The 60948-nt window shown below is 50.1% G+C and overlaps 4 protein-coding genes across 4 annotated transcripts in view; 2 read left to right on the forward strand and 2 right to left on the reverse strand.

The window, feature by feature from the left end:
- KRT86 (keratin 86) overlaps positions 1-2629 on the forward strand; it is a 7223-nt gene extending 4594 nt beyond the window's left edge. The window contains exons 8-9 of the mRNA XM_073020765.1: positions 1727-1758; positions 1897-2629. Of these exons, the coding sequence (XP_072876866.1) occupies positions 1727-1758; positions 1897-2078 (214 nt within the window). The 3' untranslated portion in view covers positions 2079-2629. The remainder of the gene's footprint in view (positions 1-1726; positions 1759-1896) is intronic.
- Positions 2630-7785: 5156 nt separating this feature from the next.
- Positions 7786-14698, reverse strand: LOC103238346 (keratin, type II cuticular Hb3). Its single transcript, XM_008003329.3, has 9 exons — positions 14242-14698; positions 12448-12656; positions 11392-11452; positions 11163-11258; positions 10342-10506; positions 9956-10081; positions 9373-9593; positions 8795-8826; positions 7786-8302 (listed from the first exon to the last, which is right to left on the reverse strand). Exons 1-9 carry the CDS (start codon positions 14623-14625, stop codon positions 8115-8117), a joined length of 1482 nt encoding a protein of 493 aa, XP_008001520.2. The 5' UTR covers positions 14626-14698; the 3' UTR covers positions 7786-8114.
- Positions 14699-34491: 19793 nt separating this feature from the next.
- LOC119623890 (keratin, type II cuticular Hb5-like) lies at positions 34492-47285 on the forward strand. Its single transcript, XM_037997083.2, is given in 10 exon segments — positions 34492-34726; positions 34729-34913; positions 37493-37701; positions 39435-39495; positions 40545-40640; positions 41286-41450; positions 41671-41796; positions 43379-43599; positions 46377-46408; positions 47134-47285. Coding segments are annotated over 10 exon segments (1482 nt in total).
- Positions 47286-52714: 5429 nt separating this feature from the next.
- LOC103238348 (keratin, type II cuticular Hb5) lies at positions 52715-60628 on the reverse strand. Its single transcript, XM_008003330.3, has 9 exons — positions 60209-60628; positions 58181-58389; positions 57527-57587; positions 57288-57383; positions 56471-56635; positions 56079-56204; positions 55474-55694; positions 54684-54715; positions 52715-54263 (listed from the first exon to the last, which is right to left on the reverse strand). The coding sequence occupies exons 1-9, from the start codon at positions 60626-60628 to the stop codon at positions 54070-54072; spliced, it is 1524 nt and encodes a 507-aa protein (XP_008001521.2). The 3' UTR covers positions 52715-54069.
- Between the last annotated feature and the right edge of the window lie 320 nt (positions 60629-60948).

Here is a 60948-nt window from a genome sequence, read left to right on the forward strand (position 1 = left end):
GTAATCTGGCAGCAGGTATTGCTGTTACTGAGAAGCCTAGTTAAGGCCTGGGGCCAGCTTGCCTGGGTAGTGCTCCTTCCCTTCCAGCTGTAGCTGCAAGTGCCTCTCAGGATTTCTTCTCTTTTTCCTAGTCTGGCCCTGGCCCCAGCTCCAGACCTGGGAGTTCAGATGCATCCCATAAGGACAGCTTCAGATAAATGACACCATCAACTCACATTTTTCTATTATAATGGCAATGAACATCCTAAAGGGGTCTTCTATTGCAGGAAGTGGGAATGAGTTAGACACAGAGTGAGGACTTACCCGTTGGGGCAGTTATGCCTTGCTCTCAGGATTTTTGCTTGCTTGCTTGCTTCAGAGGTGGGGGGAGCGGAGAAGACCTACTGGTCACTCAGCCTTCCTATGGCTGAAGGCCAACTATACAGCTGGAGGGCAGCTATACAGCTCCTGCTCCCAGGACAATGCTCCCAGAATGTGAGCGCATTCTTTGCCCTTGGTTTCTTTCCCCTAGTTAGTCAGTTGGTTTCACTCCAAGCTCTTTTTTTTTTTTTTGTGGACAGTCAGGCCCTTGGCCCTGCGGAGAGGAAGGTGAAGATTGGGGATGCAGAGGGAGCATCTTGTGTATTTGGGAAATGGGGAACACAGGTTTGGGACCTAGAAATTAAAGTGACCACATGATGAGATTTCCAACAAACTCGAGTTGTTCCATTGGAAAGCTCAGAGGCAGGGGTCTGGCTGGGCCTGGGGAATTTCATAAGTGAAGAATTCTGGGAGGAGGAGTTTTCCAAGTCTGAATTTGGAAGTTGGAGAGACACATGGAGATGGCATTGGAATCTGAGCGGCCCACTCCTCCATCACACAGGGCTCTTGGAATGAACTCAGGAGTTTTGGTGTGTGTTGCCTAGGGAACCTGGGCATGGGATGATTTGATGGTGGCTGTGGCTTCTCTTATCTGAAGCTGATTTCACCAATCCTTGGCCAGTGTGCTTTCAGGGGAACTCCATTTTCTTCCCTTAGGGGAAGCTATGTGGGAGGGAAATGTGGGCTGGGTGGAATAGAGTGTTTGGGGTGACAGCCCTGCCTTGTCATTGGACATGTCCTCCCTCTGGGCCTCAGCCTTTCCATCTGCAGGGTGAGACGACGGTGGTGGGCAGTCTCTGAGCCTGTTCTAAAATCCCATTAGTTTATCCAACAGTTTTGTATTGAGCCAGGCATTGTTTTTAGGTGGTGGGGAACGGAATAGACAACAAAGTCTACCCCCCTGACGCCTATAATCTAATGACACCAATCAGACTGGATTTCAGAAGTTAAACCTGCTTCCCTCAAATGCACCTGCAATTCAGTCAGAGCCAACTTCCAGGCAGTGGCAGCTAATAGCTCTTAAGGGCTAAGAGCCAGGCTCTAAGCACTGGACGCCTCTTATTTGATTCATTCCTCATAAGAGATCTACCAAGTAGATTTTCCTGATAAGGAAGCCCAGGCTGAGGCTGGCTGAAGCTGGGGTTGCACAGCTCAGGAGCGGTGGAGAGCGAGGCACTTACAGGCCTTCTGTCTCCAGACCCTCACAGTGACCCGGGGCTACGCTGGCTCCTGGTTGAGAGCATTTCTTGCCCCCTCCCTTTGGCAAGTGCCCAGATGGAGGGCCACAGATGTACCCCCTCCACCTCAGTCGCGGGGGCCCAGCGCCTTTTCTGAGGCACTGACCTCTGCCCTTCTCTCCCCGCAGGCTGTGTGAGGGCGTTGGCTCGGTGAATGTCTGTAAGTAGTGGGGTCCGTCCCCTCCTCCCGCAGGGCGGGTCTAGGAGCCTCTGGGGAAAGGGCGCGTGGGCTCACAGCAAGCCACCCACTCAGGCAGCGGCTGCGCCTGACGCAGGCCTCCGTCTCTTCTTCCTGCAGGCGTCAGCAGCTCCCGCGGTGGCGTCGTCTGTGGCGATCTCTGTGCCTCCACTACTGCCCCTGTTGTCTCCACCAGAGTCAGCAGCGTCCCAAGCAACAGCAACGTGGTGGTGGGCACCACTAACGCTTGCGCCCCCTCCATCGGGATTGGCGCCTGCGGCGGCAGCTGTAAGAGGTGCTAGGAGGCTGCGGCCTCTGCCAGCGCCTGTAGCCATCATTCTCCACCCAGCCAGTCCTCAGGCCGCCGGAACGCGCCGCCCTGGCCAGCTTCCCAAGAGCCGCCGCCAGCTGCGTGCACTCTAAGTGCCCTCCCCACCGCTCCGCTCTGGGAGCCATCCCTGGTCGCAGGAGTCCGGGGAGGCCCGGCCAGCGCCGTGGTCTCTCTCTCTCTAGCCTTTCCTGGTAGTCAATTTGTTGTCCTGAGGATTCATCCTTTTCTTCCGCCTACCTTCTGTTTTTTTGCTGTATGCATTGGTCTTGCCTGACCTCTTCCCCAAAGCTTGGAGGAACGGGGGAGGCCCGGGAATGTCCCTGTCTGCACGACCTGGGACTCTGCCCATGCGCTTCTGCCTGTGGAATGGAGACGTGCACCCTGGATGGTGGTTCTGTGACTCTGCGAGGGACAGGCCCACGTGTGGCCCGCAAGAGCTTCTGAAAAACTAATGACTCTGCTGCCTTCTCCTTTGTCTTTGTTTCACTCTGTGTTTCCAATAAACTCATTGTAGCGAATCAAGCCTAGTGTCTCAGAGTCTTGAAAATGCCAGGGCCCTCCTGTGATAGGGGGTCCCTGCCAGAGCGCCTCAGGACCCCTTTATCCACTATTTTTCAGTAGCTGAAAATGACCACAGTAGGTGCCGCCCATCGGTCCCTGAGCAGCCCAGGCCTTGGGGAAAATGAGAGAAGACTCAGGGAGCCAGGGAGTCTTACGGGATCATGGGTTTCTCTAGACCAGGATTTCTCAACTTCAGCACTATTGACAGTGTGTGGGCTGGGTCATTCTTTGTTTTAGGGCTGTTGCGTGCATTTGGTAGGATGTTTAGTAGCATCTCTGGCCTCAATCAGCTAGATGCCAAGGGTCCTCCACCACCCTCTTGTGACAACTAAAAGTGTCTCTAGATGTGGCCATATGTTTTCTAGGGGTTCTCAACCAGGGTGATCATCCACTGCCCCCACCCCAAGGCCTTCCTGGAGGGGAAAGTTCATGGGCAAAAAGACAGGTGAGAATGGAAGGAAGGTATGTGAGAGAAGGGAAGTATGTGAGAGAAGCACTGTGCGGGGAGAAAGAGCCTTGGGTTGAGAGTCAGGAGAACTGGGCTTCTCATTCCAAGCCTCAGTGGCCATTTGCCACATGTGTGACTTTGGGCAAATTGCTTCCAGCCCCTAATCTTCAGCTGCCTTGGCTGTGGAATGGAGAGATTGGACAGTATTCCTAAGATCCTTCTAGCTCCCTATGTGGGATTGTGTTTGAGAGGGCTATGTTAATGTCCTTTGAGTGCCAGTTCAGTCATTTACTAGTCTGTAACTGTGGGCAAATCACTAAGCCTCACTTAGCTTTAAGTTTCTTCAAATTTAGAGTGGGATGATGATATCTACTGGGCCGTAGGGAGGTGTTTCAGATATCTATTACACATAACAAGTCACCCAAATGGAGAGGCTTAAAACAGCAATACTTTATCATGCCTCAGGCTTCTGTGGGCTTACTGAGCAGTTCTACTTTACATGATGCTGTTTGGAGGGCTAGAATGTCTGAAAGGCCAAAATCTCACATGGCTGGACTTGGTGCTGGCCACCAGCTGGGAGTTCAGCTGATGTGGTTGGCCACGGTGTATCAGTCAGGGTCCAATCAGAAAATAATAATTTGAACAGAGAAAGTTTAACATAAAGCAGTATTAACCATAACAGAGATTGGCCAGTAAAAAGCAAGAACTCTAAAGACCACAGGAGCTGCAGCCATAAGGAGCAGCCCCTACCCCCAGGGCTTTTCTTCGGCATCCAGAGATGGCTATCCTGCTTTCACTAATTGTCTCGTTGAGCACATTTAGGCTCTGCCTGATGCCTGGGCCCAAAGTCAATGTCACAGGTTTTGAGTTTTGTTTCAGCAGCATCTCTCTGCCAGGTACCAACTTGCTCTCCACTTATCTATTGCTATGTAACAACACATCCCCAGATTTAGTGGCTTAAAACAACAATATTTTTCATAGTTGTGGGAATTGCCTGGGTAAGTCTTCTGCTTCATATTATTGACTGGGGCTCTGGCCCTGCTGAAAGGTCCAGGATGGCTTCACTTGTAAGGTTGGCATTTGGAGCTAGCTCTGGTCAAGAGTTCAGGAGCTGATGGCCAGGGCTTCTGTTCTTCCCTATGTGCTCCAATCCCTTTAAAGCCTCCTGGGCACGGAAGCTGCAGAAGGTGCTTTCCATCAGATTCTATTGGTCAAAGCAGTCATGCAGCCAGCCCAGGATCAAGGGGAGGAAAAACAGACTCCGCCTTTGATATGAGCAGTGCCATGCACAGAGAGGGAGGAGCTGTTGGGAGCTCATCTCTGAAGATAGTTACCACAGGAAGATTAAATAACACAACACAAATAAGTTTGGGTTATAGTGTGGCATATAACAGATACTAAATAATTAGTGTTTATGACCGCTCTTGTTGTTATTACTATCATCATGACATCATAACAGTGCATTATTCCCAGCCTCTGAATAGCAGGGGAAGAGTGGGCTGGTAGGAAATACTGGGAGCTGGAGGTTTGGCATCCTAGCTTTTGTCAGCAGGAGTGTGTGGCCAAGCTCCTTCAGCTTTTGGAGCCTCTGGTAGTTTACCCACTTGATAAAGGCAGGTGATAGCAGCAGCCCAATGAGTGAATGAGAGCTTCAGCTGGTGTACAGAGAAGGGTGGATGTCACAGCACTGTTACTCTGGGTACTGGCACTGCCACACTGGCCCTATCTCAGGCTTGTCAGCACAGAGGGATCCACCATCCAGTTAGCTCACATTCCTCAGCAGCCAGCAGGAAGTTTCCGGAGAAGAGGCAGCTGGCTCTCTGTGAAGCATGGAAGGCCTCATGAATTGGCCCATAGCATCTACCTCTGCAAGAGGATGGGAAAAGTGCCTGGAAGGAAGGAGGAATGAGAAACACCCTTGGGTGAAGAAAGTTTTCATGGAGTAGAGTTGGAGCTGGGGTAGGAGGGGCCGTGGAGGAGGATGTAGAAACGATGTGCTCATTTTCAGCTTTTAGAGGCATTGGGGAGCAGCCCCCACTCTCCTTAGCGGCCTTCCTGACGCATCAGAGCTCCTGGATGGCCCCATGCTCCATTTCCAGCTCCATCTCTATCTCTCACATACTGTTCTCCATGTCTGGAGCACATCTATCCTCCTGGTTAACTCCTTACTTCAGTTCACTTTTTGCTTTCAAATGTAAGCTTTGCAGGGACAAGCATCTTTAACTATTTTCTTTTCTTATAGGAACTCAAGCTTGTGTAACAATACCTGCTACACAGCAGGAGCTCAATAATGATTTGTTGTTGAAATAATGAGCTCTTGGTTTTCCTTTAGGTCTCAGCTTCAACATTATCTCCTTTAGGAAATAATCAGCTTTGCCTGCTTAACAATCCTCTGGCTGTGATTCTCTTTTTCTCCCAGCACCAAGGCTCAGGGTTTTTCATAGCCACCCCCTCCTTGGTGGAGAGGTGGCAGTGGTGGTGGAGAAGATGGGGCTCAGGGACTCAGGACCAGACTCTCCAACAATCTTTTCTAGCCCCTTGAGCTGGTTGGGTGGAAGGGAGATGAGTCACCACCAGAGGCATGGAGCCTCTGGGTTCCCCCAGGTGGCACCTCCACGACTTCCCAAGGCTGGCAGTCCTTACAGTATCCTCCTTAACCCCCGAGAAGGGAGTGTTAAACCCCAGAGCAGAAATCAGAGCCCCTTCCCAAGAAAGGCAGAACTGAAAAGGCCCCTGGAAAGCCTCTGGTCCAACCCCTTACTCGACAGGTGTTCAGGGCATCTTGAGTCAGTGTAGGGGAGAAAGGTCGGGGGCAATGAGGAGCAGGAAGCTGTGACAGGCACTGAGCGATCAGTCAGAGCTAGACATACAGGGGATGGTACATTGTGTTTAAGTCTGGACTTTGTTCCGGGGACAGTGGTGACCCACTGAAAGCGCAGCCTTGTGTTTGATGAAGGTCTCTTTGACTGCTGTGAGGTGGGGCATGGAAGGGAGAAGAACAGGACTCTAGGCAAAATGGTGGTGGCTGGGTGTGCTGGCAGCAATAGGGAGAGAGGAAAGAGGGGCATGGAGAGGTATTTAGGAGGCAGAAAAAGAAGTCCTTGGGGCTTAATGAATATTGAGGGTACAGGCATGGATAAATCATAGGTTCTGGTTTGGGCAACTGTGTTGATGATCTTGGTAAGAGAGACTGGAGGAGACTCTGGTTGAGAGGGTGGGAAGCAATGAGTTAAGCTGGAAGGTGTGCTGAGTTCAAAGCATCTCTAAAACTGACAAGTGGAGTTGTCTTGTAGGAACTGGAGCTGGTGGGTCTAAGCCGAGGAGGGAGGGTAGAAGGAGAATCATCAGGGCTCTGAAGCCCAGGTGGGGGATTTTAACCAGGGAGGACATTAACTGTGGGTGGTAGCTGAAGGTGAGAGACTGATGCGACTGCCTAGGGAGAGTGCAGAGAGGTGGGAAAAGGCCTTGGGGTAGTTGGATGTTTGAGGCAGGGTGCAGGGTGAGGTGTAAGTCAGTGAGCAGAACTGCCTGGGAGGAGCTGAGAGCCTGGCCTGGGAGACAAGGAGGTGAAAGGCCCGAGGCTCAGGAATTGGGAAGTGGGAAGGAGAGAAGACACTGGGCAGCCCCTGGAGCTTGGGTGAAGGCTAAAGGGCGCTGGGGGTGCTGGAGATTCCAGGGGGATCAATGGAAGGGGGTGGGTCCTCCAAGGACATCTTGGTGAGACCGGTGGGAAAGGCCAGGGGCTGGGTGAAGGGGAGGAATGAAGAGGGCCAGCAAGGAAAGCAATGCACAACACTGGAGGTGGGCTGCAGCCTTGCGAGGACTGTTCCAGGCCTGATTCCTTGAGGGTGGGGTGAGGGGCTTCTCAAAGTCTTCCAGAGCTCTCCAGAGCTTTCCAAGTGGAGGACAGGAGAGATTGGGCCAAGCAGCGGGCAGAGGAGCCTCTTAGCCTTGGGGTTGAAGCTGTGAGGTATCTCAGATGAGGGCAGTGAGTGGGGGAGTTGAGGGAGTGAGTAGATGGTGTCCTCATGTCAGCTGTGGAGAAGGCTACCAGGTTCTGAGGAGGTGTGTGCATGGGGGAAGGGTGGGCCAGGGGCAGGTGCCAAGGCTCTCATCTTTCCCTGTTTGGTGGGCAGCGTGAGGAGCACGTGGCAATGGGGTGGGGTCCAGACTGACAAAGGGTGGCCCCTGAGGGTGGCTCCTGGCCCTTTTGGCAGTTACTGCTATGGTACCTATGTGGTAGGATGGCTGGGTGGCAGAGTGAAGATATGCTAGGAAAAGAAAGTGGGGACTGCGTATGCAAGAAGGGGGCAAAACTCAAACACGCACACAAGCATGCATACACGTGCATACATATAAACACGCGCATGCACGTGCACTGCCTTCCAGCTGATCCTCTGGCCTCCTCGGTCACCTGCAGAGCCAATTGGAAGAGCAAAACCCTGCGCCATCCAGACTGATAGGTGTGACAGGTAGAAGGTGCTGTGAGCACAGTCGGCACTGCCTGGTAGGGAGATGACAGAACCATCTGGGGATGAGGTCCTATCAGTGTCCAGGCTAAGAACTGGCCAGAACGACTCTAGTCTTCAGGCCATATCATCAGGCTGGGGTGCTCACCAGCTGGTGGGTGTGGGTGGGCCCCAGGAAAGCAAGACATTACGGCAAGAAAGCAGGTCCCCAAGTTTATTGAAAAAGGGGAGACAAGAGGCCAGAGAGGCAGGGGGAACAGTCTTACAGTGCTCCTTCCAGGGAAGGAAGGCCCTTCTCCCCAGGAGGGGCAGAAGGCTGAGACAGGGGAAGGAATGGGTCTATTCCCCAGCCGCAGGCCCCTTTCCAGTGGGATGAGAGGTAGGGAGGAGCCGCTGGTGGGAATGAGCTGATGGTGTATTCTCAGAACACAAGGGGAAAAGCCAGCGATGTGCTGCTGTTCTCAGTTGAGGGTTGGGCAGTGGCACATCTGGCAGGCAGAAGGGGCTCCCCTGGCTCTCTTTGGGCCACTTAACACCTCCCCTGGCCGCATGAGCCCCCTCCACAGGTGGTGTTCAGCTGGCCACAGGGCTTGCACAAGCCGGTGCTCACCACCAGGTTCCCGTTGCAGGGGGCGCTGCAGACGCTGCCTGTCACCGGCCGGGAGCCGGACACACAGAGGTCCCCGCACACAACCCCACCCCGGGAGCTGCTGACACCTGTGGGAACAAGGGCAGGATCAAGAGACCCCTGCTGGTGGCTGTCCCATCCAGCCACCTTCCTTTGGTCTGTCTGATGTGTTGGCCATCCAGGGAAGAATGTGAGGAACTTCCAGTTCTATTCTGAAGGTGTGGAGGGAACACTAGCCTGGGAGCCAGCAGACCGGGGTTCTGGTCCTGGTTCTGCCTTGTGACCTTGGGGATACTCTATCTGTCCCCCAGCTTTCTCACCTATACAAGGTGAAGGTTATGAGTATCATCTGAGGTCCCTTCTTGCAGTGACATCTTATTATTTTTCCCCTCCTTAACACATTGATGCTGTGAGGTTCTTTCTGCCAGCTAACCTTAGTCTCTCTTGTCGCATGACCAATCTATCCTCTTTACTGGGGGAATTATTGGAAACACTCCCCCCAAAGTCTCTGTATATACTCATAGTCAAGAAGTCCTTTGTCCCCAGTCTACGTGTTCCTTTTCAGGGTTCAAGATACTTACAGACATTCACAGCTTCAACACCTTCACACAGCCTGAGTGGGGAAAAGGTAAGGAAGGGGAAGATGAAAGAAGTCAGAATGAAGTCATTGAATCTCCCCTAGGGGCTGACATGGGTCATCTCAGGGCTATTTCTGACCCACATTTATGCCCTTGTGCAACTTAGAAAAAGTTGCCTTTCTGGCAGAAGCAATGTCAGGTCACACTATTTAGCAAGCAGAGTATGGCTGGATTTCAGCTCTCACTTGTCTCTCAGCTGTCATTTGTCTTTGTGCAGTGAGCAACCTGAATAACCATATTTGTCAGGTCTGGATAGGCTCAACCTTCAGAAGGGGAAGGCCCTCTTGGGAAGACGAGGTCAGGGGTAGAGTTTGGCCAGCAACCCTGCCCTAGAATAGGTGATGTCCTAGAAACCAGACAGGGTATGGATCTCGGAAGAGTTGAGAATGAGACAACTTGAAGATATGGATCTCGGATTCATAGAGGCAAGAATGTCGCCTGAGCACTGAGACTGAGATAGGGAAAAATCAAAGGTGGGCAGGTCTATGCAAGTGGAGTGCTTAGGGCTGGGCTGGACCCACCTCTGCTCCTCGCCCTCCAGCAGGCGCCTGTAGGTGGCGATCTCAATGTCCAGGCCCAGCTTGGAGTTCATCACCTCCTGGTACTCCCTTATCAGGCAGGCCATGTCCTGCTTGGCCTTCTGCAGGGCGCCCTCCAGCTCAGCCAGCTTGCAGCGGGCGTCGCTGAGGGCTGCCTCACCCTGCTGCTCAGACTGGGCCACTGCAGCCTCCAGCTTGGAGTTCTGGGTATGGAGAGGAGAAAGTGAAGTTTAGTTTCCTGAAATCCCAGCCAGTCTCCAATAGGATCATTCAACTTCTATCTTAAAATACTGTCTCCCCAATCAGCTTCCTAAACCTTTCTTCCCTCCTCACTTATACCACACACACACACACACACACACACACACACACACACACACCCCCCACATAGATACTCACACACACCTTGGCCAAGACAATCAGAAATATCTCAGTAGATTCCTCATCTTACCCTGTCACCCTGAGATTGCACTGGGAAGACTTTTCCAGAATCTGATTCAAATCCCTCTGCTGAGGGCTAACTCCAGTCTCTTCCTACACTGAGGGGTGGGCCGGGTACCCATACCTGGCACTTGGCATTCTCCACCTCGGCCGTCAGCCTCTGGATCATGCGGTTTAGCTCATTGATCTCCTCCTTAGTGCGGCGCAGGGTCTCCCCGTGCCTGATCACCGTGGCTTTCATCTCCTCACACTGCAGGAAGCAGAGATGCTCATGAGGCTCAGGATGAGACATCCCATTCATTCGGGACAGCACAGACGATCACACAGATTGTGCAGCACTCGGTCTGTGCAACCACATGTGGCAGTCCTGCTACCCTAACCTGAGAGCTATTGGCTTTTCTGTTACCATCCTTAGGGATCGGAATCCCCAGACAAAGAAGCCTTTTCTACTAGATACCTCACATCCCTCCCACTGCCATGTCTAGCAGGCAGGTGTCCTGTGCTGCTCACCTTGCTGCGGTACCAGGACTCAGCCTCGGCCCGGCTGCGGGTGGCGATGTCGTCGTACTGTGCCTTGATCTCGGCGACGATGCAGTCCATGTTCAGGTCCCGGCTGTTGTCCAGCTTGACAACCACGGAGGTGTCTGAGATGTGGGACTGGAGAATGCGGATCTCCTGCAGGAGGTGGGGAAAGGAAGGACAACTCACTTATCTGGGCTTCTCCTAATCCCTGGATGCCTATCATCCTTTTGGCTCATCGGGAGCAAACCTCTCATGTTTGGAGAAACAAACCTGATGAAGTCGCATAACTTTCTGCACAAATAGGAAATCTCTTTAGAGGAAAACACAACCATTTCTCAACTGCTTGCTTTTGGAATTATTTAGGCCCATGTGCAGCCAGCATGGTCCAGATGCTTTCCAGGGGCTCAGACCCTGTATGGGGGCCTCTTTCCCTTCTCCTAGACCAGCCCCATGAAGGAAGGCTATTGCTGCCAGAGAAAGTCCTGGGCCAGAGCAATGGGTTCAAGTCTGTCTGATGCTGTGTGGGGTCTACGCTGCAGTCCACTGGCTCGGGGGAAGGATGCAGGGCAGCTTCCCAGGGCACAGTTGTCTGGGGTGCTCACTCTCCTGCCCCTTACTAAATTTGTTCCCTTTTGGTGCTCCATCCCTTTGCCTCCCTGCTCCTTCCCTCTCCTTGCTCCCTGCCAACCCTCCAGCCGTGAGCCTGGGTTCATATGTCAGCAGGCCTGGTTCATGCCTGTGGGTGTCTGGGCAGGGGGTCAGGGATCCCATGGGGGGATCTGTGCCCACCATGGCTGAGAGCCCCTCACCTCCTCGTACAGCCGCCTCAGGAAGTCAATCTCCTGGATCAGGGCCTCCACGTTGGCCTCCAGGTCTGACTTGCGGAGGTAGGCACAGTCCACATCCTGTGTGGGGTAGAAGGGACTGTGAGGCCGGCTCTCCTCAGAGGGCTCTGAGGACCTGGCTGCCATGTGGCAAGACAAAGAGGATGGGTGGTGGGACTCAGGGCGAGCTCAGTGCCAGCTGGGCTTCACTCACCTTCTTTAGAGCCACAAACTCGTTCTCTGCTGTGGCTCGAAGTGCAACTTCTTCTTCATACCTGAGTTGAGGAGGGAGAACATGACCTTGTCTGAACAGCTCTTGATCTTGGCCATGAGCATGCGTGCAAAGGAGCCTCCTTCCTAGACCTCCCCTTGCTCATCTCCTGCCCCCAAGTGAAATGGGTGGGGCTCTGGAGGAACCAGGCTGCTGGCCCGGGCCTACTGGGACGCACTGGAGAACTGAAGCACCCACTCCCCTGTTTTGTCGGAGGTTGGGAGGACAGGAATCTGGAAGCTGAGTGTGTGAATGATTGTGGTTGGGAGTGCGAGGTGCTATTTTTCTCACCCAGGTCTCCATCTTCTCTTCCTTCGAGCCCTCCCCTACCCTCACTCAGCAGCAGGTGGTGGGATCCTCACTCTGTCTCTCCCCTCCTGGCCTGAGCTGTGGGTGGCAGCTCAAAAGATAGGGAGGGAGGGGTATGCTGGGCCTGGGGAGTCCATGGAGAGAATGTTACTGAAGGAAGCTGGCCACCCCTCAAAACAGATTCCTTCTGAGGATCCAGTGCATATTCTTCATATCATACATCACACTTTGTAGCTGAAGGGCTAGATTTATAACTCTGTCTTGCCTGCCTTCCAGCAGACTGCAGGCTCCACTAGGACCCGCACTGTGTGGATTGCGTGGCCCTGCGTCACTAGCACCAGCACAATGTGCTGGCATGTGGTAGGTGATCAGATTGTGTTAGCCGAGTGAGAGAGCAAACTTAGGAAGACACATGTCCAGGACTTTGAGAGCTGGTCTCAAAGGAACCAAGGAATACAAGTTTTTGTGAAAAATGAATGGAGAAAGGGAGAGAGCATTGTTTCCCTGATCTGCTGGTGGAAAGACAAGCTGAGCCTCCATCCCCCACACCCAAGGGACCCCTGTGTCTCGGTACAGGTTCTTCTCCACTCTCAGGCAGAGATGCCAGCTGCAGACTGGACACTCCTCTGGGCTCAGGGAGCTGCCACCATGCTCTTTCCTGTGCCCAGCATCCCTCTTGCCCTCACTCACTTCTTCTTGTAGCCCTCCAGCACCTCCTGCACGTGGTTGAGCTCTGAGGCCAGCCTCCCACTGTCGGCCTCCACGCACTCGGCCTCCCGCCGCAGAGTCTCGATGTAGCCCTCGAACAGGGGCTCCAGGTTGCTCTGGCAGCACTCGCGGTTCTGGAAGAACTGCAGCTTTGTCTCCAGCAGCTTGTTCTGCTGCTCCAGGAAGCGCACCTGCCACCCAGAGGCAGAACCTAAGAATCTCTTCTTGCAGCATCATAGGGCAAGAGGGGTTCCCAGCACCAGGGCCTGAAAGTCCCCAACTCTCTGACCCAGAGTCTTCCCTGGAAGGGGTTATGTCATCTCTCTCAAAAACGCCACCAGGGCTTAACCAGTTCACCACCTGGAAGCTCTTCCTGGGAGTTAATCTCTTCTAAGTCAGTTTACCTGGTGTCATGGAAAATGCTTGGAGTCCAGATTCTGCTGCCACTTGTTAACAATGTGCCCCTGGGTAAAGCACTCACCCCCTCTGTAGACTGGGGAGGTTAAAGCTCACCTTACTATGAGGATTAAAAGAACCCTTTAACAGAAAGGAACCCCACACTGAACACTTACTGCTGTTCAATCACACCGAGCCAGGTGGACCTTTTTAGAAAGGCAGACTGTAGAAGTTGAAAAATAAAGCATGTGCCAATTATTCAAACCCTATAACAACAATGCAATTAGAATAATAGTCACCTGGAATATGAGAATAGGAATGTCCTATGCTCCAACTCCCTCATTTTACTGATGAGGAATTGGAGGCCAAGGAGGTTCCCGGACTGCCTGAGAGCTCACAGTGGCAGAGAAGAGCTCAAACCCTGATCTTCTGCTCTGCAGGGGCGTCTTCTCTCACTTTGATAATTATAGGAAATTTTCACAGCCATGAGGTTGGCCCATACTCCACTCAGCTTCTTTTGTCTAATAAGTTGGCCACACCCTTAGTAAGTCCTATCTTATGCTATTCTTGGTTTCTCATGCTATTAGAAATTCCAGATTTTTTTTTTTTCAGATCCTTTCTGGTGGGCATCTCTCTAGTGTGACTTCTCTCTTGAGGTTTTGGCTCTGGAGGGCTTTTTCCAACCCCAGAACATCTTCCTAGTCAGAGCCTTTTCTCCCAGTCTCTCACATCACTGCCACAAGGTGGTTGCCTGGATTCGGTGGAGAAGGTGCCTGCAGACTCGAGTTGGACACTGACTCCACAGATGAGTTCAACCAAATCCAGACTGTGCACTGCCTGCCTCCCCATAAAGCCCGTGAGGACGGGGACCATGTCTCTTGCTCACCCCTGGATCCTGAACCCCAGGAGCAGTGGCTTGGACAAACTACTCTAGCCCCGGCTCAGTGGCCAAATCACTGTGTGGTATAGAAAGAGCTCTGTGCCGTCCATGAGATCTACTTCCAGACCGTCTTCCAGCACCACACTTACTAGCCCTGCCTTGATGGAGAGAGCACCTCCTTGGCATTTAAGCAGTTATTTGGCTTCAAATGCCCTGAGCTCCCACAGAGTGATCCTTTGCTCACTAGGTGATATTATCACTCAGTATGGAAGGCTCTGCCTCTCGTTCTGCTTTTGTGTTTTCAGTTAATCTCCTCCATCAGTCTGGCAGCTCCTGGCCCTGTTTTTGTTTTCTGTCTGTGTCCTAGAAATATGACTACCTTTCCCTTTGGCCTGGGAACTTCTGTGGGCAAGTTCTTGCTTTTGACTTCCCTGTCAGTGCCCAGCCTGAGTCCTGAACATGAGTAGGGGTTCAGGAAGGGTATGATCCAGGACACCCACCTTGTCGATGAAGGCCGCGAACCTGCTGTTGAGGCACTTGATCTGCTCCTTCTCCTCCTGCTTCACGCACTGCGCGTTGGGGTCGATCTCCAGGTTGAGGGGCGTGAGGAGGCTCTCGTTGACCGACACGGTGGTGATGCATGGGGGGCTGGGTCCACACACACCCCCGGAGCGGTAGCCAAAGCTGCGACCACAGGAGCCAGCGCGGAAGCCGCCGCACACACTGTGGCTGCCGAAGCCCCCGGAGAGGCCGCGGTAGCAGGAGATGCCACGGTAGGGGGCGGCGGTGATGCAGCAGCGGCCGGGCCGGGGCCCGCAGGCGGAGACGCAGCTGAAGTTTCCAGGGCGGAACCCACAGCCCATGGAGATGAAGCCACAGGTCATGATGGAGGTTAGGAAGTGTCTGAACAGTGGAGAAGGATGTTCAGAGGGATGGAGGATGGAGCCAAGGTCCCGTGCTCCCTGGCAGATGGCAAGCCCTTTTATGTGCCGGGAGCAGCTGGCGTTAAAAGAGGGAGCAAAGAGACAATAGCTGAATTTTATTGGCTTGGCATCACCCTGGCCTCTTAAGCTAGAACCCTGCTTGCCTCTTCAGTGTGGCTGCATCAACAATCCCTGGCCACCGGCCTTGTTTCATCTTCAAAGCCCTTTACAAGCTTGCTCCTTGCTCCTGCCCCTCCCATTGGAACTGTGGAGCCGGAGAGGGTCTCCTGAAAGCATCAGCTGCATTCCACCTCCAAGCTAGGGGAACGGGTGCAGTGACCGGGGTGAAGCCTGCTCCCTGAACCCTGTTCTGAAAGGGGCAGAGCTGGGCTGTGGGCCCTGGACCCATGACCCAGCCCTGGGGTGGAGTGGCCAGCCTGTCCCAAGGAGGAGGCTGCCTCCCAGACAACCTCTTGCTGTAGGCTTTCCTGTCTTTATCTCAAAGGCAGGTTCCTTTCCTTGTTGTCAAGATTGGCCTCTCCTATCCTATTCCTGCCCAGAGCCTGGGCAGAGATGGGAGTGGGGGTAGAGATTTGGGTGGGGGGAGGGCATGGTCTTTGCACTTTGGGTATTCCTAGTGCAGGGACACCATCTGGGACATGGAAGAAACTGATTCAGAGAGTTCTGGTCAGAGCCAGGGCTATACTTCAGAGTTCCAGGTGTCATTGCTGATGGGATGGGGAGTGGGGAGTATGGAATACCTCAGAGCTCCAGGGACTGAGCAGGGAAGGCTTCATGGAGGAGAGTGGGGACCTGGGCTTGAGGAGGATTGGGGTGGGGTAGTACGGGGTTGAGAGATGACCAGAAAAGAGTCCGGCTCTGATTTGCAGACTAGACTATGTGTATTCATTTATTCAGGAAATACTTATTTGGTGCCCACCAACTAGACACTAGCCACTGTGCTAGGTTCTGGAAATCCTGCAGAGACCTGGGGTGCTTGGAGGTAGCATGCATGTGGGGGAGCTAATATTTGGCTAGGGGGAAAGACGAGAAGCCGTAGGTGGGGGGAAGGCCCCCACAATGTCCAGGCTGACTGATGTTCTTTAGGGTCCCAGGAGGGAAGCTCAGTGATGGGGTCTTGAGGTGCATGTTATCACCAGGAAGGAGGGAAGCTGCGGGAGGTGAGGGATGTCAGCAGGGTCCTTAAATGAGATCACTGTCTCACCTCAGAGAACGTATTGGGTGAGAGAAGGGTTCTAGCTCATGCAGCTGTTCCCAAAGCCAAGCTCTCTTACTTTGGGCCCTTGTTCCTTTGGGTGAGGATAGGCAATGGCTTTGATGGATGGACAGTGGGACCAAGCCAGGAGGTTTACCTTAACCCAAAGACCTGAGCCCATCAACACTTCCAAACACACATCTCCGGACTGCTTTTGTCAGGAGAGGATGAGGAGGACTCCACTGATGAACCTGTGTCCTGACCCAGCCACAATCCAACACTGACCCAGTCTGGGCTAATAGTAACCCTCCTGGGACTCTCATCTTTTGCCCTTCCCACTCCCACTCAGGGTGAGTGGGCCAGTTATATCCTAGAGTGGAGTTCTGGGAAGAGGGGCCCATATTCTGTGGGCCTGAGGGAGGGCAGGTGATGGTGCTGTTGAAGTCTCTTCGGGAGCTGGACATCTGCCATGGATCCAAAAAAAGGACTCTCCTAGCCCCTCGTCTTGGGTCCTGTGGACAGCCTTCCAGAGTCTTGTGTCTGGAGTGGGAACTCTGGGTCTGTGGGCTGTGTGATAGGGGATCCTGGTATGAAAGACACACCAGGGGAGCACAGCCTGGGGGTACCTGGGGGCCTGGAGGTGGCTGATTGCAACTCAGTGGCTAGAGGGATTTTGGGGGCATCTTTGAGGGAGCCTGGGCTGGCTGGTGCTGTCATGTTCAGTCTTGATTGGGTCAAACACATGCTAGACAGCCAAGAAAGACCAGGCTCTTCACCCACTCTGGAACCAGTGAGCACCTGGAATGCTCTCTACACATATCCAATGATTATGGAGGATTGTTTCTTGGTGAAATGCTGAGGACTGCAGGTCAGTGAACCCTCTGTGAAGCATTTCCCCATCACCATGCTGGAAACTGCGCTGCTGTCTTCTGACCTGGCTCATCTGTCTCAATCCAGCAAGCTTGGATCGTGTTGGACCCCTCCACCGAGGGGCTCTGTGTAGACACATGACCTTCTTGGAGTGGGGGAGCCATGACCATGCCCACCCCTGCCCTGATTGGAGCTGAAGATAGCATGGACCCTGGAGATAAAAAGACACATTTCGAAGCCCAACTATGTCCCTTACTAGCTTTGTGCCATGGCACAGGCATTTTCCCCCGGGTCCTTACTTGTGAAATATAAATGGCAATCCACAGCTTGCTGGGGGTTGGGAGGACTGAGCAAGTGCCTGGTGGTGGGAAGCGCCACCCCCACCTCACTTTGTGCTAGCAGGGTGACTGGGTCTTGGTTGCAGGCACCTGGCAGGGCCTTGCAAAGGGACAGTGTATACAGCTAGTGAGATGCAGAGTACCATTCCTGGGTAAGCAGAAAACAGTTTTACAAGGCCATCATTGCCACCTCAGAAAGCCTTAATTAGAGCATCTGTTTGTAAACGGCTCAGAACAAAGGGAACTGCAGACCAGGAGTCCCTTGAAAACAGACTTAGACAGGAAGCTGACGAAGAGACAGCAACACCCAAATCCCCAGGCTGCCTCCTCCCTCCTGGGCTCCAGGCTGTGATTGGTTCCCGCCCTAACCATGGGCCCATAAAGGGTCCGGCAGAGCCACAGGCTGTTTCAATCACCAGGACCTGGACTCTGTGCGTGCCCTTCACACCTGGCCTGGGTTGGCCTGGCGGAACAACCACTTGCCCTGTTGATCTGGTCCTCAGATTCCCGCCTGCATCTCTTGGGGTGCAACCCCCTGGCCTTATTCCTGTGTGTTTTTCTGGTGGCTGCCTGCCTGTCTGCTAGGTTTCTGATATCCTGGTGCTCTGACTTTTGTCACTTCTTTCTTGCCTTAATATCCATGTTCCTTCACATTTTTTGTCCCTTCTTAATGGGTTTTTGATAAACAACTCTGAGATGAACATTAATAAACACATCTTTGGGCACATGTCTAGTAATTTCCTTAAAACAAATTCCTGGAGGTGAAATCGTTGAGTCAAAGGGGACTGTTCTGGTCTTCTCCAGGTGTGCCTGGCCACAGGTTGCTGACCTGGCTGTGGAAGTGACATTTCCATGGGAAGACTGCTGCAGTGAAGTCGTTAGATCTGGGAGTTCTGGAAATGTGGCTGCAGCTCTCATTTCAGTCACGATGTGTGTGTGACATGTTAGCTAATCTCTGTAAACCTTGTGCCTTCATCTGAAAAATGAGGATTCTAATACTGGCCTTTTGGGCCTTTGTGAAGATGACTTGGGGAGGGGGGTACCTGTGAAGCCTGTGGAAGGCGTGTAATCCAGGAGGGCAGAAGTTGCATGCGGCTTCCTGCTCCAGGCAGGAAGAATTCTTTGATACCTCCAGTTTTGCCTTCTGGCCTTGAACTCACAACACACCTCCAGAGCTGATAAGATATGGCACCTTCACATACTCACTACTATTTACTAAGCAAGTTCTCTGTACTGAAGAGGAAGGAGAGGGATTTAATGCATGGCCCCTGTCCAAGGATCCAACAGTGTAGTTGGGCAGATGTGTAAGTATGAGCAAGTTGTATTCTGGATGAAGCAGTTCTTCAAGTCTCCTCTTCCTCGTGGGAGCTTGCTTTGGTCTGGAGCAGTCAGAGGCTTTGTAGGAAAAGTCAGACTTGAGCTGGGATTTGAAGGATAGAGGGGTTTGGAAAGGTAAAAATGGTGGAGGCAATGCCAGGCAGTGAATTGAAGAAGAGCACAGACGTGTTCACAGGGCGGTGGATACCGCGGTTGAAGCTTAGAGGATGTCACACCTAAAGGATGAACTTGAGGCACATACCAGTGAAGACTGAGAGCAAGACAAAGGTATCCATTCTCGAGGCCATGCTGTAAAGTACTAGAATTCCTGGCCAAGAAAAGAAATGTGTGTAAGAATTGGAAGAGAAGAGATAGAACTGGCATTATTTTCAGACAATGGGACCAGTTGTGTAGAAAACCCAACACAGTCAACAAATACAGGGTAGAAGTAACAGGAAAAGTTGAGCAGTGCTGCTAGTTATAAAGTCAACTTGCAAAAATCAAAAGTGCTTTTCTTTATCAGTGACAGCTAATCAGAAAATATATAGAAAATATGGCTGGGCACAATGGCTCACCCCTGTAATCCCAGCATGTTGGGAGGCCGAGGTGTGCAGATCACTTGAGGTCAGGAGTTCAGGACAAGCCTGGCCAACATGGTGAAACCCTGTCTCTACTGAAAATACAAAAAAAATTAGCTGGGCACATTTGTAGTTCCAGCAACTCGGGAGGCTGAGGCAGGAGAATTGCTTGAACCTGGGAGGCGGAGGTTGCAGTGAGCCGAGATTGTGCCACTGCACTCCAGACTGGGTGACAAGATTGAAACTCCATCTCAAAAAAGATACCATTCCTAAGAGAGATTAAAAACAATAAAGTATTACATAACTTTATAAAGTATGCACAAGATCTCTAGGAGAACAATATAAAACTCTATAATAATAATAAAAAAACAAGAAAATCTGATTAAATGGAATTATACTATATTCAGGAATACTTTGACCTAGCATTCTAAAGTTATAAATTGCCCCTAAGTTAGTTGGCAAATTCAATGCAAACCCAACAAAAATTCCAGCTGGATTTATTTTGAGGAACTTGATAAAATTAATTTTTTTCTGAAAGAGTAAAGTTTATTTATAGCAAAGCCAGTTATGAAAAAGGAAAGCAAAGAGGAGTCTGAGGACTCGAGATAAAATAGTAATAATAAAGTGTGCAGCAATATGCCAATAGACTAATGGAGCAGCACAGACGCTCACAACAGGCCTCTTCCCGTCAGTGAAGCTTGGTATTTAATGAGGGTTGCAACAAGCAAAGGGCCATTTATTCAGTCGGTGAGATTTGTAAAAAAATAGACACACCATATGGAAAGCATAGAGCTGGAGTCTAGTTCATACCATGTCCCATGGGAAGCCTCGGATGAATTAAAGGCCAGGACAGACAAAGCTAAAAGGCAAGCAGAAGGCCATGTAGGAGAATGTCCTTACTTACGGGTGGGGAAAGATTTCTTAAGCAAACCTTAAAAATCAAGACCAACAGGTAAAAAATGAATCGACATGACCACATTGAAATGAAAAATTCCAGTTTAGTGAAAGACTACATAGAAAAAATTAGTTTGTAGTTGATAGCCTGGGAGAAGTTTTATATGTGGAGAAGTTCCTTATACACATGTGTGTGTGTGTGTGTATAAGAAACGTCTACATATGTAAGGAATGCCTGCAAATCCACAAGTAAAAGAAAGGAAATCCAGTAGAAAACTAGTCAGGGATCTGAATAGACAGTTCATCAAAGGGAAAGCCCAAATGGCTAATAGGAATATGAAGAAATGCCAACTGCCCCCAGTCCTTAGAAAGATGCAGATCAGGCCACGAGATGTATTTGCACCATCAGAGTGGCAAGGATCACAAAGGTGGATGTGGAGGGGTGGGAGGACGAGAACCCTCTGGCACTGTGGTTGGGATCGTGGAGTGTTGTAGACATTCTGCAAAGCAACGTAGAGTTGTTCAATGAATTCAGGCATGTGTAAATGTGTAAACGACCCAGCACTCACACTCCCGAGAGAAACCCAACCCCACATATGAAAGCAGCCCTTATGCAAAGAACAGGCTATTTATTGTGGCATTATGTGTAGCAGAAGCACGTTGGAGGCACCCTAGCAGATGAGTTAGAGAGCTTTGCTGGGGCCAGCCTGAAAATCAGGCCCAGGAGCCTTCAGATGTCTTCTGCTGAGCCTTTGGTGCCTGGGGAGATGCATCTTGAAAGTGGAGCTTTTGGGAACTAAAGCTGCGAAGGCATATAATGGGCTGGAGGAGGGAAGACTGGCTCAAAAGATCTGTTTAGAAAGTTAATGTCTGGGGTGGTGGCAGTGGGCTGCCCGAGTGCTGAGCACGTGTAGGGAAGGCCCTGGGAAAGTGAAAAAAATCCAGGCAGGGAAGAGCCAGGAAAGCCACACTCCACGCTGATCAATGTAGGAGGGTTTCTTGTAGGAAAAGGGCTTTCCTAGGTGGCAGCACTGGGTACCTCCTGATGCCAGGCTAGGGTGCCCTCCCGTGGGAACATTGTGGCAATCCTGGCAGTCCAGGACATCTTTTCTAAGACACACTCTGCAGCAGAGCTGTGACTCACACGGCTTCTCTGAGCCACAGAACTCAGGGCTTTGCTCTATGAAATGGATGCACATCATGCAGGTGTGATGCAGCTGGGTGAGCTCCAGTTCCAGGGTAATGACAAGCATTTCGGGGCCACGGTTTTCTTCCTGTTCATCTCTGACACTCCTCCCGCAAGCCTTCTGAACTATTGGAGGGGTTAGCCCTGGAGGGCGTCTTGTGCCACCCCACCCTCCGTGCTGTACCACTCCTGCTGGATCCCTTCAGAACAGGGAGGCTCTAGCTAGGCTGGGCAACCTGAAATGGGCCTTATGTTGAACCCTAAGCCAAGCCCCGTGCTTAAGCTTGTTGGTCACCCTCTGCCTCTCTGGTTATGCCCCACACATTAACCTGGTCCCCCAAAAGTCTTGCTCAGCACTTCCCAAGTCCTCTCCACCCTGCACCCCGCACACTCCCCTGAGAAACACACCCATCCTGCTCTCCTCAGGAGCCCTCACAGTGCAGGCTTTCAGGGACCTGGGTGCGTGGGACACCCCTCTGGGTGCTATCTGGGGCAGTGTCCTCTGGAAGCAGTGAGGGGCTGGGGCTGGCCACTCTTCCCCTCATGGGGTCTGAGTAGCAGGGGAAGGGTGGCCACTGCTCCGGATGCTGTGAGTCTGTGGGTGCTGCCTGAGGGTGCAGGAGCTCCTTAGAACAGACACAATGAGCTCTCCCTGCTCGGACTGCAGTCCCCAAGTAAGACAAATTTGGCTGTTAAAGTCACTAAATTTGGGGACTTAGTAACTGCTGTAGTAAAGTGGAACAGACTTACCTGGATTCCATAATTTGCAATCACTGTTGAGTATTGGCATCAACTTATTCCAGAAATTAAGAAAATTGAAATTCATTGTAAGGTTTCAGTTTCAAGCTCTATTTAAACCTCTTCTGTCTGCCCGCCTCCCCAACTAGGCCACCTCCTCACATGCCCAAACTAGCATATTTATGGCTCTCATGGCCTGGTGGGATGGGGGTCTTTTCATCACACATTTCTACCTTCCTTCTCTTTTGAGATTTGCAGCATGTATTGAGTCAGGGGAGGGACGGTCAGGCAGGGCTCCCTGCCTAGGCGATAGCTTGTTAGGGCAGCAGTCTCCATGCCTGCCTCTAAATTTAGGTGGTGGCCCACAAACCTGTTGGAGGGTTGATTTCACAAGGTCCCCTACCCTGGTGCTGCCTTGCAACATATGACCACATCTTGCCCTCCATGCTGCTGGATGGCCCTTCCATCTCAGTTGTCCTCGGAGACCATCTTTTGGGCCTGTGGCTAAGAGGGGTGGTGACCAGGTGTGTGCAGCTCTCTTAGAAGAGGAGGGATGCTGACAACCTCTTGTGCTCAGCTTTAGGCCTTGGCTGCAAATCGGGGAACACAGGAAAAATGCATCTGCTCTGCCCTTCCTCACAGAGTACCACAGCGAATATCCTAGCTTATTGTACATAGCCCTCCACAGGATTTTAGGGCTCTTATTCACCCTAGAAATCAGAAGAGCCTGCATCTCCCTTCCCCATCAGATGCAGGAGACTCTAAGCTGCTCCCTCAGATACCCGCTTTCTTCAGCCTGGTAATGTACACCCTTTTCTCAGAACTCTGCACCCCAGAAACACTGCTTCTGCCTCCATGCTGCCTCAGGTGTAGCTGCACCCTCCCCCTTCTTGTCCTGGGTCAAAGCTCTTATTCCGCCCTGGGCTCTCTGTCCTCTCCCTCAGCTATCAGTCTCACTTAGTCTGGAAGCATCTTAGAAGCGGGGTTCTAATTCAGACAGGGACCTTCTGCTGATCTAGAATTACGAGAGAAACAAGTGTTACTTTGTAAGGTACTAAATACATGAAGTTTCACTCAGAACTCCTCTGTGGGGACAAAAATATTTCTAAAGTGAATTACTGGCTTTCAGGCTGCATTAAGTACATTGGATATAACGTGAAGTTTACTTGGAGGCTCAGGGTCGCAGGGACCACGGTGCAGCCCCCATGGGCTCTCAGGAACCATCTTGTGCAAGCTTCTCCTTTTATGGGCTGGGAATGGCATTCTCTCCTTGCTATGTTGCTGCCTCATCTTTGCATCAGCCAGCAGGATGGCGACTGTGGTGCAGCGCTTCACTAATTATGACGTTTTGCATCTGGCCTGCACAATGACCCTGAGTTTGTCCTGCAAACCAGAGATGGGTAGAATAATTTGTAGCCATGCTAAATTAGGACTCCATGGTGTGTGATATTTTCAGGTTCACATTGGCTTGGGATGCCTGTGAGACCGTAAGGTGGAGATAACAGTAGAAGTTACCATTTATTGAGCATGTAGTACAGTATATGTTACTCACTGTGCTAAATACATTGCACGATTATCTCATTTAATCCTCTCAAGCAGCTCAGGAGGAGCTGTGGTCAATCTTGATGCTTTTAATTGACTTATACTGTATACAGGGAGGGTACTGCCCAGAGTACTGCCCAGAGAAGGGCATTTGGCTTGTGTTTGCCATTCTGTTGTCTTATCTGCTTATTCCTGACACAAAACTGTGCCTTGGATGGCGATATGGTTTGTCTGTGTCCCCACCCAAATCTCATCTTGAATTGCTGTTCCCATAATCCGCACGTGTTGTGGGAGGAACCTGGTGGGAGGAAATTGAATCGTGGGGCAGTTTTTCCCATGCTGTTTTTGTGATAATGAGTTCTCATGAGACGTGATGGTTTTATAAGAGTCTGGCATTTTCCCTGCTTGCACTCATTCTCTTTCCTGCCGCCCTGTGAAGAGGTGCCTCCTGCCATGATTGTAAATTTCCTGTGGCCTCGCTAGCCATGTAGAATTGTGAGTCAACTAAACTGCTTTTCTTTGTAAATTACCCTGTGTCAGGTATTTCTTCACAGTAGCATGAGAATGGACTAACACAGATGGCAAGATGGCTTTATATTCAACCTCCAGGAAAGCAGAGTTCACTTAATACCAAGCTCTCAGTTGAAAAGCATTTTGCAGAGGGGTTCCAAATGCCAACAACCATCATCCTTGTTGCAGGGGGACGTGTTGAGTGCTTGTCATTAAATGGGGAATAGTGGCAACTGAGGACTCCCCTCTGCCCAGGTGCTGTGCTGTCACATCCAGCTTCCTCTGGACAGTCAGCCAGAGTGATGTGGGGTTTAGGAGACTGGCCTTGGGCAAGCTGGCTCTTGTACTCACCTGCTGGTGACCAACCCATTTAGCTGAGCCTTAGTGACCTCTGGAGTGAGAATACTACATCTTCCAGAGACTGTTGTTAGCCTGGCCACCAGATAGTTCTAGGTCTCCCCATTTCCAGACAAGTGGCAGGATTGCCTTTCTCTGCCCTTTGGTGTGACTGGCTCCAGTCAGTGAAGTGTGAGCAAAAGTGATAAATAGCCTAGCTCGTCCTAGGCTATTCCAGTCCTGATGCTGCATTGTCAGTGTGATCCCCAGACCTCTCTGTCCCTCTGCCACAGCAACTGGAAAAATTCCAAGGAGTAGTTGCTCCGTCATGGCTGTTCCAGGGACCTGGAGTAAGTTTATTAAGAAGCAAAGCCCTTAGGCAACAATGGTGGATGTGGAGGATGAGTTAGAAGCAAAGCACTGTTGTTTGAAGCCACTGAGATTTTTGGGCTGTTTCTTGCCACTAAATAGCCTAGCTGATCCCACCTGACACCCTCCCACATTGGGTTAGCGGAAGATTAAATGAGCTGATGCCTGGAAAGCATTGAGCACATTCTGCCCATCACACATACTTGATACAAGTTAGTGTTTTCTATGTTTCTTCGTTTAATGTCCCCTAGGCATTTCAACCTTGGCATACCCAAAACTGAACTCGGACACTCATCCACAAATACCATGCCTGCACTTCCTCCTGCTCTCCATGCAGTGAGATTGCACCACCTCCCAGTCTCTCTCACAAGCTGCCAACCTGACAACCATCATCTGGACTACTTCTTTTCTCTCCCCTGACATCCAATAAATTGACGTGCCTTCTAGATACTTTGTGGTTCTTTCCATTTCCTCCAACACTGTCTTAGCTCAGGCCTATGTAATTTTTCATTTCATTTCATGTATTGGCTTGTTAGCTGGATTTCCTGCTTAATTTATTATGCTCCACAATCTGTTCTTCACTCCACTACTTAGTTGATCTGACCATGCATCCAGTCTCTCCTTCTTCTCACCCATCCATCAATTCATTCATCCTGATCCACCCACTTCTGTGTGTCACTACCAGTTGAAAATTCTTCACTATTGACAGGAGAAAGTCCAGACTCCTAGGGGTGGTACACAGGTCTCTGTGTCCTGGCCTGGCCTGTTTCCGACCTCACTTCTCATCACGCTGCCGAGGAACAACATCCAGTTCCAACTATGCTCAGCAGCACTTCTCTGAGGGTCATTCTTGATCATGCCTCTCTACCTTTGTACACGTTATCCCCTGGGTCTGGAAACTCAAGACTTGGTTCGGGGGGCCTTTCCTTTCAACAGAGCCAGGCATCTTTGCACATCTCTATTAAGATGTTACAGTACTCATCACAATGTACTGCAGATGTTTGATTTTCCATGTTGTCCGGTAACTGTGAGCCACATGAGGGCAGGGACTCACTGTGGTCCATTTTGGTGTCACCAGTGTCTAGTGTGGTGACAAATAGGTACTGGATAAGTAATATGGATTGAATGGATGGATAAGTGGATGAGGTTGGGCCAAGGACTCATGGATGAGGAGGAAGATAGGCACTCAGTGACCACTATGTCACCCCTATAGGCCACAGAGCACCAGCTTGCATGGCCATGATACCATCAACAGGCACATTCAGGTAGGTACTAAGTAAAGGCTGGCTGCCAAAGATGAATGCCAGGCAGGGCAGCTTGGGTGGGCCATGAATGGGGCTGCCTTTGTAGTTTTGTTCTCTGTTGACAGGGACCTCCAGTCTTGGTGGTTTCCCATCTGGAGAGTATGGCCAAAAATTGTCAGCTTTCCTTCAGGAGCTGAGCATATCAGAAGATCCAAACTGAGATCTACCCATTTGTGTTTTTTGTTTTTGTTTTTTTGGACACCCTTATAATGTTGCTGATGTTAGTAAAAAATCCAGCTATCCTTAAGCAGGAGGCAAAAGAGAAAGGCCATGTAGTGCATTCATCTCTCAGTCCCTAGAATAGAAGATTATTAACTTTTCTTTGGCAGTTTATCCAGCATCTTACAGCTCAAAGGCTTGCTCTATCTTGCAAGGTGAGGTAAAGAATCGCAACATCAGAACTTTGTTCCTCAATGACTATATGGAAGAGAGTTGCCCTACGGACAAGTGTACGCTCTCAGTAGTGTTAAGTGAGCAAACAATAAACTTTTATTGTGTTTGAGCCATTCAGTGGTGTATAGGACTGTGTGCAGGGGCAGTGGGATTGTTCCACCCTAGGTATAGACCATAAGAAGTAAGTTTTTTTGTACAGAACTCAACAACAATAATAAAATAGACTAAAAATTAGTCTTCATTATCACCAATCATCAGCAATTCTAAACAATGTCAATGATAATAAATTCTTCTCCATCAGAGCAGACTGCTTCCATCCTCCATTCTCCTTTGATGATTTGTCACCTGGGCTATTACATTTTTTTTTTAAACAGCAGCGAGCTTTGTTTACACTACGTGAATACAATAATGCATTTGGTAATCCAGGACATTCTTCCTGCCCTGCACTTAGGTCCTTCTGGGGAAAGTGCTCTCAGATGCTTATCTCTATGTAAAGCTGCCATGCTTTGTGCTGTGTGACCCTGGATACAAGATTAGCAAGATTAGGCCAGAAATTGGGCCAGAGGTAACCATGACCAGCATGGATATCAGGGAGAAAGCCAGTCTTGATGGGAGACTCTGCTTAACAGGGGTGTTACATATGAGATGCAGATCTACTAGCCCAACCCAGTTTTCTATCTTTGAGAATATACAAGCACAGCCCCCTCAAAGAAAGCAGGGGGAGCTGCTCCTGAGATGACACCCCACATGGGCTACTGGAGATGCCATTGATACTGAACAATGATAAGCCTTCTTCCATTAGTCTTTGCACACCATGGAGAAGAAACTTGATGCTACTGCTGAGATAGATGTCTTTTCTCCCTAATGTCCTCCGTTAGCCTCACCATATTCCCCCATCATCTAAATTGCTGAAACATGGGTCTTCCTTGAATCCTGAAAAAGCATGACGAATATAGGGAATTAGCAGGTTAACATGGAATGTCAACAAAAAGAGATAATTGTAAATTCATAGGCTGTTGGGGTGGAACTCATGACTTAAGGACAGACTATGAAGAAGGCATTTGAAAATGTTATGAAATCAAGGAAGGAAGTATTTAAGTGATGATAAAGGAAAGAGAAAAAGAAGCAAAACTGCACAGAAAACTACCTCACCAGAGAATGGAGATGATGCTTTGGAAACTACAGACTGTAAGACTTTAATATTGTTGAATGAAGAATTTCCTGTATCAGAATACATGCCAGATACCTGAACATGGATGTTAGGAACAGAGCACCTGCAATTATTGAGGTCCATTCCCAACAGTTTTATCTCCCAGAGGGCAGAGGAATCCATGGGACTAAGTCCTTTCCTGGTCCAAAAAGGTCTAATTGCTGACATGACAATAAATAAACCTAAGAGAAAGATACCTTGTTCCTTGCTTTTCCATCACAGCAATGGAATAGTGTTTTTGGACATATGAATATTTACCATAACTCTAGAAAAGTGTGTTTTACAATTGAATTTCAAGAAATTACTGGTAAGACACAGAGACCCTAGGAAGAAATAGAAAATAAAATTCTGCAGGTACTTTCATAAATAATTTTAATGAAAAAGGAAAGAGCTAGGCATGTAAAGAAATCGATGTTGCTAAAGAGAGATATTTGAATCCAGATTTTTTTTTTTTTTTTGATGGAGTTTTCCTTTTGTTGCCCAGGCTGGAGTGCAATGGTGCAATCTCGGCTCACCGCAACTTTCACCTCCCGGGTTCAAGCGATTCTTCTGCCTCAGCTTCCAGTAGCTGGGATTATAGGCATGCACCACCACTCCCAGCTAAGTTTTTGTATTTTTAGTAGAGATAGGGTTTCTCCATGTTGGTCAGGCTGGTCTCAAACTCTTGACCTCAGGTGATCCACCCACCTCGGTCTCCCAAAGTGCTGGGATTACAGGTGTGAGCCACTGTGCCTGGCCTAAATCCAGATTTTAAAAGGCTACCTTTATAACAGCCTGAAGGCAGGCTATGTACTATCAATTCCAAAGACAACAAAGTAAGTTGACTTTTATTTTCTGCAAGTAATTCTTGAAACCAGAAGCAGCTCAGGGATGCACAGGTGAGGAATGGGGCACAAGGTGAGGAGGAGGTCTATTGGTTGAGGAAAAGAGTGTGACATTAGCAAATAGAAGAAGCAAAGGAAAGCACTCAGGGCCTGATTTGCTTCTTTTTTCCTCATAAGAGTGAAAATGGTCACTCTTGAAAAGCAGGAGAATGTCATGTGGTGAGCTAGAGGTCAAAGGCATGACATTGAGGCTTCATCTTGATGCCTTAGAGGCCTAGGGCTCAGATAATATCACATTCAAGGGGACTGAAAAAACATGCAGAAATGATGGAGAACAACTACCAGAAATCTTGGGAGAGCGATGTCAGCAGGATAGTGGGATAGTTCCAGCCCTTGACCTCCCCAGAGAAATACCAATTTAACAACCTTCTATGGACAAAAATATATTTATGAGAGCTCTAGAACCCAGGTGAGAGGTTATAGCACCTGTGTAGAGCAAAGAAATAAGAAAAGATGTAAGGTGTATTGAAAAAGGGTAAGAAGGATAGCTTCACCGATGTCACCCTTCCCCCAAGCTTACATAGCACAATGCAGAAAGAGAGAGCAGGGAGAGAGAGAGAGAGAGAGAGAGAGAGAGAGAGAGAGAGAGAGAGAGAGAGAAGAGAAAGATCCTCTCAGCCTGGGAGTTCTGCTGTGAAAGGGAGAATGAAGTGAACTTCTAACTTTTCTACAAACCCTGGCATTAGGCCCATATACCCATAGATTCTGGCCCCTGGCATTAGGCCCATCTGTAGACCCTGGCACCAGGCCCAACTGAGCATCCTAGATCCTGGCACGAGGCCCACTCAGCTGCAGACCCTGGCACTAGGTGTATCTGCCCACAAACCCTGGCACTGGGCCTACCTATGGGCCTTGACACCAAATCTGCCAGTTTGTGGACCTCAGCACTAGCCCCACCTGAGGACCCCATCACTATGTCTGTTTATGGATTCCAGACCGTAGCACCACGCCCACTTGTCTGAGGACCTTGGCACTGAGCACACCCTCCTGTAGACTCTGGCACCAGGCCCACCCAGATTGCTGACTGGGGTGACTGCTGAAGGGCTTTCCCTGCCAAATCCAGCCTAAAAAGAATGGAAGAGGTGACTGCTTCTTCAAATGTACAGACATCAATGTAAAGCTACAAAGATAATGAAAAATCAGAGAAGCATGATGCCATCAAAGGAACAAAATAAAGCCCCAGGAACTGAGCCTAATGAAATGAAGATCTATGATCTGCTTGACAAATAATTCAAAATAATAGTGTTTGTTTATTTATTTATGTATTGATTTGAGATGGAGTCTTGCTCTATTACGCAGGCTGGAGTGCAACGGCGCAATCTCAGCTCACTGCAAGCTCCACCTCCTGGGTTCAAGTGATTCTCCTGCCTCAGCCTCCTGAGTAGCTGGGATTACAGGTGCCCACGACCACACCCAGCTTATTTTTGTATTTTTAGCAGAGACAGGGTTTCATCATGTTGGTCAGGCTGGTCTCGAAATCCTGACCTCGGGTGACCCACCTGCCTCAGCCTCCCAAAGTGCTGGGATTACAGGTATGAGCCACTATGCCTGGCCCAAAATAATAGTTTTAAATAATTTCAGTGAATGACAAGAGAACACAGATAGACAACTAAGCAAAATTAGGAAAGCAACACATGAATAAAATGAGAAGTTCGACAAAGAGATAGAAACCACAAAAAAGAACCAAACAGAATTTCTGGAGCTGAAGAACAGTCACTGAACTGAAAAATTCAGTAGAGAGCTTCACCAACCTACCCAATCAAGCAGAAGAATGAATCAACAAGCTCAAAGACAGGTCATTTGAAGTTAGTGAGTCAGAGGAATGAAAGAAAAAGAAAAAAAAAGAGTAACAAAAACTGTGGGATTTTTACAGGACACCATAAGCAAACCAATATACGCATTATAGGAGTTTTAGAAGGAAAAGAGAATATGTATGAAGATTTATTGAAATAAATAATGGCTGAAAATTTTCCAAATGTGGGGAAGAAAATGGACATCCAGCTTCATAAAACTCAAAGACCCTAAATAGTTGAAACTAGAGCAGTCTTCGCTGAGATACATTGTAATTAAATTGTCAAAAGTCAAAGACAAAAAGATAATTTTGAAAGTAGTAAGAGAAAAATGACTCATTACTGTCAAGGGAACTTTCCTCTTCACTGACCAAGACTAGTAACAGATTTCTCAGCAGAAACTTTGCAAGCTAGAAAGAGTGGGATGATATACTCCAAGTGTGCAAAGTTTTTACTTTGCTCCAAGCAAAAGTTTTTACTTTGCCACCAACCAAAAAGGTCTGTATTTGGCAAAATTGTCTTTTAAAAATAAAGGAAAGATAAATACTTTCTCAGACAAACAAAAGCTGAGGGAGTTTGTTACCGCTAGCCCTGCCTTATAAATGCTAAAAGGAGTTCTTCAAAGTGAAACAAGAGGATGCGAAACAGCAACATGAAAGCATAGAAAAATATAAATCTTACTGGTAAAGATAAATATATAGACAAATGCAGAATAATATATTGTATTGGTAATATGTAAATCACTTTTAACTCTAGTATAAAAGTTAAGAGACAAAAGTATGAGGAATAACCTATGATCATAAAATTGATTAATGGATACACAATATAAAAAGAAGTGAATCCTGACAAAGTTTTGGGGAGAGGGAGTACAAGTAAAGAGTTTTTTGCATGTGATTGAAGTTATCAGCTCAAAATAGAACAGTATAACTCTAAAAAGTGTTGGTTATACAAGGTGAATAAGTCCAAGAGATCTACTGTACAGCATAGTGCCCATAGTTAAAAACATTGTATTGTATACTTAAAAACTTGCTCAGCAAGTAGATCATATGTTAAGTGTTCTTATCACATAATAAATAAATAAATAAATAATAAATCAAGAGGGTAGAAGGAAACTTTTGGAGATGATGGATAGGTTTATCGCATAGATTATGGTGACTGTTTCACTGGTGTGTAAATATCTCCAAATTCATTAAGTTGTATAGATTAAATGTGTATAGCTTTTTGTATGACAATGATTCCTCAATTAGACTGGGTTAAAAATGTAAGCACACACATAAAACAAACAAACAAAACAAAAGGAAATCTTGGTACTTAGGGAACAAGAGGGGGACTCTGAGTTTGGATAGATAGTGATCTCTTGACTCTTAAGCCTGGAGAGAGGACAAATGCCAAGGTGACTCTCAAGGATTTCCAACAAAAAGGAGACCACATGGTTTCCTTAGGAAATGTTGAAAGTCAGCCGGTCCAACCCTTGCTTGTACAGTTGAGAACACTGGGGACCAGAGAGGGTAGATGACTTGTGCCAGGCTGCAAAGCCACAATGAGCATTTGGGGCACCTGCCTTGGCACTTGTCTCACTGTGCTACTGCTTATCTTTGTTGCAGAGACAACTTTAACCTACCAGAAAATGTGGAGGCGTTCTTGACTCTTCCCCTTGTCTCACATCTCAAATCCAGTAAGTCAAGAAACTAGTTGACTCTTTCCTCAAATTCTATCCATAGCTGGCCACCTCTCACGCCCTCCAGGGATTCTCATGCCCTCTTCCCTGGCAGGAGCCTCTGCCATCTCCTAGGATTGACCCTTCTCCCTCCTTTCACTGTCATATCGCCTACAGTCTGTTTCCCAGGCAGCTGTCAGAGTGATCATTTAAACAAGTCAGGTCATGTCAGTCCTGTGCGCAAAACCTTCCAAGGCTCTACATGGCACTCTGTGTGGGAGCAGATGTCCTTACAACAGCTCACTGGCCTTCCATGACCTGTGTGGAGACCCCTCATCGCTGTATCTCTCTGACCATGCCTATACTCACTCCCTCACTCTCATTGCAAAAACCACACCAGCCTCCTTGCTCTTGGTGGGAACACCAGGCCTGTTTGTTCTCACTGTGGGTCTTTGCGCAAGCTCCTTCCTCGGCACATGTGGCTTGCCCTTACCCCCTTAAAACCTTTGTCCAAACGTCCCCTTCTCAGTGGAGCTTACTCTAACCACAGTTGAAATTGTACCCACTCTTTCTCCCAGCTCTCCAGACTCCCCTTAACCTGTTTCTTTCTTCTTTCTGTAACACTTATCACCATCTAAAATATAATTTATTTATCTAAGTTTACCATTCACCTCTCCCACTGTAATGTGAACCCACAGAAATATGTGTTTTTTGTCTATTTTGTTTACTGGTATATTCCCAGCTCATCTAAAGGTGGCTGTCATATAGTGGGTGCTCAGTAAATGCTGGTTGACTGAAAGAAACAAATAGAGACCAGCACGAGACAGGCCCTTCCAGAACATCAGCTTTGAATTCCAGTTTCTGTTTTGCTTCCCTTGTTTAGTGTGCCCACCATGGAGAAGCCCTCTCACCTTCAGACACACTCAACTCTTCCCCATGGGTTAGGGTTAGTGTGGGAATTGTCCTTCCGTGGCCAGCAAGCGGTGAGGTAGCCACATGGCCAAAAGAACAAATGGTTGGAGGACGTTGTTTCTTGACAGAGTTCAATTTATAGGGCGCCTCCCCAGGCCTCCTTTGCTGTTTTGGTTCCCCTTGGAGCTCTGTGCTGCAGATGCAGAAACAAGGCCCCCATCTCAGACTGATGCTTCCCGGGGCTGGGCCGGAAGCTTCTCCCTCTGTGTCCATCCTTACACTCTACTCCTAGCATGTGACTCTGTCCTCTGCGTCTTTCTCTTGTGAGGAATGTGTGCATGCATGCATGTGTGTGTATGTAGATGTGTATGCGTGTGCACGTGTGTGAGAGAAAGGGACCAGAAAGACTCCTACTCTCTCCTGAGCTGTTTGGCTCTTTTCTTGTGCCCCTTCCCAAAGCCTGTTTCTCTGAGAGAGAGTTCTGGAAGATTATTTTTTATTCTTGTCTTCACGCACAGAGAGCTCTACTCAAGGGCCTGGGGCTGAGGCGGTTTGCCATAATTGCCTCCAGACTGCTGCTGTGCTGTATAAAAAGGTAGGCACTTTCCCCATTAAGTCCCATTTCCATCCTGTTCTTGGTGTGACACAGAAAGTGCCCTATAGGATGGGGTGGGAGGCAGGGGTGGGCAGTCCCTGGCTGAGGGCCCTGCTTTGTGAAGGATCTCATGCACTGCTTAATTTCTCTAGGAATTAGGGTTATGCTGTGCCTGGAGACTCTGCACCCCCGCCTCTGTTCTCCCTAAAGATGTTGCCATCCTCTGGGACGTGGCTTCGGTCTTGCCTCCTCTGTGACCCTCTGGCCAGCTATAAGTGACCTTCCTAGGAAGGCTAAGAACATGGTATCTGTGCCCCTTACGTGGTCATCTTTCCTTCTCTGGCTTTGACTCTTCCCTGCCTCTGTCTCTCCAGTGAGGTCAGGTTCTTCAGAGGCAAACTGTCCACCTAGCTTTATTTCCCCCAGCCTGTAGTTGAGGGCCTGTTCTGGTGGGACCTTGTCTGCCAAATGAAGGCAGCTGCTCTAGGCCGGCTCCTGAGGCCAGTGACTGGGCCTGGCACATAGTGGAGGGTCAGTTAGTGTTTGTGGACTAGATAAAGATGCTCTGCAGATATTGGCCACTCCCTCCTAAACACACCTGGTATGTACTAGTTGCTAGAGGGGATATAAAGGTGTATAGACATGACTTCTGCCTTCAAGGGGGGGGCAACACAAAGTCCAAAGGCTACCCTATAAGACGAATTGTAGCTAACAGCAATCATAGGGAAAGGCTTGAAGGGTTTGCCCCACAAGTGCCTAATCTGAAAGGATGGGCTGGGTGGGACTTTCGTGGGACATAGGACCCTTGGAGTTTCAAGAATGTGCTGGCCCAAGCCTTGACTTGCCTGGTGGGATGAAGATTCCTGGTCCTCTCACAGGTTGGAGGGGAATTAGGGGCTTGATAGACGTGTCTAGGCCTGTGAGGTTGGAATGGCAGGGGCAGGTTTGTTAGGATGCAGGGTCTCTTTGATATGCCTATTAAAAGAGGCAGGTTTCAGTTTCCCTCACGGTCTGCCTAGCGGGAGATTCCCATGCTCATAAATGGCATTAATAATGTTCTCTGCCTTTTACGTTGTCAGGAGGCCTGTCCCCTGCCCAATAAAAGGCGGAAGCGATAACAGGCCTCCAGTGTGAGACCGTGTCATCCTTCAATCCTCAGACCAGGGGACAGTCCCGCAGAGCAGAGACATGGCGAGCCAATCCTACCGCATCAGCTCTGGCTGCAGGATCAAGAACTTTAGCTCCCGCTCTGCCATTGTGTCCAAGCCTGGGGATCACAGCTGTGTCAGTGCCATGGCCCATCATGGGGGCAGTCCTGGGGGGCTAGGCTACAGGCGCCTGGGAGGCTTTGGCAGTCAGATCCTGTGTACGGTGTGGTCTCCCCGGATCGCGGTGAGTTGTAGATGGCCCTACACAGCAGAGTCAGGTTTGGCTACCCGGCAGGGGCCCTTTGTAAGCTCAGCCCGCCCCACATCACATCTGTCACCATCAAGGAGAGCCTCCTCATACCCCTCAACCTAGAGATCGACCCCAGTGCCCAGTGTGTGAAGCACGAGGAGAAGAAGCAGATCAAGTGTCTCAACAACAAGTTTGCTGCCTTCATTGACAAGGTGGGTCTGTGTGTTGTTTCCTGGGACTGTGGCTTAGGAAGGGGAAAGGGACTTGGAACCTGACGAGGGGGTGGTTCAAATTCTCCTGCCACTGACTAGCATGTGGCCTTGAGAACATGGCTGAATCAGGGTCTTTCAAATGTTGCCATGTGAGTCAAATGCAGTAATGAATCTGAAACTACCAGACAGAACAGGAGGGTTTGCTGCTGCCGCTCACAGGCAAGCAGCAAGCATGATGTGTGTGCGCCGTCCATCTTCCTGATGTCACTGGCACACAGTAGGAAGGTGTGGGCAGAGCAGGCAGCTCTGCTTAGGCATGTCTCACCTCCCCCTTAGAGAAGATGCTGCCATCCCTAGCATGGAGCAGGAGCCAGGATGCAGAGGGGTGAGAGGATCCTTTCCTGCTCCTCCGATAGGAAGGCTGTGAACCCTTAAAACTTCTGTCCTAGGCACTTTATACTCTGAAGCACATGGATAGATTAAAGGCAGTGAGTGAGAAACTTAAAGCATGGTCCGGAGAGAGGCTGTTGAATTGCACTTTTCTGATGCTGCAGTTTTGGAATCCTCCTGGTTGAGTGTATAGCTCTGGTTTCCTTTAACCTAATGATGCCCTCCCTAGGAGCTCATAGTCTTTGGGGGAGGGCAGCCACCAAAGTTTAAAGGAGGAGAAGCTCATCTTCCAGGGCTGAATGGTGTGCCTATTTACATCCTGGGACTGCATAAGAAGGCACAAACCAGGGCTATGGTGGTTGGAAGTTCTGCTCTCAGATCAATGCTACATCAGAAAAGGGCATATCTGCGCACAGAGGTGCTGGGCGTCCATTGTTAACATACCGCTGGCTGTCCAGGTTACTCTTCCCTTCCATCGGCACAAAGAAACTGACCATAGAGTTAGGCAGGTTATTCATTGCACAAGGACACCTAGCAAGAGCAGGGGAGGTTGGAATCCAGCCCAGGCTTTGCTGGCAGAACCGTGCGCCCTGGCAAGGGGCTGGAGGCATCTTTTCCTAATTTGCTCAAAAGCACAGGGAGAGCCCTGAGAGTGTAGGCTCAAAGGGGTCTCTGCATGTGGCCTTTTAGGCATAACCCATGAATGCTGCTCTCTCTGTTGAGAGGTGTCAGTTCTGGGTCTGGAGAGAGGAACTTATACCACTGCACCAGGCTGGCTTTCCCCTCCCTTGGTGTTGCTGATGGCCACCCTCTTCCCTTCAGCCTTCTTCCCGCAGGTTCCAAACTGCATTGTGCTCCAGACTACAAAGTGCATTGATATGGTGGGTTTAATCCTGCCAGAGGGCTGTCCCATGACCTGGGTCTGCATGTTAAAACCCAAGGCAGATGCCTTTTGGATAATCAGAATTTTGGTTCCTTGTCCCACAAGCATGGACAGTCAGACAGTTGAGGGTTTGTACCAGGCTTGTACTCCCAAAAGGTTGGGGTTGGAGAAGAAATCACCTGCTTTAGGTCTGGTAACTGCAAACTTCAATGGGGGCGGTCACATGAATGATGCTAAACTTGAGAGGTGTGCCCACCTAGAAGGGCAGTAGCTGCTGCTCACTCCAGCCACAGGCCTACCTAGCCTTGCCAGAACTTCTGGTATGTCAAGAGGGTCAGAGAGATGCAGATTCTTACTTGAAACCACTCAGTTATTAAATGTTGGCAACCAATCAGGTCTCTATAAAACAGCGTGCAAGCCAAGTAAAACATACCTGTGGGCCTGATAGGGCCTGCAGCTGCCAGTGTATCACTGCTAATGTATTTCCCCTGTCTTGTTTTACAATGAAATTCAGTGAGAATGAGGCGAAATGGTCTAGTTGGTGGCAGAGTTAGAGTGAGAGGTCTCCTAATTCCTGGCCTGGGAACCCCCATCCTGGGCTTCAGTGCCCCAGCATCAGAGTAAGGAAGAGTCATGGTGTGTACATTTTAAAATTGCTGTTGTACAAATGCCCACAAATGTAGCAGCTTAAACAACATTAATTTACTACCTCAAAGGCTGATGTTAAGGTGTCAGCAGGGCTGCATTTCTTTTTGGAGGCCCCAGGGAAGCATCTTTTTCCAGGGACATTTTAGGTTTTGTGAGGTCCTTGTGGTTGCAGGATTGAGGTCCCTGTTCTCTTGCTGGCTGGCTGCTGGAGGTTGTTCTCAGTTTCCAGAGGCTGTCCACATTCTTTGGCTTGTGGCCCCCTCTTCCTCCATCTTCAAAGCCAGTAATAGCGAGTTGAGTCCTTCTCATATTTCAGATCCTTCAGTGCAGGCACCTTTGGGGGGAAATATTATTTGCCTACTATGCATAGTATGAAATATTTCTGCAGGATCAGATGTTAATTTCATTCTGTGTAGAATAAATGAATGTTTATAAATAGTGTGCTCTTTCTGGGAGGGGGGTTGGGTGGAGGGAAGTTACTTGCGGACTACTTGTGACCTGCACTTTCAGACTTGGCCAATAATTTGGCCTCCTGGGGAAGGTCACAGGCTGCTGCAGGGCAGGGGCCATCCTCAAGGGCAGAAAGGGCTCTGGGGGACCAGGCAAACCCTACCCTCAGGCTTCCCCCTTAGTCTCTTTCCTCCTTCCTGAATGGCAGGTGCGCTTCCTGGAGCAGCAGAACAAATTGCTGGAGACCAAGCTGCAGTTCTACTAGAACTGCAAGTGCTGCGAGAGCAACCTGGAGCCCCTGTTCCAGGGCTACATTGCGACCCTGCAGCGGGAGGCCGAGTGCGTGGAGGCTAACAGCGGCAGGCTGGCCTCAGAGCTCAACTGCACGCAGGAGGCTCTGGAGGGCTGCAAGAAGAAGTGAGCATGACAGGGCTGGGATGGTTCTAGGTAGTGGAGTCGGTCTTAGCTGAGATCACACAACTCCTCCAGAAGCCGAGATTGCTGAAGGCCAGTGTTGTCCTGATGAGCTATCAGACACTTCTTCTTTACCCATCTGCTTTGTCTCATGTCAGCTCCTAGCTCTTGCAGCCCTGTGCTGGGGGCTGGGAAAATATTTATAGAGAAGAAAAGTTCCCAGTCTGGGAGGGATGGGACACACATCAGTGCACAGACTGATGCAGATGAAGAGACAGGAACAAATGAAACAGGAGGAACAAGGCCAGCAGGGCTGGAGAGCAGGAGCCCGGAGCAGTCAGAGCTAGGACGCAGGAAAAGTGAAAGGCTCTGGAGAGATATCTGAAAATGAACTGGCTGAAGCCATTCCAAGTATCTGATGAACTTGGACTCTTCCTTTATTTATTCTGCAGATAAACCATCAGGTTCTTGTTCTGCAAGGCTCCACAATTCAAATACCAATATAAATCTGGGTTTTCCTGAGTTGTTTGGCAGGTCCATTACCTAGTCTAAACTCACTGGATCACTGTACTTACCTTGTAGATACAGACAGAGTGAAGGGTGATTTGGCCCTCAATCAATCCTGGTAATTCTAACCCTCCTTGGGATTCTTGGAAGTTCAGGTTTTACCATCTGGCTGGACCCAGCAGTGGGTCCTCACCTTCTTTGGGGTGAACAAATGTAGACACAGTCCTCAGTGTGCAGGCATCAAAGTCTATCTCCCACTCTGGTGGAGTGCAGGCTGGTAATTATAGAGCTGAGTGCTTACTGTAGCCCCAAATGACCGTGTAATTCAAAAGTTATGAGAACAGGCCGGGTGCAGTGGCTCACGCCTGTAATCCCAGCACTTTGGAAGGCCGAGGTAGGTGGATCACCTGAGGTCAGGAGTTCAAGACCATCCTGGCCAACATGATGAAACCCTGTCTCTACTAATAATACAAAAAAAAAAATTAGCTGGGTGTGGTGGTGGACGCCTGTAATCCCAGCTACTTGGGAGGCTGAGGCAGGAGAATCGCTTGAACCCAGGAGTTAGTGGTTGCAGTGAGCTGAGATTGTGCCATTGCACTCCAGCCTGGGCAACAAGAGTGAAACTCCGTTTCAAAAAAAAAAAAAAAGTTATGAAAACCATGCTCTGGGAACTCTGGTCTTCCTTGTGGGGGCAGGGCTGCTCCGGGGCTGTAGTCTCACACGCAAGAGAAAGAGGGCTGGGCTGGTGGAGGAGGGTGGGGGAATGGCTTGAACAAGAAGTTGCTTCTAGGAATTCAAGTCCTTGGATATTGGGGCAGAGGGAATAAAACCTCATGCGGGTGGCTTCATAGAGCTCTATGTTTTGTACAGCGTAGAATTTAAAGGCTCTGTGGAACATCGGTCTGTTTTTAAATAATTCCACAAATGTTTACTGAGTGCCTCACTGCACCTCAGGTGATTTAGACCAAGATACAGAGAGATTAAATGACTTGCCTCGGGTTTTGCAGCAACTTCAGTTAAGCTGGGACCAGATACCAGGGACCTGGACTTCAAGTCCAGTGTCCTTCCAGTGGGTTCTTTGTGGCTAGGAAATAGAAGTCCAGAGAGGCCAAGCCTCTTATGCAAAGGCACAGAGAAAGGAGAAAACCAGGGAGTTTGGCACACCTGGGCTCTGGCCTGGCCAGGTCCTCAGTCCCAGGGGCCTTTCCACCTGGCTTGTCTCTCCTCAGGTATGAAGAAGAGCTGGTCCTCAGGGCCACAGCTGAGAACGAGTTCATGATGCTGAAGAAGGTGAGTGACTGTTCTCACATGGGAAGAATTAAATCCTGGACACTGGATGCTCTGATGCTGTGGGCCCTGTCAGGTTCCCATCAGCCCAATTGTTGGTGGTAAGTCACTGGAGCCCCTGGCACAAGAAGGTGGGTTAGTTTGGCCGCAGAAGCCATCGTGGAGCCCATGCAGGAATCCAGACGGTGCCAATGGCGGCTTCATAAAAAGAAAACTTCACCACGCTCCTGCTTGGCTTTTTTTAAACTACCGGATTGGCTGAAATGTTCAATTTTAATTCTGTGTTGCTCTCTTGCGGGCATTGCCTCCCCCTGTTATCCCAGAGTAGGGGTTGGTTCTCGGCTTGTTAATGATTTAAAAGTGTGGCCGTCATTCAGCGCAATTGGTGATGATGGAAAAGCCCAGAGAAATAAAACTGTGAATGATTTCCCTTTTGTTTCATGTTGCTGAGTGAAAGTGCGTGTGAATGTTCTTTAACAAGCAATTGCTTGCTTGCCAGCCTCCTTATTTGTAAATATCATAGAGTGGGGAGGGGACTGGTGACAGATCTGCCAATAAAGGCTTGGCCTTGGTCCCAGGCAGGAGACTCAGCTATTTGAGTGCTGGGTGTTTCCTGACCTGGGCTCTGAGGACAATCTACAGAGAGGCTCTGTGATTGTCACAGGCTTGTGCTCTGTAGGTCAGTCTGGCTGGGAGGCAGCAGCCTGACGTTCTGGGCCGTGGCATCAGGCTTCCTTCTTTGGCAAGGTCCTCAGCTCTGGAAGGGGTCAGACCTCTTTCCACTTCGTTTCCACAGGTGGTCTCTTTTATGCAATGGGAGGTAATGTCATTGGCAGATAACAAAGGATCTGTCCCTTCTAGGGGGTCCTTGAAGGTGAAGATGAGAAGTCTAGGTTAGACTTGTAAGTGCAGGGTGGCTGGGCAGGGGCAGGCCAGAGGCAGAGAGGTGGGCCAGGAGATAGTCTCAGGGCCCACTGAGGAGTGCCGAGGCTCCGGGGTACAGCAAGGGGGACAAAGGTCACTTCCCATCCTCTCGTGTCTGTCTCCACCAGGAGGTAGACTGCGCCTGTCTGCGCAAGGCGGACCTGGAGGCCAACGTGGAGCCGCTGAGGGAGGAGCCAGTCTTCCTGCAGTCCCTCTACGAGGAGGTAAATCTCTCCCCATCTCTGGAAGAGCAAGTGAGAGAGGCGGCAGGGGAGGGTTTCCTTTGAGTGTGGCCTGTCCTGGTTCCTGGGTTCTAGGGAAAACTGTACATTCTTGACTTTCCTAGGCTCGGATATTTTTCCTTCTGTGACCAGAAGGGATTTTTATCTTGTTTGGGTGGAAGTGGGTGATGCCCTTCCTTTAAGATGATTTGAAAGATTGTGGTTAATTCCCACGTCGTGAAGTGGAGATCTGACACTTAATTTGTTAATTCAGGTAGTGTAAAAACCCAAGCAGATAATCCAGGCCTCTACCTCTGGCCACGATCTGGCTGATTAGATTTGCGCACAGAGCTACAGCTGATCTGGATTATTCAGGCCCCAAGGTGGGGTGGCCCAGGGTGGCGGCATGCACATAAATCCAGCCCTGTTGATCCCTGTATTAGTAGAATTCCACGTTACATCGCTTCGAGGCCACGGTCCCAATTCCAGCCTTCTACTCTTAGAACTACAGTTTTAAAATTTTCCTGACTTGCTGGTAGTTTTCTAATTTCAGAGTTGGGACTTTATTTATTTATTTATTTAATTTCCTGAGGAGATAGGATCAGAAGGGGATTTGGAGTTGAGGGCACTGGTTGCTGTCTCCTACAGGAAATCCACCTCCTTCAATCACAAATCTCTGACACGTCTGTGGTGGTGAAGATGGACAACAGCCGGGAGCTCAGCATGGACTTGGTTGTGGCCGAGATCAAGGCTCAGTACGATGATATTGCCAGTCGCAGCCGGGCGGAGGCCGAGACCTGGTACCAAACCAAGGTAGTCTGGAGGGCAGGACTGCCCCACTGAGACAGGAGGAGAGCTGTGAGCCTCGAGTTTCTCTGGGAAACACACTCTGCCCTCTAGAGGGGCTGCCACTGAGGTTCCGGGTAGAGCAGGGCCAGAAGGCAGGAGAGCTGCGGAACAGCAGGCTGGCTGATTGGGTCGGGAACAGCAGCCTCTAGCCATTGTTTCTGCGTGTTTGCCTCTCAACCCACAGTGCGAGGAGGTGAAGGCCACAGTCACCCAGCAGGATGAGAACCTCTGCAGAACCAAGGATGAGCTCAACGAGCTGAACCGCATGATCCAGAGGCTGACGGCAGAGGTGGAGAACACCAAGCAGCAGGTTGGGGGGCGCCGAGACCCCACTCCGTACACCTGCCGCTTCTTGTCTGGTTCCTGCTTCCCTCCTATCTTCAGGGACTGCTATCATCTTTGGAGAGGTGTGTATTTGAACTGTGCCAGAGTACACTACTATAATCAGCATGCAAGAGCTCCTGTTCCAACACCTGCTATTACCAAACTTCCAAATTCTTGTGGATCTGATAGGTGTAAACTGGCACCTAATTGTTATTCTAATTTTCATTTCTTTGGTTAACTAGTGATAGGAAATCTTTCTATCACTTACTAGTTATTTGTATTCCCCTTCTAAGAACTGTCTACTCATATATCTGCCCATTTTTCTATTGTGGCTCCTTTCTTTTTTCTTGGTGATTTGCAGTTTCCTTTGTCCATTCTATCTGGATTGTAAGCCTTTGTCAGTACACATGCTGCAATTAACTTTCCCTCAGTCTATCACTTGTCTGTTTGTCCTTTGTTGAACCCAAATCTTTAACCTGGATGTGCCCAAATCCATTTTAAGTTCTTCCTCTAATGGTTTAGACTTAGAAGGTTTTGAGGTAATAGAGGTAGTCTCTTAAATTTCTCCCCCGTATTAGTTTTATAGTTTTACCTCTGGCATTTAGGTCTGTGATCCATCTGAACTTTATTTTATTTTATTTTTGTATACACAGTGAGTAGGGTTCTAAATTAACTTTTCTACGTATTGTAAGAAAATAGATTATGTAATCCATCCTTTCACCAGTGATTTGTAATACTACCTCCAGCATAACACTGAGCTCCCACGCATGGCTGGCTCAGTCTCTGTCTTCTGCCTTCTAAGTTGCTGTTCTTCATCACTGGACAGGATGTATCACTAGTAATTTGTTGTGGTTAAGAGCTGAGTAGTGAAATATGTGAATGGTTTATTTTTTTAAATGTGAAATTGGAGAAGATTCGAAGTTGTCCCCGTAATAATAATGATTTTGTTCATTTGATTCTGATATGCTTTCTTAAGTGGGGTGAAGGGAGGGGCTGTAGTTAGCGTGTTGGGAGTTGTTGCACATGGGAGCTTCTTTCAGCAAGATGATCTCAGCAGGCCAAAGAGTGAGACCCTGCACAGTGGCCTTTGAATACCTGAGCTTGGTGCCAATTAATTGCATAGCTTAGGGCAAGTCACAGCCTTTTGGAGTCTTAATTTCTTCATTTGCATAATGGGAATAATAATACCTGTTGTGGCAAGCTTGCAGATTAACTTTGAAGGTCAAATAAGATAACATCTACAACGGTATATACAAGTATAATGTAATATCACTAATAATGATCATTCCTATTTCAGTGCTAACATTTCCTCCCTCTAATGGCTCACCTGCCAAACTCAAGTCAGTTTTATGATACACTGTACAAAAATGAAGGAAAAAAAATCCAGATGGGCCATGTCACTGCCTAGTTAATTTTCCATTGATGTATTTCTTTTAAACAGTATTAAGTTCAAAAGTTAACCATTTTGAATGGAGATAAAATAGGATGACCAAGGCCACTTGAGACCCACCAGAGTCCCCACAACCTGCACCCTTTTCAAACTCCTTCCCTTCTGTCCATCCCCACAGCACTGCAAGCTGGAGGCCACGGTGGCCCAGTCTGAGCAGCAGGGTGAGGCAGCCCTCAGCAATGCCTGCTGCAAGCTGGCTGAGCTGGAGGGCACCCTGCAGAAGGCCAAGCAGGACATGGCCTGCCTGCTCAAGGAGTACCAGGAGGTGATGAACTCCAAGCTGGGCCTGGACATGGAGATCGCCACTTATCGCAAACCGCTGGAGGGCGAGGGGATTCTGTGAGGACAGGGACTCCAGGGTCCCTTCACGTCCCTACTCAGAGCTGGACTGAAATCCTCCAGGAAGAGAATGTTCAAACTGGGAAAGACTCTAGAAATCATGGACTCCAACCATATCCCCACTTTGCAGATAGGGAAACTGACACCAGACAGGGGAAGGGGTTTGCCTAAGAGCACAGCCAGTTAATGGCTCAGCTAAAATGTACCGGTCTCTGGGCTGGCCACCGATGCTCTTCTCCCTCCTGCACGGCCCCCCAGGCTGGAACCTGAAGCTCATTCCAAGGCCACTACTTTACCCTCTTGGCTGAAAGGATGTTTCTGTAATCGGCTTCCATGGGTTCTTAAAGCTGGAATCATTCAGAAAATTAGTTAAAGGTCATTTGATTTGGAATGTGAAAAGAATCCTATCAGCCTAGATAGCCTGGTGTTCAGGACCAGAGAATAGAAATGAGCAGCACAAGTTCTGTCCTTGCAAAGGAAGACAAGACAGACATACATCAGTCCTCCAGGGCCTGGGGTTAGTGGCCCAGGGAAGCTGTCGGAGAAGGAGGCTTCCTTCTCAACAGCTGAGGAGAAGCTGTGCTAATTTGAGCCAAGAGTTGAGGGCAGGTGAAGCCAGTGTAGGGCAGAGTGATGTGTATTTACACCTGGGATGGTTGCGTGGGCCTCTGGACTTGGGACTGCCACATCATTAGAGCTTCTAGCTGGGTCCCTTCAGGGCGGGGAGGATAGATTGGGTAGTAGAGTACAGAGGTGGAGAGCACAGGCCATGAGCTCACTCTGGGTTCAAATCCCAGTTCCACCACTTACTAGTATGTGACCTCTTTATACCTCAGTGTCGTCAGCTGTAAAACAGAGATAATCACAAAATCCACCTCATAAGGCTGTTGTAGGATTAAGTGAGTTTTAATGGAACATAGCAAGCCCCAGTGGGAGGAGGTGATTGTCAAGAGATGATGGTCAGGCCAGGCTGCCCCCGTGGAGAGGGAACTCATAGGCCTGGTCGGAGAAACCTTCCGTGAAGCGGCACTGAGGGCAGCCTGGCCACACTGCTGGACTCGCTCCATGCTTGACTCAAGCACACGCACTTTTCTGTCAGCTTCCTCGGGGCTCTGGGTGAAGTCACAGGAGTTCTCTCTGCATTCGGACACTTAAGGCCCCAACCCACTCACTAGCATTCAGTGAGCAGCTGGCACTTGCACTGATTTTCATTATGATACTAATAATGAACAGATTAATATATCAGAATTATTAGCACACATCCCCAATGCATGTGATTTTAAAGTTGATTTAGCATATTGTGCTATGTGTACTGTGGCCATTGACCTTTTAAGAGACTGCCTCCTCTTGGCATTTAAAACACTTAATTTAATTACATTAAGTAATGCTCATTGCTGCTAACACAGAAAATAAGAAAACAAAAGCATCCAGAGCCACTCAACTCAGAGATAGCTGTCGCCAGCATTGTGGTTCGACAGGCACCACCACGGGCACTGTGGGTTCCTTGAAAGGGCACAGTCCTAAGGCTGTGGCAATGCCAGACTGAGTGGCAGGAAACTGAGCCAGATGCATACATCTTCACTCAAAAGATGAGTGAAGAAGTGTTTTGAGCTGGGCAGAATGAGGCAGGGTAGAGCTTTCCTGGGGAAAAAGGTTTGAAGTGGGAAGCTACAAAAAGGGAGACAGAACAGAAAGTACAGAGGTGTGAGGGAGGAGGGAGTGTTTATAAAAAGCTCACTGCAGTGGCATAAATGTCTCATCATAAATGATATAGACATATTTTTTGAGACAGAGTCTCACTCTGTCACCCAGGCTGGAGTGCAGTGGTGCAACCTTGGCTCACTGCAACCTCCTCCTCCTGGATTCGAGTGATTCTCCTGCCTCAGCCTCCCAAGTAGCTGAGACTACAAGTACCTGCCACCATGCCCGGCTAATTTTTGTATTTTTAGTAGAAGCAGTGTTTCGCTATGTTGGTCAGGCTAGTCTTGAATTCCTGGGCTCAAGTGATCCACCTGCCTCCGTCTCCCAAGGTGCTGGGATTACAGAAATGAAATGTTTATAATGTTGGTAGCAAACATATTGGATTTCCTTACTATGTGCCAGTCTGCATTTTAGGCACTTTCCATGTGGAACTCAATCAGACTTTACAATAATCCTTTCAGACGGATATTATCATCCCCATTTTATGCTGGGGAAATTGAGGCACAGAAAGGTTAAGCGACCTGCCCAAGGTCACCCAGTTAGTAAGCGGCACAGCCAGATTTAAGTCCAGGTAGCCTGGCTTGAGAGTCCAGGCTCTTAACCATACCATACTCTTCTTCAGCCTCCTCCTGCATTGAATGAAATCAGGTAGATGTCTGGGGTGTCATTTAATATCCTGGGATAAAAATGAATCTGTTTGTGTAATAGGCAAGCTTTTTCCTGCTCAGAGACATCTAACTAGGTAGCAGCAGCTTCCATCACCACTTTGGCTTTGCTGGCATTTCCAGCCAAGGGACCAGGAGGATGCCCCCCTCATCTCTACTTCTCAGTTCACCAAATTCCATGGCCAAAAGCCAAACATGGCATAAACTGGCCTTTTGGATCCTGAAACCTAATATACTCCTGTCCTTTGGGGATCCCAGCAAGCAGGACCAACACTGATGCTGTCTGCAGCAGGTGGGTAGCCTACCCCTGCCTCTTAGGGCCCCTCCCCTCCTTCAGCATGGAGGAGAATAGGTTTGGTGCAAAAGCAGAGGAACTCAGCACTAACTGTACACTCTCTCCTCTCCCTGCAGGCTGTGTGAAGGCGTGCACTCAGTCAATATCTGTAAGTTGGGTGTGTGTGGGCATGGCTCTCTGGGGTGTCAGTAATCTTAGTATTAGATTGCATCTAACTGATGACCAAGCCTCTGTCTATGGAGTGATAGACAAGGGACTCCTGAGCTGATGTCTCTGGGATCCAGACAAACGGATGACCTCAAATATTTGACCATACATGGATCCATCTGGAACATCCATGAAATCTAAGTTAATGAATGGGGCAAATTCTGAACCCCTATTTGGTTCTGCAAAAGTAGCAAGCCTTTTTGTTACACACAGAATACTACTCAATCATGGTCTAGTAAGAAAAAAATGTTAGGTTTATATTCTGATCATGTGGGTCTTTGCAGGCAACTTGTAAATCTCTATCTAGTAATCCAATGTACACACAGCCCCTGGGCCAGGTGTCTGATTCCCATCCTTCCATTCCCCTCACCTCTCTAGCAATCATATTTCTAGATGACTCCTCTACTGTGATCTATCAGTTTTTGCTCAAAGATTGTGTGAACACCTCTCAACATCAGCCTGGTCCAAGTAGAGTTCGGTGTGCAATTTGCTAACCACACTCCTGAAGAAGCAGATGGCAATGGGTTCAGGTTTGCCTGTAGTTTAAAAAGACTCATGTTGCTGGTCCCTCAGAGAAGGAAGAGAATTAATCATTGGTTCTAAAGGATTCTGGGTCATAACGTGTCTGAGATGGAAGAGAATTCTGACCTGTGTCTCTGTCCGCAGGTGTGAGCCGTTCCCAGGGTGGTGTGGTCTGCGGGGACCTGGACTCCGCTGCCTCCCTTCGCTCAGAGGGTGTGGCCATCAGCAGTGGTGCACTGTGTTCCCCCTCTGTGGTGGGGGCCTGCTCCGGTGCCCGATCTGTGCGGTTTGTGTAGAGGGGATGGGACTGTGGACTGACATGTTCTGATGGGGGCAGTGTGGGTTGGGGAGTGGAAATCTTTTCTCCTGCATGCCCAAATGTCAGTTCAGCAATTTCTCCTTACAGAGAACCCAGAACTAACTCTCCTGTTTCCTTCTTATTGGAGTTAGCGATTTACTCTTTGGGTGTAAACCCTGGGTTTGACGTTATTTTCACTTCCATTTCTTCTCCCCCTCCCTGTGGTCCAGGAAAGAAACAGAAAGGTTTTTTTGATATAAATTGTTCAGTCATTGTCTTCCCCAATTAACTTCGGCTAACAGATGTTTGTTAAGTCCTGAGTGTGCCAGATCCTCTTGGAAAAGAGCCAGTTAGAGTGTGTGGAAACATCTCTGTGCTTTGCCCTCGGATGAGAGGGGCTCCAGATGCTGCCTCAGCATGGAGGGGCTGTGGGGGTGTGGAGCTGGGCTCCTCACTGGCTCTGAGAGATTGTATATCCCCAGAGTTCCCCAACTATTCATATGTCCAGATTGAAAGACTGACGGAGGCTAATCAGCTGGGTTTATACTGTTGGTTGCCTGGAAGTTCACTGTATTTGCATGATTCCTGTATGGCTCCTTCTTTCTTTCGGTGTGCTTGATTAAATATCAATGGCAAAAGACTTTTTCTTAGGTACCAAATTAATGCCTGCCTCCTTCATTGTCTTTCCAACCCACTCAAAGCCCTGACTGTCTTGGTGCATCTCACAATGTGGTCCACGGACCACCACCTGCATCAGAATCCCCGTGGGGTAGTTGCTAAATGTGCAGATCCTGGGCTCCATCTGGAACTCTCAATCAAAAGTTCTAGAGATGAACCCAGGAATCTGTATTTTAACAAACTTCCAGGTGATTCCTAGAAGAACTAAAGCTTGAGAACCACAGGTTTATGTTGGTAGAGGGAAGAGGAGGGTCAAATAATTCTGGCCATGGAGGTAACTGTCCCTCTGATTCTCACTGGATCGGTCTAGCCCCTTTGCATTTCTCCTTTGTCTATGCTAGAAGGTCAGAGCCACAGTCTGGGCCACACACACACCAGGGCAGGTTGGGGGCAAAGGTACAAAAGGGGTGAGGAAGGGAGCCTGTATTTGTTAAACACCTGCTAAGTGTCTGACACGTTATATATGTATTTCATTAATTTCTCACAGCAACGAGAATATTATCCTCATTTTACATATAAATAAATTAAGGCTCAAAGAAGTAGCTTTACTAAGTTACCCAGCTAGTCCAGAATTCCAACTCAGGTCTGGGGAATGCCACTGCTCATAAATGTTTCCACAGCATTTCCCTAATTGCTCCTCAGGCTAAAAATTCCAGCTCATCAGATGCTCCTGGAGGAGTTCTGCCTGATGCTCCTTCACCAGCTGTCTGACACTTTGGAGACGAGATGGAAGGTGACACATAGGACCTCCTAGAAGCATTTGTAGAAACATCTCCCCATACCCTCTGCTCTCCAAGGATCTCGGACAGATCGTGTTGTGGGGCGGTTAATACAAGCTTCTTGTATGGGAACCCAGGATCAAAGCTCAGACCGGTGGTTGGAAGGCATTTGCCCTGATAGACCTGGTCAGAGGCAATTGATTGGTGAACTCTGTGTCTGGCCTACTCTTGAAATGACAGTTCCCTAGAAGTCCTACCTAGGACTGTCTCACCTGTATGTGATGAATGGAGACAGGGGTTTCTGAGGGTCAATTTTATTTCACTTGTACAGGAAGAACTATTTCTCCCACCTTATTTTATTTGGAACTTTTTTTTTTAAGTTTTTGTTTGTTTGTTTGTTTAAAGCCTGACTGGGTAGGAAACATTTTTGCCACAAGAATGCATATCTGATCTCATGACATGGAAAAGTCTTTAAATTTTTATTTTATTTTATTTCTTTTCTTCTTCAAGGTGCGAACGCACACTGCCAGACCTTCTGATACCAGCTCCGGACCCGCTAAGGCAATGGTGTGGCACCCTGGCCTAGGGGTGGAGTCTGGGGGAGCAGGGTCTGGCCTTTTGACTACCCGCGGGTTCACTCCCCACATCCCACTCACTGCTGACGGCAACCCCCTAGGGTCTTTAAGAAACCTCTGCGCCAGAATGCACTAGGCACCTAGACTTCGGGGAGGAGGGCGCCGACCCTGGCCAAGGTGCTATGGGCATGTCACGGGGCAGCCCTGAGCAGCCAACAACCCCCAAACACCCCGCCCACTACCCCAAAACGGCGGGCGGGTCGCTTCCAGCTCGCCCTCCTGTCCCTCCAGGCCCCTCACCACTGGGATTGGAGGTTACGGGCGGGACGCGGGGAGCTCTCGGGCAGGGGCAAAGCGGGGCGGCCAGGGCCCAGGTGTGGAGGGCGGGCGCATTTGAGAGAGGCGCGGGCGGCGGGATCCTGGCGGACTGCAGATGACTCGGGAACCGGTCCGCGGCCAGAGGCGCCAAGGCGGGAACCCCGCGTGAGCCAAGGACGCAAGGCCCTTGCGGATCTGATCCCGGGGTTCCAGCAGAGGGTCGCCGCGCTGTGCATCTGGAGTTGCGCCCAGGGTACCTGGTGGCCGGACGTGACGGTGGGCAGGCAGGCAGGGCAGGGCACTGGGTGACCGCAAGGAAAGCGAGGGTGGGGGTAGGTGGGTGGGGGTAGGGCGGCCCCTGACTCTCGTGGGTGGGGAGGTGGGGGACAATGGTGGTCTCAACGGGAGACAGGGCCAAAGTGGGGACCGGCAGGGAGGACCTGCAGGTCCCTTGTTACGCTGTAAACTGTCCCCACCCCGGTGACCTGCGAACCACCGAGGCTGGGGAAGTCCTGCTGGCCTGGACTGTGACTCGCCTTCCCATCCCGAGTCTCTCGCACCCAGAGAGCCAGCACTGCACGGGCGCCTTAACAGAGAAGAGCCTTAGAACGGTTCTTCTCCACCACGCAGTTCTTCTGATGCCTTCAGACTCTGTTTCAGGGACCACAATGGCCAGGCAGGGACTTGACCTGGCCTGACCGAGGTCTATCTTAGTAGGGTGGTGCTCCCCTTGTCTCTGTCTCCCGGACCAAAGGGTCTTGCAGAGGCCTGCCCATCACAGTCCGGATCCCACTGAGAAGCGGTAAAGCCAGGTTAAAAGGGTCGCCAGAGTGACTCTGACGACACTCTGGGGGCCTCAGGGGGATATTCACTGCCCTGGGGCATGGGACTGTCGAATGGGGAAGGGTCTGTGTTTCCTTTTTGTTGGTGGTGGAGGGTGGCTATTTATCTGAGTGTCTTGGGTATTTTCTTCATTTTTAATGTATAAGCTTATCCTGTGAGTGCTGTCCTTCCCCGCCTCACTCCACTCCCTGGCTGCTCTCCTGCCAACATGAGGGAGCCCCCGGTTTTTGAACAAATCGGAAATGAGCAGGGATTTCCAGGCATACACAGGTTGGGGATTGGGGGAAGCAGGAAGGAGGCCTGAGGCTGTGTGAACTAAGCCTCTCCCATTGCTTGTTCTGCCTGGCACATCCCTACACCCAAGGAGAGTGGTGCTTAGTGCCCATGTCGTTGTTGCTCTAATCTTCAATGAGCACTACACTTAGTACAGTCACCTCCTAATGCTTATGTTCCCAGAGAGAGGCAGGGGTGTGAATAACCCAGACAAGGGGACACGAATTCCCACATGGTCATGTCTGTGTCTACACAGAACAGACTTGGTAATTTTCTTGATAATGTGGTTAATTTGTGTTCCTAACTATGCTTGTCTAAGGTGAGTAGTAACACAAAATTCTATTTTTCTGAGATCCCAAAGATTGAAGCAGGGAACAGTTAGAGACACGGGCTGGGGGAAGGAACTCTCTTGGGCATAGGTTTTTGTGAGGATGGGTTGAAGCAGAGTGGGTTGAGAATTGGTGGAGGAGTATTAGTGGTTTCAGGAGAAAGGAAAAGATGACAAATCCCAAGCATATCTGTTTCTTTGAAAGGATTATTTTCCATTCTTTGAATCCTCTGGAAGTTTTGTGTGTTTGTGGGCAAGGATATCATTAATATTTACATAAGAATTGAATACAGACTGCAGGTCTAATTTTCTCTGATGCTGGTGTTAGCTTAGTTTGTGATGTTTCTAAGGAGGAGGGAGCCCAGGACAGAGATCTGGGATCACTCCCATGGCCCACTTTATTGTTTGGGCCTCTTGAACTTCTGGCTTTTCCTCGATCTCTCGATTTCAGGTCACTTGATGTCTTCAGAATTTTTTCTTTCTAATAAAATGTTAATCCCTAGTTACCTTTGGACTGTACCCTTTGCATTCCGTGGGGAATAGTTGTTTGATCAGGAGAGAGCTGCAGGAGCCCTAGCATCCTTTGAGCCAGAAGAGCTTGCTGTGGGTTTTTGCTGTTGGCTGCAAGGAGGGCTGGGGCAGAGGCTTACCTCCCCATAAGCAAAAGGCACCTCTGGCCAGCTGAATCTGTTGAATGGTATATGCGCACAAAGCACAGAAATGTATCAAAAAAGTTATTCCTATCTCCCAGGTTCTGGCTGTTTGACTTTTCAATCCATGGTGCCATTATTTTTTGGGTATCAGATTTGGCATTTTAGTTTTGCTCAGCCCAGATCCATGGGAGCATTAAGCTGTTTTCCCCAAGCATAGACTCACTGTAGCATCTCAGAACCACAGGAGACAGCAGACCTGGTAAGGACTCTACCCACTCATCTCACAGACCCCAGACTGACATACAAAGCATGGAAGCCACTTTCTGTCCAAGGACTCGCCGAGACCTGGCAGTCTTGGCAGAATTGGGCTCAAATTTCCATTTCCTGATGTTTCAGCCCCTGGGATTTAACATTTCCTGTGGGTGAATTATGTCCCTTAAGTTGAAAGTTGGCCTATTGTGATTGTCACCATGCTGTCAGGGCCCAAAGAGCTGGGAGAAAGGAGGCAGCAGGCAAGAGACCTGGAGGAGGCCCGCCAGGTGTCTGCTAGCAAACCTCAAACAGAGCAGCAGCCTGAGCACTCAGAAGCAGCCAGCAGCCTCCTGTGGGGCTACAGCCCTTTGGGCCTGAAGTGAGGATGCACAGGGCCTTAGCTTCTCCTTGCAGGGAAAGAGGCTGCGGGTTGGGGCAGCAGGGAGGGGCTGGCAGACGCCGGCCTGATGACAGTGACAGCTAATGGGACTGGATGTCTCTACCTCCGGCTGCACCAGCTGCCTGCATTCATCCAGCACATCCCAGGCCTGGCATATCTTGGAGCTCCATCCTGGGACTCAGTGGAAGGTCAGAGCCAGGAGGAGATACTTCCTGTCCTCATGGAACTTCCAGCTTGATCCAGGTCCAGACACACCCATTGACATCCTTGGCCCAGATCCACAGAGACAGAACCAGAGATTCTCAGGGTTCCAAACACTATGTGATGGGGTAGGGGGGTGGGGTGGAGGGCATGGGCATGAGGGTGGTAGCTATGGGGAGCAGAGGAGGGCCCTGAGCAAAGGCAAATGGGAGGAGGGATGTGGGATGAGCTATGTGTCCACAAGGGGTATGTAGGAGAGAGTGGCTCTGGGCTGCCTCAAAGGGTAGACTTGTCTTGGGGTGGAGTCCATGATTGGGAGGATGAGTGCTGCGTGGAGGGGTTAGACAGGGCTGAGGAGTACCTGGGGAAGGAGATGATGGAGGGAGCCTGCATTTGGCATAAGAAGCACACACATGTGCGGGGAAGTGACTTGAGCCAGGCAGGAGCAGGTGAGAGCAGTGAGTTTGGGATAGAGTTCTGGCTGCTGGGAGTATGCAGGGTGGGTCGGGGAGAAAGAGGCCATTCGTGGGGAGCTGGGCTGTGGTCCAGGCCTGAGGGGACTGAGGGCGACCAAGTGGAATCAGACTGTGGAAGTGGACAGGAAGCAGCAGAGTTTCTGGGGGGTGACTGGGGAAACACTGCATGGGGAGGGGGCTGGGATTGGTCAGCTGCAGAAGAGGCAAGAAGGGAGTGGAGAAGTTGTTGTTCACAAGACCACACATCCTTGCATCGCAGCAGCGTTTATTGAAACACAGATTGAGACAACCCAGAAGGCAATGCACCCATAGACAGTCATAAGAGGGAGACCTAGGAAGTGGCTGGACTCTGTCCCACCAGCGCTGCATTGGACAGTCCCCACCCGCACCCAGCAAGGGGGCATCTGGAGCAGCCATGGAGTCTTCTTTGAAATGTACAAAGGTGCACTGAACAGCAAGACCCGTCCAAAGTTCCCTAACCAGGGGCTGTAGGCAAAAGGATGCCCCACAATAATGGGCCTCTTGACTGCGAGGTCACATGAGGAGCCTGGCTGGAACAGGTTAGCCCAGAAGCAGGAAGGCAGTCCGAGAGAGAAGCAAAACATGAACGGGAATGAACAGGCAAGTGCTTGCTGGGGGACCGTTCTACCCAACCAGGGGGAGGGGCTGCTGGAGAGGGACTTTCTCCCTGATTCTCGGGTTGTGGCTGGATGGTTAGGATGGCGTCTCCACCCAGGAGGTGGAGTTTCCCTGCTGACCACCACGCTGGGGGACTGGTCTTGTCCCTGAGAACTTGGGGAATAATGCAAACTGGCTACAGGTGTTTTGGAGCTAAGTAGGAGCTGAGTGAAGGGCTGGGAACGCCTCTGTAAACACTGCCAGGAGGACAACTAGGACGCATCTCCCTAGCATGAGAAGGTGCAGGGGAGCGGCCCGAGGGTCTTTCCCTCTGTAGGAACATCTGGAAGATTCTGGAAGCAAGCACACATTTTACATTCACATGCCATTCAGTGCAGTGATGCAGGCAGGTAGGCGGTTGGCAGGAAGCCCTGGCTCCATGACTCCACTAGGCAAAGCGGACCGACCGGCTACTCCCGCAGCTGAAGCTGGAGGAGCGAGGCTGGCAGGGGGCACAGGAGTCAGGGGCCATCACTGTGAAGCTGCCCCCTATGGCTGAGGGGCCAGAAGTGATCTGGCGCCCTGGGGTGGTGCTATAGGAGAGTCCCCCGGAGGAGACTCCGCCACGGGAGCTGCTGACACCTGTGGAGAGAGGAGACATGGAGGGGTGAGCAGCTCCCTGCGATCTCACCTACCCTACAACAAGCCCCAGGGCACTGCAGGAGCTGCCTCCCTCTCCAAGGAATTGGTGGTCAACAACGCAGGCCCTGTTCCTGAGACACACAGTCCATCTAGGGGACTGTGGCAGGAAGGAAGTGAGGACCCCTGGACCCCGGGGAGCAAAGCTTCCAGGCCGCAGGTCCATGGCCTATAGCTCACTGTCAACACTAGTGAAGAGCACTCAGCTCTGCTTTCTCTAACACCCGTCATGGCCCCCACTGAGGAGCCAGGGGAGGGTGAAACAGTTGGGGGAACACTCGAGGCTCCATGGGTTAGGCCAATGAGTTCAGCTTTTCCATCAAAAAAGCCATTTTTCTAGGAGAATTTCAGGCAGATACTCACAGACATTCACGGAGCCCACACCTTCACACAGCCTAGGGAGAAGGAAAACTCTGTTAGTTGCAGACACTGAGTTGGATTCCTTGAGACTGATGGTTGCTTGGGGACAGAGAGGGTTATCCTGTGTACAGAGTCTGCCCCTGAGAGGGAAGAAGGGCTCCCCCAAATCTGCATTACAAGCTTGCTTTCTTTGCTGGTTTTAACCATGAAGACAAGGCTGTCTGATTTTCAGCAGCAGCGGGTAAGATTATGAACAGTGCCCCTAGTTTGAGTGATGGTGACCAGCCTGGATGGTGCCAGTCAAGCTCACAGGAAGGAGAGTTGAATCAGATACAGCAGGGTATGAAAGGACTTTGTGGTTAATGAAGAACTAAATGCATATAGAAGTGCATCATCATCATAACACACAGGCCTATCTGGCAGGCCACGCAGCAGCTTCAGTAGGAAGCTGTTCAACAAGGACGGATTTGAGAGGCATGAGACTATGAGACTTGGGTGCAGGTCCCAGCTCTTCTGCTTATTAACTGCGCAGCCGTGATAAAGGCATTGAATTCTGAGCCTACTTCTTTATCTTTACATGGGAAAAACTATACCTATCTTACTGGATTGTGAAGATTATAAAATAAACACTTAGCACAGGTCGAGCACAGAAGCATTCAGTTAGCATTATTATTATTGGAGCTATTGTACTAGCCATGGCCAGAGTTGTAGCTCACACTCAGCTCAAGGAAATTCACTCCTGGAGGACCACAGCCTCCACCTCTGAAACTCCACAAAGTCCTCTTAGCCCCACCTGTGTTCCTCGCCCTCCAGCAGGCGCCTGTAGGTGGCGATCTCGATGTCCAGGCCCAGCTTGGAGTTCATTACCTCCTGGTACTCCTTGAGCAGGCAGGCCATGTCCTGCTTGGCCTTCTGCAGGGCACCCTCCAGCTCAGCCAGCTTGCAGCGGGCATCACTGAGGGCCGCCTCACCCTGCTGCTCTGCCTCGGCCACAGCAGCCTCCAGCTTGGCACGCTATCAGGGTGGAGATAAGAGGGCCAGGATGAGAGAGAGAAGGCACAGCTTGGCTCGCCCAAGCTGATGGAGCTAGGGCAGGAGAGGAGGGTCCTGGAGAGAAGGTTGGCCTATGGCCAGGTAGTTAATGGGGCTGTGAACACAAGGGAGGAGATGGGTGGGCTTTTCACCATCTCTCTTTGATGGCAGTCACAGGGTGGCCAAGGAAGGGGCTGGATCCTCCTTTTGGAAGTTAGTGACATGGCCTGAGTGCTGTGAAATATGATAGAGCCCTTGCCCTCCTTCTGGGTCCCTGCTTCCTCATGGGCACAATGTGAGGCCTGATTAAGGGACAAGTGCTGCAGCCTGTCCGTGCTGGATATTTGAATCCTCCACAGACCCCACCTGGCACTTGGCATTCTCAATCTCGGCCGTCAGCCTCTGGATCATGCGGTTCAGCTCGTTGATCTCCTCCTTGGTGCGGCGCAGGGTCTCCCCATGCCTGATCACCGTGGCCTTCATCTCCTCACACTGGGGAAAGTAGAGATGCTCATGAGGCTCAGGGTGGGACCTCCCATCCATTCAGGGCACCATGGATGATTGTGCAGGTTGTACAGTGCTCAGCCTGTGCAACCACACATGGCAGTCCTGCCCGGCCACCCTAACCTGAGAACTATTGGACTTTTTCGTGCTGTCCTCATGGATCAGAATTCCCAGGCAAGAGAAGCCTTTTCTAATAGATGCCTCACATCCCTCCCACTGCCATGCTTAGCAGGCAGGTGTCCTGTGCCACTCACCTTGCTACGGTACCAGGACTCAGCCTCGGCCCGGCTACGGCTGGCAACATCGTCATACTGAGCCTTGATCTCAGCGACGATGCAGTCCATGTTCAGGTCTCGGCTGTTGTCCATCTTGACTATGACCGAGGTGTCTGAGATGTGGGCTTGGAGAACACGGATCTCCTGTGGGGCCAACAGCCAGTGCATTTGCTTCTGGTGCCTGATCTGGGCCATGTGATCCACCCCAGGGGGCAAAGTCCACTCCCTAGACCAGGCACTGGTCATGAAAGTTACATGACTTCTGTTCCTACCACCTTCACTCATGCACAAGCTCCTTACAAACAACAAAGCTGAAAGGGGCTGTAGAGGCCATCTGGGAACAGTGTCTGCCTTAAAAGTGGGAAAACTGAGGCCCAGAGGGTGAAAAAGGTCTGATCCAAAGTCACCCAGCAGGGGAGTTGGGGTTTGGATGCCAGGATGAGTTATTAGTCCATTAATGAGGATCATGCCCTATGTGCAAAGTCATCCTGACCCCCACCACACATGCACACTCTGGTGCCCATCTCTAGACTGGCACTCACACAGGCAGCACACCAACACGCAGAGGTCACAGACACAGAGCAGCCCAAGAACATGTATACCCCATGCTCCTCACACACATGAACTTGGACATGGCCTCTGTATTGTGGACCCGTGGCACATATGTGCAAGCTCTTTTCACACTTACATTGCACATTGGCAAACATAGGCACACACATGCAACCTTGCCTCACTGCTCCCCTGTCTCCAAAACACCTCTCCACCTTCCCTGGCTGGGTGGCAGGTGCCCCCTTACCTCTTCATAGAGGCGCCTCAGGAAGCTAGACTCCTCCACCAGGGCCTCCACATTGGCCTCCAGGTCTGATTTCCGCAGGTAGGCGCAGTCCACGTCCTGGCAGTGGGACAAAGAGGAGGGGACATGCATGTGAGAGGAGACCAAAGGAAGGTGCCTTTGGTCAGTGTGGTGACACTGCCCCTCGCTGGAGTTTGTACTGATGGGCCTCCCTCCTCCTTGCCCCATGACCAGCCCCTCACCTTCTTTAGAACCACAAACTCGTTCTCTGCCGTGGCTCTCAGGGCCACCTCCTCTTCATACCTGGGTGTGGGAAAGAGAGGGCTGGAGCTGAGAAACTGGACCTTGAATACCATCCCAACTCCTGGGCAAGTTCTTCAGGGGATTGAAAAGGGGTTAATCCCCTCCAGATGTTGTCTTGGCCCCTCCAGGATCTATTCTCTGTATTATTCATGGGCTGGCCCTTGTCCCAGCCTGGCTTCATTCCACCGCAGTGCTTCTGCCTCTGAGATGGGGTTAGGAATGCACATTCCTTCCCCCAAGTCTAAAATCATCTGTGCGTCCTAGGTCCCAAGAGAGCTGGTTCCATTGGCAGGGAGATCACAGAGCCCATGTCATAAAGGTAAGCTGAGAAGGGTAGGGACATACAGAGTGTCAGAATTCCACTGGATTTCCTCTCTTCATTCCCCAGAAGTAGCTCTAAGGCTCACAGGGGTGGAGTCTTAGAGATGAATCCCAGGAATCTGAAGACATCTAGGCCCCACTGGATATCTGCTCTGGGTTCCCGGCAGCCTGCTATTGGAATCTGAAAGAATCTGTGGCAAGAGGGCTATGGGCAGAGCCTCCCAGCGTTCTCTCTGAGTTTCCCCTGAGTCCCCCCAGCTTGCCGCACTCACTTCTTCTTGTAGCCCTCCAGCACCTCTTGCACGTGGTTGAGCTCTGAGGCCAGCCTCCCGCTGTCGGCCTCCACGCACTCGGCCTCCCGCCGCAGAGTCTCAATATAGCCACTGAACAGTGGCTCCAGGTTGCTCTCGCAGCAGCGCTGGTTCTGGTAGAACTGCCATTTGGTCTCCAGCAGCTTGTTCTGCTGCTCCAGGAAGCGCACCTGCCATTCAGGTGGAGAGAAGAGGGTCAGAGGGAGCCTAGCGCAAGGCACCTGGTTTCCCACAGCTCTCTCTGCCCTCGGGTGCTGGCTGAATGGGCTGAGCCATAAAGCTGAGTGTCTGCGGCTCCAGGGGCCCATTCCCAGGCCCCTAGGGAGGCAGTTGTGGGTGTAAGGGAAAGCAACCTGACTCAAAGCCAAAGGTCTGTTTCAAGTCCCAGTTTTGATACTTTAAAGGGCAAGTTGTTTAACCTCCTGGGGCTCAGTTTTCTCCTTTTTAAAATGGAGCAAATAGTGCCTGTCTTAGCACTGTTGTGAAGATTGAACAAGTTAATGCATATCAAGTGCTTAGAACAGTCCCTGACACGTAGTAAATGCTCAGTGTATTTAACTATTATTATAATTACCAGTTGTCCTTCACTTGCTCATATATGCAACAAACACTTATTAAATATTTACTACTTAGTGCCAAGGCCTGTGCTAAGATATACATATCCATGTCTAATATCTATGTCTATGTCTATATCATGTAACAATTCCATCCAATTATCACAGCCCTGTGGGATGTAGATATTACTTAACCCATGTTGCACATGGGGAAATTGAGACTCCAAGGTATGAAATGCCCAGCTCATGGTAAGCGATAGTCTTACCATGAGATAGGCATGCTCTGCCTGCCCCTACAGCGTGTCTGAGCTGCTCATATACACCCACTCAGCTCCAAGTTGCTGTCTGATAAGTGGAGACGCTGATACCCACCCCAGGCCATCACTGTGAGGATAGACTCAGATTACTAAAGAAAGAGTGAAAACGGGAAGGTCACTGCATCTGCCCCCAAACCCTGATCCTAGACCCCCAAAGCTGGCCCTTCTGCTCTGCTAGAGGCCTGTGGACACAGGAGGAGCCTGTGAAGGAGGCTCCCAGCTTCCCCCTACAAAACTTTCTTGAGCGGCAGACTCACAGCTATGCAGAGTTCTCCACACTCTGGCTGCATTAGGGGGCCTCCTCCTGCCAGCCTGGCCACCTCCCCATCTGCATTTCGGCTCTCTCTCATGAAGGGGCTGCCAGGCCTGGGTTGGCTGTTACACCTCCTCACCTACCACTGTCCTTGGAAAATAATGATAATAGCAGCTAACATGTATTGGGTGCTATTTGCCATTATGTTTCATGCATGGACTCATTAATCCTCACAGGTGGATGATGCAGGTCCTGTTATCCAGCAGAGTAACCTGCCTGGGGTCTCACATGCTGAGTGATGCAGCAAGGACTTGGGGGAGGCAGTGTGGCTCTGGGCATTACCTCAGCCCCTTCACGGGCTGCCTGGCTAGGAGCCACAAGGCCTTTTGGTCTCCCCGTTATCTCCCACTCTTCCAGCATCTGCTGCCCAGTCTGGTTTTTCAGACGCAGTTCTGATAGTCCTATGTCATCTTGGCTCAAGAAACACACTCAAACACATATACACACTCACAAGCATACACACACACATATGCTCACACATGTACCCACAGTCACACATATACACACACCACACACACACACATACATGCACACACACCGCTACACACACACACGCACACACACACATGCACACGCACACATACACACACTTTGGATCACAGGCTCAATTTCTAGACCACACCTGAACTTCATTAAATACTGCAGGAGTTAAGTGATGAAAACTGACCCTTCCACCTGTATGGGTCTGCACGTCATTCCCTCTGCTGCCTCAAACCGGCAGCCATCCTGTCTCCTTAGCAGACTGGGACCTCGCCAAGGGAGGGCAGGGCTGGAGGCTTCTCTGGACGTCTCAGGCCTCACCCACCTTGTCGATGAAGGCTGCGAACCTGCTGTTGAGGGACTTGATCTGCTCCTTCTCCTCCTGCTTCACACACTGCGCGTTGGGGTCAATCTCCAGGTTGAGGGGCGTGAGGAGGCTCTCATTGACAGACACGGTAGTGATGCATGGGGGGCTGGGCCCGCACACGCCCCCGGAGCGGTAGCCAAAGCTGCGTCCGCAGGAGCCAGCGCGGAAGCCACCCACAGCTATCCGGGGCCCGCAGGAGCCCAGGTTGCAGAGGCTGCGGCTGCCGAAGCCCGTCAGCCCCCGGTAGCAGGATACCCCTCGGTAGGGGGCGGCGCTGATGCAGCAGCGGTTGCCAGTTTTAGGGGCCACAGCTGAGCAGGAGCTGAAGTTCCTGGTGACCCCGCATCCTGAGCTGATCCTGTAGGAGCGGCACGACATCGTGTGAGGCTGAGCAGAGTCTGAGAGGCAGCGGAAGGCGGTGCGGGCGGCAGAGTGCGAGGCTCAGGATCCTTCTGGTCTCTCTGATCCTCCCTGGTCCTTTTATTGGTGGGGAGAGCTGGGGTTGGCTGCATAAAAGGAGTGAAAAGCCATTTTATGTTGTTTATGGGCTTGGGAAGTTTGCCAGCAACTCCCCACGGACTCATCTTAAAGGTGAGCTCAGCAGCGACTCTGGGGCTCCGTGAAGTCTTGAAGATGTTATTAAGGAGACTGCGTTTGCACTTTTCATCTTCAAAGCTCGTTTACATATATTAAGTAAT

This window comes from Chlorocebus sabaeus, chromosome 11, assembly GCF_047675955.1.
Source record: "Chlorocebus sabaeus isolate Y175 chromosome 11, mChlSab1.0.hap1, whole genome shotgun sequence".
Lineage (NCBI taxonomy): Eukaryota > Metazoa > Chordata > Mammalia > Primates > Cercopithecidae > Chlorocebus > Chlorocebus sabaeus.

Coding starts and splice junctions, on each gene's coding strand:
- LOC103238346 (XM_008003329.3), bottom strand. CDS start 14,625: ATGACCTGTGGCTTCATCTCCATGGGCTGTGGGTTCCGCCCTGGAAAC. Junction 10,082..10,341: donor AGTCCTGGTACCGCAGCAAG/GTGAGCAGCACA, acceptor TGCTTCCTGCAG/TGTGAGGAGATGAAAGCCAC. Junction 8,827..9,372: donor CTGGAGGGCGAGGAGCAGAG/GTGGGTCCAGCC, acceptor TTCCCCACTCAG/GCTGTGTGAAGGTGTTGAAG.
- LOC103238348 (XM_008003330.3), bottom strand. CDS start 60,628: ATGTCGTGCCGCTCCTACAGGATCAGCTCAGGATGCGGGGTCACCAGG. Junction 55,695..56,078: donor TTGAGAATGCCAAGTGCCAG/GTGGGGTCTGTG, acceptor CCACCCTGATAG/CGTGCCAAGCTGGAGGCTGC. Junction 54,264..54,683: donor TGTGGGCTCCGTGAATGTCT/GTGAGTATCTGC, acceptor CTCTCTCCACAG/GTGTCAGCAGCTCCCGTGGC.